We start from the raw sequence: 68,754 nt of genomic DNA, 5'->3' as shown, positions 1-68,754 counted from the left end.
TATCAGGGATCTGCAGGCTCTGTCTGTGGCCCGTCTCGCCTGGATTTTGCCCCTGGCATGGCCAGAGTGTTTCTCTATGCGAAACCTGGGTACGTACATAAGGTGCCTTCAGCTCCCTCATGACCTGTCGTGTTACAAGCACTTTGCCCTCCTCCATTCACAGCCCCCGAACAGGAGCGACAGAACCAACTGTGTCCAGTGCGAGCAGACGAGTCTGTGGAGGAAGTCGGAACAGCTGCTTGTCTGCTACGCCCCTAACAGGAAAGGTTACCTGGCCAATAAGCAGACTTTGAGCAGATGGGTAGTGGATGCAATTGTGTCGGCTCACACCCCGCACCGCTCGGGGTCCGAGCTCACTCCACCCGGAGTGTGGCGGCCTCTACGGCCTGGTCTGCTGGAGTGTCACTCCAAGACATCTGTGATGCTGTGGGTTGGTCAACCCCGCTGACCTTTGTCAGGTTCTATGACCTCTGTATTATGTGCAGGTGCCGAGGCCCCCACTCTCTAGGCAGGGTCTGGTTAGTGTGGCGTGATTGGACACTCGTTTTGGACCATAAACCTAGTTCCCCGAGGGAACGAGATGCTGCTTCGTAACGCTATGGGAACACCCCCTGCGTCCCTGCGGCGCTTACCTTTTCTCACAAGAGCTAGCGTTTTGTCCATCTCGCAGCCATTTGTAGCTTCCTGTTTATGCAACGACACCCGCCGATGACGTCACGTCCCTACGCCTATTGGTCAGATTACACACGTGGTTCAGAGCGCGGTCACGCAGGGGGTTCCCATAGTGTTACGACGCAGCGTCTTGTTCCCTCGTGGAACTCGAGTTACGGTCGTGACCTAGAGACATTCTTATGGAGTGTATCTGTTAAGGAGTGGTTAGTACCAGAAGTTGTACAAGAAAGTGTACAGCCAGTAAAAATCACACACACACTCAAGACTCACTAATGTGCATGGGCAGGAAAGAATAGTTTGTAGTCAGAGCACATGGATGTACAACATTAGAACAAATTACTGTAACAATTAATGATATATATATGATGGAAAGGTGTGAGAACACAGTGCATCACAGCTTGCTGCACAACGACATTGAGCCACTGACACTTTGCGTGCCCATGCTGACTTCGTCCACAGACAAAAATAAAAAACACTACAGAACTGGACTATATCAATGGAAGAAGGTGGCATGGTCTGATGAACCACGTTTCTCTTACACTGTGTGGATAAATAGATTTGTGTGCATTGCTTAATTGGTAAAAAGTTTGCAACAGAATGCACTATGGCAGTGTATATATATATATATATATATATATATATATATATATATATATATATATATATATATATATATATATATATATATATATATATATACACTGATAAGGCATAACATTATGCCTAGTGACAGGTGAAGTAAATAGCACTGATTATCTCTTCATCATGGCACCTGTTAGTGGGTCGAATATATTATGCAATGAGTGAACAGTTTGTCGTCAGAGTTGACCTGTGAGAAGCAAGAAAAATTGGCAAAAGTAAGGATTTGAGCGATTTTGACCAAATTGTGATAGCTAAAAGAATGGGTCAGAGCATCTCCAAAACTGCAGCTCTTGTGGGGTGTTCCTGGTCTGTGGTGATCAGTATCTATCAAAAGTGGTCCAAGTATGAAACAGTTTTGAACCGGCATGTAGGGAGCAAAGGCTGGCTCCTGTTGTCCGATCGAACAGTTGAGCTACTAATGCTCAGGTTTCTGAAGAAGTTAATGCCGGTTCTGATAGAAAGGCATCAGTATACACAATGCATCTTTTATTTTACTTATGTAAAAAAAAAAAACACAGAAAGCACACTTTCAACTTTCATTTTCGTTTTCAATGAGAGGGGTGTCCTAAAGCAGTGTGATAAAATACATTTTTAACTCTCACCTCCATAGCAAATGAATGACATTTTGAGGTTGCATTGTTTACTGATCCATTTCCCATGATTATCCATAGCAGTACATGTATCATCAAGAGATGACTCGGAATTATCCTGTGCCCAGTACCGGAAGCTTGAAAACCCTCCATCAGACCAGTATGAGGAGATCAGACCAATCCATACATATGCTGCATTAACAGGAAAAGCTGCACTGTCTTCACTGTTGTTGATGATGGCTAGATCTGTGTGGTATTGTTTGCAGTAAGTCTGGGCATCTTTCCAAGTCTTCGATACTGTGATTAATATGTACGTTTTGCTAGCATTAGAAGAGTCTTCTGAAGGAGGCAATTATAAAATAATATTTAAGCATATGTTTGGCAGACAGCAAAAACTCTTTATTTGCTTATAAATGTGTAAAACCCAGTATGCAACATATTTTCTTAAATTAAAATGTTATGCTTTTAAAGATTTCATTATAATTTCACTGAAATAATAATTTTAACCCCCTTATGTACAAACATAAATAGTAATACTTTACATCAGGAAATAAATTAACACTTTGATAATCGTACCATAAAGATTACTTGTTGCATTTAAAAAAATGTAATCCTCATTTATTCACTTTGCTCATCTCTTAGTCTTAGCAATTCTATTTGTCACTTCTGTTCTGCAGGCTAAATATCTTGTTATTACTCTGTTTTATCACTAAATATATGTAGACTGTCATCTGGATAAAAGTGCATTTCTCTAAACAATATTTTAGTCAAAGTAAAGAGCAAAGGCAAGTCTACAGTATAATTTATTTCACTTTTCTTTTTTATATCAGTGTTGTTTTAGTTGCATTGCTTTGCTTTCTGTGATGTAGATTAGTACAATTCCAATCCCCAAAAACTTTTGACTATGGGTAAAATAAAAATGCAAAAATTAATAAATAAATGCAAAAATGCAATTTAAATGCAACATAAATCTCATAACCCCATATTTTATATATATATATATATATATATATATATATATATATATATATATATATATATATATATATATATATATATATATATATATATATATATATATATATATATATATATATATATATATATATATATATATATATATATATATATATAATTTATTTATGGTTTTATTTTAGAAACTCTCACTCGTCTAGCCTTTCGTTGCCCCATCCCCAAGTTTTTTAAAGCATCTTACAGCCATCCATTTCAATACCAATTGTTTAAACCTTTAAAAATTTTCGGGAAAAATATAAGGTATTGAAATGGATGGCTGTAAGATGCTTTAAAAACTTGGGGATAGGGCAACAAAAGGCTAGACGAGTGAGAGTTACTAAAATAAAACCATAAATAAATGTTGTGTATATATATATATATATATATATATATATATATATATATATATATATATATATATATATATATATATATATATATATATATATATATATATATATATATATATATATATATATATATATATAATTTATTTATGTTTTTTAAAGGTTAAATTTTTAAAGGTTTAAACAGTTGGCATGTTTTCATTGTTTTATTGTGAATAAAATATAGGGTTATGAGATTTGTAAATCATTGCATTCTGTTTTATTTACATTTTACCAAGCTTCCCAGTTTATTTTGGAATTGGGCTTGTATTTTTTGGCAAAAAAATAGGCCAAGAATAAAGCATGATTGATCTTGGAAGCTGAAATTATATAATATATAAAACAATATATAAATAAAACAATATATTTATATTATATATACACAACAATAAAACATATTGCACATAACTGTCCCTAAACCATTTATCCAATTTTTTTTTTTTTTTTTTTGTTTCATCTGGTGTTCTGGTGTATTTATGTCAATCAGAAGCATAAAATATATATTTTTTTAGATAAATCAGATTACCATCGAAGCAGTAGAAGCCAAATTTGTTTGAACAGTAGTAGTTACTCCATCCCTTAGAATCGAACAGTCCACATGCTGCTTCTGAATTGCTTGCATTTGGTTGGCCTGTTGTCCAGAGAGTGTAATTGAGAGATTCTCCGGTAGACCAGGACCAGCTCCTTTTGAGTCCAATCCACATAGAACCATTTGCAGGAATCATTGATTGGTAACTTTTATTCAATACATTTACAGTTGCCATGCTGTCCACTGTAGCCAGGTCAATATGATTTGATCTACAGTAGGTCTGAGCTTTTTGCCAGGTCATAGATGCACTCACATGGTAGTAAGTCAAAGAAGAAGAGATATCAAAGGTTCCTACAAATGACAAAATGCAAAAATACTTACTATAAAATGGAAATCCCCATTTACAGGTAAAAATAGTTAAAACTGCAGCATAGTCAAAAATGTAATTTCTAACCTGATAGCAGTAGCAGACAAAAAGATGCAGCCTGTACCATTTTTCTTCTTATTCTGAGCTGCTAGTCCCATAAATGGAAAACATTTTCTAACTTACCACCAAAACCCAGTGCTATGCAAATCTAAGGAAATATTAGGGAGGGTGTAACGTTCTTTTTTGTAAGGAGGGCAAAGACATGTCACCTTTTCTGGCAACTTCGCACTTTACTGGTAAAGGATGTTCATTTCACTGTTCACAGGTACACTTGCAATCAGAAATATTCAACCCCTAAAGAGTTTTAAGGATTTGTAAATAAAAATCTTTTCAAAGTGCAGGATTCTGCTTTGGATGGCTTCTTAATGAGTTTAGTGATACATAAAATCATCAACTCAACCAGAGTTCTGGGAGACAGTTCTATGGACTGATATGTCCAAAAAGTTCCAGTTTGGTCTCATGGACCAGCGGTATGTCTGGCGTGCAATAGGTCAGGATTATGACCAGAAGGATACCATCCCCGCGGTCAAGCACGGAGGTGGGTCAATAATGATGTGGGGCTGTTTTTCTGTGGCAGGAACTGGCAATCCTAATTTTGTACCTGGCATCATGGATTCCTAGAAATACCAGGTCATTTTGAAGAAGAACGTGATGCCTTCTGTTGACAAATTAAACCTTGGTGATCATTGGATCTTCCAGCAAGATAATGATCCCAAGCACACCTCCAAACCAACCAAAGCTTGGTTGGGGAAAAGATGCTGGAGTGTCCTGGAGCGGCCTTCACAGTCACCAGATTTTAATCCAATTGAAAATCTTTGGTGGGATTTGAAGAAGGCAGTTGCAGCACGGAAGCCATTAAACATCACTGAGTTAGAGGCTTTTTTTAGAGGCTACAGAGACAGCAGGAAAAGGAGAAGTGAAGGAGAGTGGAGGTTGGTTAGTACTTTAAATGTTGGTACTATGACTGGTAAAGGGAAAGAGGTAGCTGATATGATTGAAATGAAAGAGGTAGATATTTTGTGTGTTCAGGAAACCAAGTAGAAAGGGAGTAAGGCCAGGAACATTGGAGATGGCTTTAAACATGTTGTGGATGGAAACAGAAATGGTGTAGGGGTGATTCTGAAGGAAGAGTACAGTAAGAGTGTAGTGGAGGCAAAGAGAGTTTCTGATAGGGTGATGAACGTGAAGCTCAAAGTTGAAGGGGTGATGATAAATGTCATCAGCGCTTATGCTCCACAAGTGAATTGTGAGATGGAAGAGAAGGAAAGATTTTGGAGTGAGTTAGATGAAGTGGTAGAAGGAGTACCTAGAAAAGAATGTTTGGTGATTGGGGCTGATGTTAATGGCCATGTTGGTGAAGGGAACAGATGTGATGGTAGGTATTGCCTTAAGGAGAGGAATGTGAAAGGGCAAATGGTGGTACATTTTGATAAAACGATGGAAATGGCAGTGGTGAATACGTATTTTAAGTAGAAGGAGAAGCATAGGGTGATGTATAAGATTGGAGGAAGGTGCACACAGGTGGACTATGTTCTATGTCAGAGATGCAACCTGAAGGAGATTGGAGACTGTAAGGTTTTAGCAGGGGACAGTGTAGCTACCCACTATTGGATGGTGGGCAGTAGGATGGCTTTAGAGGTGAAGAATAAGAGGAGGAGCGTGAGGACTGAAAGAAGTATAAGATGGTGGAAACTGAAGGAGGAAAACTGTAACTGTTGTGAGATTCAGGGAAGAGGTCAGAATGGGGCTCGTTGGTGATGAAATGGTGCTGGATGATTGGGCAACTACTGCAGCAGTGATAAGGGAGACAGCTAGGAAGGTACTTGATGAGAGACATGGTGGTAAATTGAGGAAGTGCAGGAAAGCATAAGGAGAAAGAGGTTGGCGAAACAGAATTAGGATTGGCAGAGAGATCAGAAAAGATGCGGCAGCAGGTGAAGAGGGATGTGGCAAAAGCCAAAGAAAAGGGCATATTAGGAGCCGTATGAGAAGTTGGATACTAAGGAAGGAGAAAATAATTTTCTACCGATTGGCCAGGCAGGGGGACTGAGCTGGGAAGGATGTGCCACAAGTTAGAGCAATAAAAGATGCAGATGGAAGATAGTGAGGAGAGTGTGTCTAAAAAATGAGAGAGAGAGAATGATGGATGATGTGGAGATGGTGAAGCAGGAAGTGGATAGGATTAGTAAGGAGGAGGTGAGAGCAAATATTAAGAGGATGAAGAGTGGAAAGTCAGCAGGTCCAGATGACATACAAATAGAAACAGAGATGTTTAGGAGAGATTGCAGTGGAGTTTTGACAAGATTGTTTACCAAAATTTCGGAAGGCGAGAGGATGCCTGAGGAATGGAGGAGGAGTGTGCTGGTACCGATTTTTAAGAATAAGGGAGATGTGCAGACCTGCAGTAACTACAGGGGGATAAAGTTGATCAGTCACACCATGAAGTTATGAGAAAGAGTAGTGGAAGCCAGGCTAAGAGAAGAGTTGATCCTCTGTGAGGAAGGCACACTAGCAAGGCACACTAGAGTTGTTTCAGGGCACTGCCCTGGCTCTAGGCACACCGGAACTCAGTCTTCAAAGACTATTACCCTTAAGGCACTTTCTGCAATCTTTGAAAGCTCTTCCAGACATGTCTCAGTGGGTCCTGCCCACTGTAGAGCGAGGCTGCTCAATTGGTTCAGGTTTTTCCCCCCTTTTTCACAGGATCCTCCCCACCCTGGTGGGAAGCCAGCAGGCTCTGGTCATGGAACAGGAAGTAAACACTCTCCTGAAGAAGGAGGCCATCAAGGTGGTCCTGCCATTAGAACAAGAGTCTGGGTTCTTCATTTTCGGTACTTCATAGTTCCTAAAAAGGACGGAGGGTTGCGTCCTGTCTTATATCGACGTCAGCTGAACCGCTCTCTCATGAGACTCAGGTTCAAGATGCTGACCTTCAAGCAGGTTGTGTTTCATATCAGATCTGAGGACTGGTTTGTCACGGTAGATCTAAAGGATGCATACTATTATGTATCCATCCTACCTCTTACAGTAAGGTCCTGAGGTTCGCTTCTTCCGTTTGGCCTTGCCCTCTCGCCCTGTACCTTCACAAAATGTGTTGATGCGGCTCTGGTTCCCTGAGGTCCCAGGGCATCCGCATCCTCAACTACAGTTACTATTGGTTGATCTTAACTCAATCAGAGCAGTTGGCGATCCGGCATCTAGATTTTGTTCTCGCCCACATAAAGGTGTTGGGGTTTTTGGTGAACGTTGAATCAGCCGAAGTGTGCTTTCTCCACTATAGACTACTTTGCGTGGGCAGCTTTACCCTGGACGCATTGTGGCCATCCTTACGGCTGTCAGGAAGGTCAGAGAAGGGCAGCCTCTTACTGTCAAGCAGTTCCAGAAACTGCTAGGGCGTATGGCAGCTGTGTTTAGTGCTATTCCACTTGGCCTGCTGTACATGAGACCCCTTCAGTGGTGGCTCAGGACCCGTGGGTTCTCATAAAGCGGCAATGCCCTCCGCACCATCAAGGTCACGTGGCAATGCCTACATGCCTTAGATGGCTCAGGCATGGCTAAGGATGCATCGGTACACCTTTTCCCCCGTCGTGCTGCTTTTGGGAGTTCTGGAGAGAGTTTGTGGGAACGGAGACTGTCTCCTCCTGGTAGCTCCAAGGTGGCCAAGCAAACCATAGTTCACAGACCTGGTAGCGCTTCTCAAGCACCCTCCATGGGAGATTCCTCTGAGGAGGGATCTCCTTTCTAATCTTGGGGGGGGGGCCATTTTTCACCCCCGCCTGGATTTGTGGAGGCTGTGGCCTCTGAGGCTCCGAGGTTCTCATCTTTCCACCGAGGTGGTAGAGAGAACTCTCCAATCCAGAGCTCCCTCCGAGAAGGTTGCATGCCGCCAGGTGGCGTCTGTTCTGCTCATTGTATGAGCACCACCAGCTGGTTCCAGTCCACTGCCCTTTTGGCTCAGTGCTGGATTTCCTCCAGGCACAGTTTGCCAAGGGGTTGGCTCGGTCCACCCTAAAAGTCTGTGCGTCTGCCATTTCGGCTTATCACACCCCCTTGCCCGGGCAATCTCTAGGCAGAGACCCTATGGTAATGCTTTTTCTTCGCAGCACCCGGAGGCTGAGGCCCCCGGTACGTAGGAGATGCCTCCCTGCTAATAAGGAGACTCTGAGCAGGTGGATTATTGATGCCATCAGATCACCTTATGAGTCCTCTGGTCTCCGCGCTCCTTTCGGGGTGAAAACCCACTCCGCTGACCTTTGTGCGGTTCTATAACTTATACCACAATGCCACTTCTGGCCCCTCTGTCCTCCTCTAGCAGGCATGGAATTCACCAGATATATATATATATATATATATATATATATATATATATATATATATATATATATTATAAAGCAGTAGAAAACCATTAGAAGTGTCACGCCATCCCACAGGATTAAACAGTCCACATACTGCTTTTGAAGTTTCTTCATTTGTTGGCCAATGGTCTGGGAAGTGTAGGAACAATTCTCCTATAGACCAGAACCAGCTCTTTTTGAGTCCAATCCCCACCATCCACATCCATACCCAGAATTCATTGTTTGTACACTTTCATTCAAGCTATTTACATCTATTATGCTATCCACTGTAGCCAAGTCAATATAAATTAAACTACAGTATACCTGAGCTTTTTGCCAGGATTCAATCACATAGTAAAACTGGCGTGGCAAAGAAGGAGATATCAGAGTTTAATACAAATGAGAAAACGCAAAATCCCTATTCCTAACTCCCTGTTCCATAAACGCGAAATCTTTTTTAACTTATCACTGTAGCCCTTTGGGATGCAAAATAACAATCAAATCTAAGGAAATGTGGGGCGAATTTTTAAGGCAAAGTCATGGCACCTTATCTGACATCACCTAGTCAAGGTGCTTTCACTGTTAGGTGTATATATTGTCAAGGTTTTCAGTGCTAAGGCATCTTGAATCTAAAGATTCTATTTTTTTTCCTTGAACAGAGTTTAATTTGTCATGAAATTTAAAGAAGAACTCAAATTTGAGTCAACTTTCATTAAACCAAGAGAAAAAAGTTTTTAGAATGAGGAGCTGCCAAATGCCTTATTCAGGGTTAATAAGGGTTATCTGATTCAAATGATTTAAAGATCAGATTATTTGACCATGTAATTTATTAATTGATTTCCTTTTGGACCAAAAACAAAAAAGTTAGATTGAGGCATAGCAATCCATTTCCACTTGTTCTTCACCAATGTCATCAACATATGCAAAACCTGGACATTTTATTCTACAGGTCTCTGCAGTGAAAAGTGATAGAGGTGACCTTCTTTTTTAAAATGGTATGTATTAATTTGACTAGAGGTGTCCTTTCAAATTTTATCTGGTACATAATAATTTGACTGCAGACCCAGTAGTCAAACCCGGATCGGCCCACCTCTTTCTAGCGCACGCCTTTCTCTGACGTCCGCCCGAGTGCACTCACCTCCCGTCTCTGCTTGGTGGATCTGTAAATGCTGGTCCATTGTGCAATTGGTCCATTCTGAAAATGCTGCTGCCGGTCATGACTATAAATAATGACTGTCATTCAGTCATTGTGTGGATGGAGAATCTGGTCAATGAGACATTGAAACGCTGGTGGGCTCCGAACAACCCAAATGGAAGCGTGTAAAAAAAACTGGTGTAAACCAAATGGTGTGAAAAAGTCAATATTTTTTACAAGACATTGAAGCTACACGGATTTGCCAATATCCTTTGGTTAAATCCATTGTCAAATAAAGGCATGCCACACCTAGCGCACCGAAAAATTTGTCAATGTAAAGTATAGGATGCTTGTTAAATTTAACCATGCATTGAAATTTTTAAAGTCAACACAGAACCAGACCAACCAATTGGTCTTGTGTACCAAGTCTACCAGGCTGCTCCAATCACCAGTGTTGTGCTCGTTACTAAAAAATAGTAACTAGTTACAGTTACTCGTTACTTCATTCAAAAAGTAACTTCGTTACTTTGTTGATTACTTTCACCAAAAAGTAATGCGTTACTGTTAAAAGTAACTTTTTAGTTACTTATTTAAAGAACCTTCTTTAATGTTCCCATTAATGCCCTTTTATGCGTTATGGTCTATACAAACACAAAACTGACTTAAACACAAAGTCATTTTTAAACACTATTTTATTTAAGTCAGACCAGCACAATCTGAATATATCACAAGGATTTCTGAAATAAATAACAAAACAAGCTGAATAATATATTCACAATCAAAAACTAAAGTGGCTTCTGCTGTTGTGTTGAGCTCTTAAAAATGTTCCTTTCACAGCTGAAGTATGAAAACTATCAACAATGTACAACAGAACACCGGGTTAGCTTTTAGCTACTAGCTCCTCAGGCATGGAGTTTCTGGAGGTGTTTCAACAGATTGGAGTTGCTGTTTATCACAGTAGATACGAGCTTCGAACCAGAAAGACACAACTTACATTTCACTTAAAAGTTTTTGTCTTTATTCTCAACTGAAGTGAAATAATGAGCATATTTCCACTTTGAGAAACTCATCTTGCTCTCGCCTCGACTCGCCATTACTGCCGCACAGACCTGAATAAACGGAGACACGCCCACAGCGCGTCTTCTTCGTGTTTACAGTGGTTTATCCTCCAATCCTACAATGCGACGCTGCTGTAAGCAGGTTAGGCTGTAGTCTACACTTCAGCCGAAATTAATTAATTTATAAAAGTAACGGGTAACGCACCATACGGTAACGGTAACAGAGTTACTTTATTTTTAAAAGTAACGCGTTACAGTATTAGTTACTGTAAAAAGTAACGCGTTACCAGTAACGCGTTACTGCCTAACACTGCCAATCACTGTGGAACTCTTCGATTACTCCAATGTCAATTATAGCCCTAAGTTCATCCCAAACCACCACCACACTGGAATAGTCAATCTGAAATCTCTATTTGTATCTCTATTTGTACTCTAACGAGAGTAAAAGTAAGATATGGTCAAATCTATCTGCAGCCAGCAGTGCAGTTTTTAAATGAAGGTTTTTATTATCGAGGGAAAACAAAATCCAAAACTACATGGCCCTGTGTATAAAAGTGTTTGCCCCCCTGTTAAATCTGTGGTTTATCACACGAGTTCAATTTCTCCAGCCACCCCCAGGCCTGATTACTGCCACACCTGTTAGCAATCACTAAATCTCTTAAATAGGACCTGCCTGACAAAGTGAAGTAAATCAAAAGATCTTTAAAAGCTAGACATCATGCCGCGATACAAAGAAATTCAGAAAGAAATGAAAAAGAAAGTTATTGAGCTCTATCAGTCTGGAAAAGGTTATAAAGCCATTTTTAAAGCTTTGGGACTCCAGCGGACCACAGTGAGAGCCATTATTCACAAATGGCAAAAAACATGGAACAGTTGAGAACCTTCCCAGAAGTGGCCGGACGACCAAAATTACCCCAAGAGCACAGTGACGACTCATCCAAGAGGTCACAAAATACCCCACAACTACATCCAAACAACTGCAGGCCTCATTTGCCTCAGTTAAGGTCAGTGTTTATGACACCATAGGAAAGAGACTGGGCAAAAAGACTCGTCTTAATTTTGCCAGAAAACATATTGACGAGACAAAAGTTTAACTTTTTGGAAGGTGTGTGTCCCATTACGTCTGGTGTAAAAATAACACTGCATTTCAGAAAAAGAACCATCAGAAAGAATCATACCAACAGTAAAATATGGTGGTGGTAGTGTGATGGTCTGGGGCTGTTTTGCTGTTTCAGGACTTGGAAGACTTGCTGTGATAAAAGGAACCATGAATTCTGCTGTTTACCAAAAAATCCTGAAGGAAAATGTCCGGCCATCAGTTTGTGACCTCAAGCTGAAGCGAACTTGGGTTCTGCAGCAGGACAACGATCCAAAACACACCAGCAAGTCCACCTCTGAATGGCTGAAGAAAAAACAAAATTAACACTTTCGGAGTCCTGACTTGAATCCTATTGAGATGCTGTGGCATGACCTTAAAACGCTTGATTGCAGTTGTTGCTGCTAAGGGTGGCCCAACCAGTTATTAGGTTCAGGGGGCAAACACTTTTTCCACAAAGGGCCATGTAGTTTTGGATTTTGTTTTACCTCAATAATAAAAACCTTTAAAAACTGCATGTTGTGTTCACTTGTGTTATCTTTTACTAATATTTAAATTAGTTTGATGATCTGAAACATTAAAAAGTGACAACTATGCAAAAAAATAAGAAATCAGGAAGGAGCAAACAAGAAAAGATATTTAATTCCGTTAATGAGTTATTGCCATTTTGTCAAAATAGCCACGCCTACTTTAAACATTTTGGTGAGCCTTTGCGATGGTGAGTTAAAAGATAAAAGTTTTTTTATAACTTTTAACAATCCCTGTCTACTGGACATTGCAGACAGTTTGTGCATACACATTGGACAATATCTACGAGGGTAGATCATCAGCAGCACTGAGCCCTGAGTCTGACTGAATACCACAAGCGTGTTCCTTTTTTTCCTCTCGTGTGCTCACTTGCTAAGCTGAATTGCCAACCGGAGTTCTCTTTGTCGCTGATGAGCTCCATGTCAGGAACTGGACATTTTGGGAATGTTTGAGTTTTGGCCACCAGATGCCGCCACTGGGCCCCCACTCTTTAATGAATCCGTTCCAACCCTCACCCCGTTTTTATGTTTCATGTTATTAAATTAGGAAAATACATTTCTAAATAACAAATCTTGTATAAAAACACAATAGAAAGAGTATTTAAAGATATAATAAGGTTATATTCAGTGTATTTACCTTGGAGAGGAGACGATTCACTGGCGGAGGGGGGCGGGGGGGTTGAGGCGATATCACTGAGTGATATTACTATCACTATTGTACACTACGTATCCCTAAACTTACATTTTTTAACTTTTTCTTCTTTGCTTATCTTAATTTTCGTCACAATCTTCGCTTTCTGGCTTCGCTTTGCCATCTAGCAGCGGCGTCTCGATCTGTACCTCAATTTTTTTGCTCGCGTAACAAAGCAAAAAAATCAACTGAGTGACCGCTCATACCTCGGAAAACTCATACATTAATGCACTCGTAAAGTTTTAAATATTACATGTTGTAAATGTAAAAATTACATTTGTTGATAAAGCCTGATTTCTGTTACGGTAATTCTGCATATTCAGAAGAATAACTTCAGACCAGATTGCAGCAGAAAACCAGTGTTACACGTTTGTTTGATTAATCAAATATTTTCTTAATATATTTGGTGCAGGGAATTTATAAATTTTAAAGTTTGTGCATGCTCTCTTCTTATTGATAGAGAATACAGACTTATCATGGATGATAAGCCTTTAACCACGGCATGCTGTCTTGACCTCCTAGAACCAATAGAGTAAGCTACAAATGTATGTTGAATGGAAATACTAATTACACTGTACAAAATTCACTTTTTTACTCTGTGAAAGCAAAGCAATTTTATAGCTCCTGACATTATTTTCAATTCTGGACCAATTTATTAAAACCGTGTCAACAGATTCAACATTGTGAAGTACAATGTGTGCAATGGGGCAAGCAGAGGATTCATGCCTCAAACTATGAATTTAACAGCATGTCAAATCAAATCAAATTTAATTTGTCACATACACACACATACAGAGTACGACATGCAGTGAAATGCTTTGTACGACTATCCAACATTTAAGTAGATAAATAAAAAGTATAAACTATAGAAGATATATGAAAATATATGTATATACATGAATGAGTATGGCAGATATTGGAAGTACAAATGTTTGTGAAGTTCTCTGATAATCACACATTAGAAGAGACCCTTGATACAGGTGGACCAAGTCAGGAACTTCTCACTTTGCTGATGAGCTGCCTAAAGTATTGTCCCGTTTCTGACGGACCTTGGAGTAGCCGCTACCTGGTTTAACAATTCAGTAGCTATGTATTTATTATGAAAATTTGTTTGTATTTAATGCATAAACTGTTAATTAAATATTGTGTAAACAAACTCATTCAGTATTTGATTTGGCTTTAGATTAGATTAGATTAAACTTTATTGTCATTACACATGTACAAGTATAAGGTAACGAAATGCAGTTTGGGTCTAACCAGAGTGAATAACAGCAAGTGCAGGATATAGTGTTTACATGATTTACATAAATTAAATTAAATGATATTATAGGACTATAAACAGTAATTTACAGATGTGTATGTACTATGAACATTATATACAGATGAGTATATATGTACTATGAATTTAAAATTTCTAATACAGCTGTCAGGGAGAATTAGTATTTCTTGGCAGGAAAAAAATATTCCCATGTCTGTGGAGGACCCATTTTCATTCAAAAGACCTGGTAAACCAAAATGTAGTGGAAGTGCTGCAAGAGGTATTGTATTAGAGGTAAGGTTACTAATATATGTAAAAAAAAAATGTATTGCTGCTTTTAAGTATTTAACGAATGTTAAACACATAACATGAATTCCTAAACTGCAAGGTGACAGTCACGTGATCCTGACCTGCAAAAAGATAGATTTCTGTGTAAATGGATTTAACAGACACATTCATACAATGTGACTTTTGCAGTTGTAATTTATTTTAAACAAGCCTATTATTGCATCAATAATGAAAAGTGCATTTTTACAGATATATCTTGCCGACTTGTGTGGTAGATGGTAGTGTTTATTTGTTAACCTCCCAGGGGACAGTGCAAGTCTACAGGGTCAAATCCTGTTTTGGAAGCAGAACTGAAACAGGCACTGATGTTCGATGCTGTCATTGAAGTGACCTTCATATGTGAGATCCCCAAAAAAACTGAGCCCTACAACACAAAAAACAGAATTTTTAGTCTTGTATCAATAAGTATCATTTAGTCTTGTATAAATAAATACTACTATGTACTAGTTGTAATAATATAACTAAGGCTTTAAACAAAAGTTCACTTTTCTGACTTGGTCAAATGTTTAGGAATATAAAATTAACACAAATCTTAATTCACTAAAGCTGTTCTACTAAGATTCGATGCACAGATTGCTAACTGGTGGACCATAATGATTTCTTCATAAGCATAGTGCAGATACAGAACAGAATTGTCTTTGAAACATACCTGCGTTTTTCAAGTGTTATAGAGAGAGCAAACTCAACTTACGCCATGATTTGCTTGCAGCATCTCCAAAACCACTGCATCTGCATGTCTTTCCTCAAAGTAGCGTTGAATTAATTACATTTTCTTTGTTATTTTATTTTTTAAATGTAAGTTGCAAAAAGAAAGTTTAAAGTAAACGCAAATCTCTTTTCTTCTGTTCTTTGAATGGCGTTTGGCGTATCAACTTTAAGGTGCGTTATTCCGCCACCTACTGGATTGGAGTATGGAGCGCAACTTGATTAGAAGCAATGAAAAAAGGTTCCATCGCAAAATTCCATACGTGGATAAGAAACATTTAGATCGAAGACTTCCTGTGTATCTTGAGTGACGGATGTATTGTCCAATAAAAGATTCCATTTAAAGCTATACTTCCCTCTAACGGTTTGTCTGAAATGTTTTCAGATTTGTTCATTTAGTTCTATATTTGTTTTTGTGTCCATAATTTCTTTTTTTTTTTTTTTTGTATTGCAGTTGTGTGTTCTGATTTGTCTTCTCGGTCAACACACACAAGTCCGATTCAAGGAAGACCCATATATTTACAAGACTTGCTGCTGTCTTGTTGCCAGATACCACGCCTTTAGAGATCTTGTCTGGTCACAGCTGATTTTGCAGCCAACAAAGTATAAGGTATGTTTAAATGTACAGTATGTGGATGTTACTTTGACATGTACCACCTACCTAAATATTGTTGCAGACCAAGTGCATGACGCCGGTTGTTAACCTCTTTTAACATCTGGTAAGAATGTTTGTGCCTCTATGTGTGTATCTACTGTCTGTGTAACTACTTTGATGTTACTTACATTAATAAAAGCAGAGAACTAATTTTTCTTCTTGTCATTTTGTGTCTCTGGGCCACTTTTAATTCTAATATGCATGTTAAAAATGAAAACATTGTCCTTCCATTTTAAAATTTGTTGTTACTAAATAAGGTAACAACAAATAAAGTTTCACACAATTATTTGTAAACTCGTGTGATGTTTTGTAAAATGTCCATGTAAGTAAAACAGCTCTCTGAAACAACCAGTGAGTTCGTGCCAGATGAATCATTAGAGCATTTTTTGGATAAATTCTCATAACAACCCTCCAAAATTTAGTGAAAATCCTTACAATAACAGTAAACCGAGGCTAAATATATAATCGGCCAGGTGCATGGATACTTCTTTAATTGTAAAGTACTTCTGGGATTATTATTTTGCTGGAATTAAAAAGCTATTCATAAGAACCTGATTGCACAGTAATCCCTTGGATATCTGAAAAAAAAATGTGATAACTTGATGGGCTCTTTTAAAGTACTGTATACCAATACTTCATTTTATAATCCTATACTTTTACAGGAATCGCACACTACATGCACAAAAACTAATAAACACATGTAATGTTTAATATAATAACAAATAGATCAAAATAAACTATAAAAAAGAAACTGTTGTATACTGCATTCAAACCATCCTTGCTGGCTTGAAATTCCTCTGAATCTGCTGATGTCCCTGGTTGTGGTTCTACTTGTACTTTCTGCTATATTTGCTTCACCTTTAGACACGATTTTGTAGTACAGTTGTCGTGCCTTTTTCGTATGATGTTGTTGTCCAAGGGAATATTTTTCTTACTAGAGTCCTCGATCCACAACAACAAAGCAGCTTCCATCTTCACAAAATATATATTTATTTTGTACTTTTGTAAAAAAAAGTTTGCACTTTGCCTGAAGCTGGCCGACACAGTACTCCTGATTTTTGCTTCTTTCTTAAAAATATAGCATACTGTGCTCTCATTCACCCCAGGAATGGCAGCCAACAGCAGCAAAACTCTTGAAGCATGTCCAGAAGTTCAATCTTCTCTTGAAAAATCTGCAGCTTAGTTTCGTTACCAGAAGCTGTTGATGTGCACATTTTGGGGCCATTTTACTCTACAGTACAGATACTGTATAAATTCACTACAGTTATACAGTACAGTTTAGATAAAAACAACACGTTATATCCGCAATAGTCAGAGTGTTTTGTTCCATATGAGAACCCGTGATATTGCCGATTTGTGATGTCCGATCCGCGATATATCGAGGAATTACTGTACATCAAAATTAATTGCATGGATTTCATTAGTCAGATTTGGCATGGTGTTTTTCATGAGAGGGATGTCCTGAAGCAGAGTTTAACGCTCACTTCCATAGCAAATGAATGACATGTTGAGGTTTTATTATCTACTGATCCATTTTCCAGAATTAGCCATGGCAGTACATGAATTAGCTACTGATGCACCAGAACATTAAGAATCCTCCATCAGACCAGTATGAGGAGATCAGGATATGAGGATAGATGGATTTGTGTAATGCCTAAGTTTGATTAATTTGTACCTTTTGCTAGCGGTAGACAAGTAATGTTTAGCTAATGTTTGAAGGACTGCAAAAATTCTTAATGTGCTTCAGATGTTAAAACGTTTTACTATACATAAAACACAAGCTACAGGTTTCTTGACATTTTCTTGAAAGATCCTCAATTCCTTCTAGTTTTATCATTTTAAATATATGTAAACTGTTATTCACACAGAGGGTGAAAGTGCATTTCTCCTGATAGTTTAAACAATGTTTTGGCAGATTGATTGCAATAATTGCTTAGTTTTTCTTTTAGTAGTTTTCTGTATGTAAATGTTCTTTTAGTAACATATTTTTGCTTTTGAGAAGTATAAATGAAAATTAACTGTTAATTATCTGTTTTCAAACCAGTCTTTCATTTGTTTTTTCCAATCTCCACTTTAACCATGTGATTAGCTGTGATTAGCCATGTAATGTTAGTTAGAAGCATTGCAGAAATGGGCAATTTTGAGGACCAATGACACAGTGGTTGGCCAAGAAACTTGTAGCAAAGAACTGCTGGAAACCGGTTTGATTCTGGTACACCATTTACTTTGTGGAGATGTCTCAACAGACAGTATTCATGATAAAGTTGCAGCCCAAAAGCCATACCTACAAAGTGGAAACAAGACTAAGTGGCATAACTATGCAGAAAAACATAAACTGCGGTGCACAAAGATGGTAGCAGGTGCTATGGCCTGACCAGTAAAAATCTGAAATATTTGGCTGTAACTGGAGGCAGTTTGTTTGCCAAAGAGCAGTCTGCAGGCCACAGTGAAGCATGGTGGAAGTTTCCTGCAAGTTTGGGGCTGCATTTCTAGAGTTGGAGAGTTGATCAGAAACAATGGTGTCTTCAGCATTACAGACACCATTGTTTCTAAACAAATACAGGTAGATACTTTTCCATTATGCAATACCATCAATTTAATTAGAATCCAATCCAATTACCACTATTTGAGCATGTTCATTCTCAGGAACGACTGATAAATTGATGGAGGCCTGGATTGAGCTGACAGTGATTGGCATTCTTAATACCAAATTCATAATACCAAATAGTACATAGTACTCATCAGAAATTATTTACAAGCTATTTTAATTATGTTTATAATAAACAAGAACTTCGTGCCACTAAATGCCATAATAGCTGCGGTATTAATCACTATAAACTAGAGGGTTTTGTAAGCAATTTTGCAGGGGAAATAAACACTTTTTTTTTTTTTTTTATGTATTGAAATCATTCTCATGGCTGGATTGAAAAGCGGTCACAAAGATATGATGGAAAGCATGTTGAACAAAACACAAAGGCCACTGTTGTCAAACTGGGAACCAAAGTTGGAAAAGAATGACAATCATGTAGGGGATGTTTTATAAATAGTTATATTTGTGCTAAAAAGCATTACATACAGTGAGGAAAATAAGTATTTGAACACCCTGCTATTTTGCAAGTTCTCCCACTTAGAAATCATGGAGGGGTCTGAAATTGTCATCGTAGGTGCATGTCCACTGTGAGAGACATAATCTAAAAGAAAAATCCAGAAATCACAATATTTGATTTTTAAACTATTTATTTGTATGATACAGCTGCAAATAAGTATTTGAACACCTGTCTATCAGCTAGAATTCTGACCCTCAAAGACCTCTTAGTATGCCTTTAAAATGTCCACCTCCACTACATTTATTATCCTAAATTAGATGCACCTGTTTGAGGTTGTTAGCTGCATAAAGACACCTGTCCACCCCATACAATCAGTAAAAATCCAACTACTAACATGGCCAAAGAGCTGTCCAAAGACACTAGAGACAAAATTGTATACCTAGACAAGGCTGGTAAGGGCTACGGGGAAATTGCCAAGCAGCTTGGTGAAAAAAGGTCCACTGTTGGAGCAATCATTAGAAAATGGAAGTAGCTAAACATGACTGTCAACCTCCCTCGGACTGGGGCTTCATGCAAGATCTCACCTCGTGGGGTCTCAATGATCCTGAGGAAGGTAAGAAATCAGCCCAGAACTACACGGGAGGAGCTGGTCAATGACCTGAAAAGAGCTGGGACCACCGTTTCCAAGGTAATACTGTTGGTTACTGTTGGTAATACACTAAGGTGTCATGGTTTGAAATCATGCATGGCACGGAAGGTTCCCCTGCTTAAACCAGCACATGTCCAGGCACGTCTTAAGTTTGCCAATGACCATTTGGATTATCCAGAGGAGTCATGGGAGAAAGTCATGTGGTCAGGTCATAATTCCACTAAACGTGTTTGGAGGAGGAAGAATGATGAGTACCATCCCAAGAACACCATCCCTACTGTGAAGCATGGGGGTGGTAGCATTATGCTTTGGGGTGTTTTTCTGCACATGGGACAGGGCGGCTGCACTGTATTAAGGAGAGGATGACAGGGGCCATCTATTGTGAGATTTTGGGGAGCAACCTCCTTCCCTCAGTTAGAGCATTGAAGATGGGTCGAGGCTGGGTCTTCCAACATGACAATGACCCGAAGCACACAGCCAAGATAACCAAGGAGTGGCTCTGTAAGAAGCATTTCATGGTTCTGGCGTGGCCTAGCCAGTCTCCAGACCTAAACCCAATAGAGAATCTGGGCCAAAATCCCTCCTGCAGTGTGTGCAAACCTGGTGAAAAACTACAGGAAACGTTTGACCTCTGTAATTGCAAACAAAGGCTACTGTACCAAATATTAACATTGACTTTCTCAGGTGTTCAAATACTTATTTGCAGCTGTATCAAACAAATCTTCTTCTTTTTCTTTCGGCTGCTCCCATTAGGGGTCGCCACAGCGGATCATCCGTCTCCATACCACCCTGTCCTCTACATCTGCCTCTTTACACCAACTACCTGCATGTCTTCCCTCACCACATCCATGAACCTCCTCCTTGGCCTTCCTCTTTTCCTCCTACCTGGTGGCTCCATCCTCAACATTCTTCTACCAATATAATTCATGTCCCTCCTTTGCACATGTCCAAACCATCTCAATCTCGCCTCCCTCACCTTGTCACCAAAACATCCTACATGCGCTGTCCTCTAATAAACTCATTTCTAATCTTGTCCATTCTCGTCACGCCCAACGAAAACCTTAACATCTTCAGCTCTGCTACCTCCAGCTCCACCTCCTGTCTTTTACTCAATGCCACTGTCTCTAATCCATACAACATCGCAGGTCTCACCACAGTCCTATAAACTTTCCCTTTCATTCTTGCAGATACCCTACTATCACAAATCACTCCTGTCACTCTTCTCCACCACTCCACCCTGCCTGCACTCTTTTCTTTACTTCTCTAACACACTCTCCATTACTTTGCACTGTTGACCCCAGGTACCTGAACTCCTCCACCTCTTCCACCTCTTCTCCCTGCAACCGCATCACTCCACTGCCCTCCCTCTCATTCACACACATGTACTCTGTCTTACTCCTACTGACTCTTATTCCCCTTCTCTCCAGCGCATATCTCCACCTCTCCAGGCTCTTCTCAACCTGCTCCCTACTCTCACCACAAATCACAATATCATCTGCAAACATCATAGTCCAGGGAGACTCCTGTCTGACCTCGTCCGTCAACCTGTCCATCACCACTGCAAACAGGAAAGGGCTCAGGGCGATCCTTGATGCAGTCCAACCTTCACCCTGAACCAGTCTGTCGTACCTACTGCACACTTCACTGCCGTCACACTGTCCTCATACATGTCCTGCACCACCCTCACATACTTCTCTGACACACCTGACTTCCTCATACAATACCACAACTCCTCTCTTGGCACTCTGTCGACGCTTTCTCTAAATCCACAAATACACAATGCAATTCCTTCTGTCCTTCTCTATACTTCTCCATCAACATCCTCAAAGCAAATAAGGCATCTGTGGTGCTCTTCCTCGGCATGAAACCATACTGTTGCTCACAGATGGTCACCTCTTCTCTCAGCCTGGCTTCCACTACTCTTTCCCATAACTTCATGGTGTGACTGACCAACTTAATTCCCCTGTAGTTACTGCAAGACTGCACATCTCCTTTATGCTTAAAGATCGGTACCAGCACACTTCTTCTCCATTCCTCAGGCATCTTCTCACCTTCCAAAATCCTGTTAAACAATCTGGTCAAAAACTCCACTGCCATCTCTCTAAACATCTCACGCTTCTACGGTATGTCATCTGGTCCAACCGACTTTCCACTCTTCATCCTCTTAATCGCTGCTCTCACTTCCTCCTTACTAATCCTATCTACATCCTGCTTCACCAACTCCACATCATCCAACCTTCTCTCTCTGATTTTCCTCATTCATCAGCTGCTCAAAATACTCCCTCCACCTTCTCAACACACTCTCCTCACTAGTCAACACATTTCCTCTCCATCCTTTATTGCTCTAACTTGCAGTACATCCTTCCCAGCTCGGTCCCTCTGCCTGGCCAATCGGTATAAATCCTTTTCTCCTTCCTTAGTGTCCAACCTCTCATACAGCTCCTCATATGCCTTTTCCTTGGCTTTCGCCACATCCCTCTTTACCTGCTGCCGCATCTCCTTGTACTCCTGCCTACTTTTCTCATCACTCTGTCTATCCCACTTCTGTTTTGCCAACCTCTTTCTCCTTATGCTCTCCTGCACTTCCTCATTCCACCACCACGTCTCCTTGTCTTGCTTTCTATTTCCAGATGTCACACCAAGTACTTTTCTAGCTGCCTCCCTCATCACTCCTGCAGTAGTTGCCCAATCATCCAACACCTCTTCAACACCACCGAGCCTCTGTCTGACCTCTTCCTGAACCTCACACTACACTCTTCCTCCTTCAGTTTCCACCATCTTATTCTTCTTTCAGTCCTCACTCTCCTCCTCTTCTTCTTCGCCTCCAAAACCATCCTACAGACCACCATCCGATGCTGTCTAGCTACACTGTCCCCTGCCAACACCTTACAGTCTCCAATCTCCTTCAGGTTGCATCTCCTGCATAGCACATAGTCCACCTGTGTGCACCTTCCTCCACTCTTATCGTCACCCTATGATCCTCCTTCTTCTTAAAATAAGTGTTCACCACTGCCATTTCCATCCTTTTAGCAAAATCTACCACCATCTGCCCTTCCACATTCCTCTCCTTAAAACCATACCTACCCATCACCTCCTCATCACCTCTGTTCCTTCACCTACATGCCCATTAAAATCTGCCCCAATCACCATTCGTTCTTTCCTAGGTACACCACCTACCACTTCATCTAATTCACTCCAGAATTTTTCCTTCTCCTCCATCTCACAGCCAACTTGTGGAGCATAGGCACTGATGACATTTATCATCATCCCTTCAACTTCCACCTTCACGATCATCACCCTATCAGAAACTCTTCACCTCCACTACACTCTTACTGTACTCTTCCTTCAGAATCACCCCTACACCATTTCTCTTTCCATCCACACCATGATAAAACAGTTTAAATCCACCTCCAATGTTCCTGGCCTTACTCCCTTTCCACTTGGTCTCCTGAACACACAGCATATCTACCTTTCTCCTCTCCATCATATCAGCTACTTCTCTCCCTTTACCCGTCATAGTACCAACATTTAACGTACCAACCCGAAACTCCACTCTCCTACACTGCTCCTTTCCCTGCCGTCTCTGTAGACATCTTCCTCCTCTCCTCCTCCTTCGGCCAACAGTAGCCCAATTTCCACCGGTACCCTGTCGGCTAACGATACCTGTGGCGGTCGTTGTTAACCCGGGCCTTTTCTAAGTGGGAGAACTTGCAAAATAGCAGGGTGTTCAAATACTTATTTTCCTCACTGTATATTGTGTACGAAGACTTTATAGACAGTCTGTGAAGTACAGTGCCAGTAATACAGATATGTAATAGGATAGGAAAGAAAAAAATGATTGTAATAAATATCAATTTGAATAAAATCTCTAATGTTCTTAGGTCCTCCACAACTCCGCCCAGAATAAAGGTTACTAAAAACAGATGTTATAGATAGAATAGCTCTGTGTATATCAGAGGTAGGAAGTAACAAAGTATGAATACTTCGTTAATGTACTTAAGTAGATTTTTCTGGTATCAGTACTTTACATCACTATTTATTTTTAAACTTTTAACTTTTTCACTTATTGCATTTTTTTACACAGATATCTGCACTTTCTATTTCTTACATTTTCAATTCTTCGTTTTAAACTATTGGTGACAAAATATTTTTTTGTTTCACTGCATGTGAACCACAAACCAATTTCCTGTCCTGCTCTTTCAATCTAACACTGGTGTATCATTTCCTGGTTATCACACACCACAGATCTAGGCTAGTTAATGAAGCTAACAAATGAGCAAAGCATTAAGCAACAATAAGTATGGGGATAATGTGGATGAGGCAGAGGGAGTCAGTGATGTAAACATAACTGAGGTCAGAGACATTGATCACCTGAACATCATCATCATCATCATCTTTGTGCTGCTTGTGTTCGATATAGTGGTTGTTCAGCCTGGATACATTCATTAGGTAAAAAATTTTAAATGGTTTAAATTCTGTCTGTTAAAATTAACTCTTTATTAATACAAATTTATTTTAACATCACTAATTTGATTAACACGTGATTAATGAAGTGTGCATTTGTTTGACCATTTTTATTAAAAACAGAAATACATAAATATTTATTAACCACTGAGCTACCACTTACATGAATGTGATATTGTCAAGTAAAAACAAAAATAAATTGTACTCTTAGAATCAGTGTATATCTTGTACTTAAATATGCCATATTACTATTTAATTTGCATTCATGCTCCAAATGTTAATGAAATGACAAATGTATTAATTAGCCACAGCAGTCATAAGTCATATGGGAATGAAGACAACTCTCCTCTTCTATTGATTGGCTGGAGGAAAAGCTGTCAATCTAGCAATGTAGCTGAGCATACTGCATACTGCAATTCTAAAATCATCTAATTTAGTTTTCTCCAGATTATGGGCTACTCTATTGAGGGCATGAGTATGACTTTATACCATGATGCAGTTGTTTTTTTCTCTGACCTTTTTTAATCGGATGGGGCAAAATTTTTAAATGTGCTAGTGCGGATAGTGCCTATGCTGTTTTGTCAAGATCATTAACAGAATTTAGGGGTTTAGTTAGATGTTGAGACAGATCAGTCAAGGTTACATTTACATTTGTGGCATTTAGCAGACTCCCTTGTCCAGAGCGACGTACAAAAATGCTTTGAGTCTCTATCAATGAATAAATATACGCTGGTATGCTAGATAACAAACTTAAGTTAAATCATCCTACAACTCTGTTGAGAGGGTTTTTTTTTTTTTTCATAAAAAAAGTGTTTCATGAAGAGGTAGGGCTTCACCTGTATTGTGGCTTCCTTACGAGCTCCAGTGGTATCTGGCCAAAGGTGAAAATGATATTCGAAACAGATGTGACCAATATCCAAAAGTGACTGTCTATCAAATGTTTTACTCGCACAACAGAAACATGTAAGCACGCAGGAGAATAGTGTGTAAATAAGCACAAATACATAAAATCTGGAGAGATGCTAAGATGATGCTAATTATATATTTTTTTAAGTTATTATATATATATATATATATATATATATATATATATATATATATATATATATATATATATAAAACATTAAAATTAACGTTAATAACGCAAAATTAAAACCTTCAATGCAACACACATTTATTTACGACGTCCCTTCTTTACTCAGATATAAAACGTAAAAAAACCTCCAGCAAAACATTCTTTTCAAGCACTAAACCTTTGTTTTAACGATGCGCCAAGTCTTAAATCAAGCACCAAAATCCGCCATGATGCACACATCTGGAAATTAAAACCGTCCATGTTGAAACATAGCAAATGTTCCGTTTGGTGTCCTGGTGATTTACGTAATTTAAAACACCATATGTGCTGTTCTTAAAAATCTAATATGTATTTTTGCTTATTCATTTAATGGATGGTTTGATTTAACACATGTTTAAAGTTGAAAAGAACAGTGTTATATACAATAATACAAGTTTTCATATTAATATTTTTTTTACATATTGTATTTTTTTTTTTCTGTAAAAAATATATAAATATAAAAAATAACTAAGAAAAGAATGCTTTGGGACTTTATTGGCATGTTTGCTATCTGTCTAATGGATCAATATCCACATTCTGTGAGAGCAGAATACAATAATTATTTTAAAACAATTGTCTTCATGCCTGTTTGTTGAGTATGGTTTGACTAATAATAATAATAATAATAATAATAATAATAATAATAATAATAATAATAATAATAAAGCATTGATAAATGGTCAAACGTTTCATTTTCAAACATTTATTGTTGGTATACAATTGTTTCTGCAGTCAAAAAAAAAAGAGCAAGCAGCAGGATATAATGCAGTACTAAAATTGAAGCAATTGTTTAAAACCTGTGTGCAGGAATCAATAAGGAACCAAATCTAACATTATGTAACAAAACTGTAACATTGCAACATTAAACATTATTTTCACATTTTCAAAGTAACATTGTGATATCATTGCATGGCACTGCATTTGAGTGATTGTCCCAAACTGGAGTCAAAATGTTTGAATGATGTCACTCCTAAAACTCACATATCTGAAAGTCAAGAAAGAGAGAGAAAACAATAGACATGAACCCCTTTACAAAGAAATTACACAAGTATAGTTAAGTTTAATAAAAACAGGAAAAAACATACAGTGCTTTCGTGATTGTCCCATACCGGGGTCAAAAATGTGGAATGATGTAACACCCCTGAGGTCTCTGAAATAGTAAAAACAGATAAAGTAATAAAGTTACAACTCAGCATGAAAAGCTTTTTATTATTTTGATTACATTGGCACAAATTAAATTAAATTAAATTAAATTAATGGAAATATTAAATGTAATATTTTCATTTGTTAGACCCTATTTGATTAATACAGATGTGTATGTAAGTGTGTGTGTGTGTTTTACATTTCATTTTCTAAAGATATAACCTACTTAACTGTTCTGCTTATTTCAGCATACTTTAACAAATGATTTCATTCCTTCCATTATTCATTCACTCCCTCGATATGTGAAATTGCCAGGATTTTTTTCCTTTTAAGAGAAGTTCTTGAAGCTGGACATAAGACTCTAAAGAATCTATATTGCTAGCGTTAGCCGCTAGACACTTCTTGGATAGCAGCTAACGCTAGCGCTATGGATTCTTTACTGTTTTCATGCAAAGGCAAAACAAATAAAACAGCTTTTTTTTTTGCTTTTTGCTGTTAAATTTCCATGTAAATTTACAGGATTTATTTTACAGTGTACCTAAGGAAAATCCCACACGTCTTCTTAGTCACACGTACATGTAGCAATTATTAATAAAATAGGCACCACAAATTTGGGCCAGTAATAAAACTTAGTAACGACTACGTTGCTTTTTTATTATTTTAATCACATGATTGTTTTATTGGACTGTATTGTTTATGGCTGAAAATGTTTCCTTTTTAAATATTTGCTTGATTGATTTCTTAACATCAGTTTGATGCTCAATTGTCTGGCCTATTTTCCAATAGCAAACTTATTAATCTGAGTTCCAGTATGTAATTTATAAAATTGTGTGTTATATTGTTAAATAGTATATAATTAAAGATGTTAATGTAATTCCCATGATATTGGATTCTAAGATTATTATTCAGAGAATTTCTCATGCTCTGAGATTTACTAGTTTCCCAGATCTCTATACCATATTTCAGCAATGTATACTATTTTTGCTGCCAGGTTTGTTACTGTATGAGGATCAAGGGGTCAGTAAGAGAAAACAGGTGTTACTACAGTGTAGACTGGAGCATGTGATGATCTATCATAATATATTTGAGACTCAATATGAGGTTATTTAAACACAAAGAGAAAAATGGAAGTTATTATATGGGCCAAAGGATTGTAAAACATAGAGTCATGTTTTGCTTCTTTTGAACTTTAGCTATAAAATGATCCTTTTTCTGTGAACAATTTTCCAAACAGAAATTTTCTATTACCTGAAACTTAGTTATTAGGTCAGGAAATTGCTATGAATTGTTTATTTACAGACCTGTTCACACAGTGTGTTATATGAATCATTATTCTAAGGCTTCATCTACATTAAAATGGATTCATTTGAAAATACATCTGTAAAGAGGTTGTAGACAGAGCAAACAAGAGATGGTGACGGGTTTTCACCAAAAGAATTTCATCACATACAAAAAAAAAGTTGTTTTTTTTCAAATATGGAGCTTTTCAAAAGGAAATTTTGCCATTCTTACATTTTTACGCATGTGTAATATTGAGATGTAAGGATTTTTATACAAGTGCGGAAAAATGTTAAAAAATGCAAGTGTAGACAGGGAGCTTTTTAAAATCTATCCAGATGTATGTGAAAGTAGTCTTAGTCAATTGCAATTTAGAATTTTGTAATGTTATTAGCATCTTTCCCATCCCATGGCCCTTTTTCCTTGACTGAACTGACTTGACTGACTTGACTGAACTTTTATTCTTGTTTGACCCAACTTCTGCTTTAACTGAAAAGACAAGAACAGTTTAGTTTTTACATGTCTTCTATATTAAATGTGTGTCGCTAGCAATCATAACGGTATATTTAACTGTAGGGGAAGTGGAAAGAGGAAGCCACAACATGGCGCAGACAATGCAGCTCGTCTTCTTTCTCTACTTGTTGGCCTCAGTTAAAGGTAAAGTAATTTTTTCTATAAATCTTTCTAACTGAAGAGGGTAAAGTATTTAATGTTAATTACACTTTGATGTAGTAGAAAGTGTAAAAAAACTACTATACATTATGAAAAATAGCTAGTGTTGAAGTTGCCAAATTTCTTGAGCCTATTTTCTGTCAATGATAATAGTAGTTAATTAGAAGAGATAGTAGTTAATTAGTAGATAAATGTAGAAATAATAACTAAATGTGTAAATGTGATCTCTTACCACACAATTTACAGTAGTACCAATATACACATCATACATGATATGAACATGGCAGTCCATAAAACCTTATATTAAAATGTTTTATATCTGATTTCTGAGTCTTATACAGTATATAACTACAATTTGTAAGAGGAATTAATTTAAATAGGTCAGATATACATTTACTGTAAGATTTTCTATTTTTAAGTGCTGCAAAATAAGACTGTTAAGTGATCTTATTTAATTTCAGTTTACAAAAATATTTTGCTTTCCATGGCTTCCTTTTCATATTTCACTGTTAGTGTGTAGAATAGTGTCAGGGTGTGGTTCCTTTCAGTGCAGTAAGGCTGCTGACATTGAATAGTTTTACACAATTTTCACATCCTTTGGTATGGCCACATCTAGTAGCTAATGGTTACATTTGCTTATGTCCCTGACAGTGAATGGTCTCGATTTTCTTTGTTGTCAATGTTTAAATACTTGTTATTATACAGTATGTCAATTTAAAGATTAATTTAACATGCAAAAAATTTGTTTTTTGTTTATGGCATGTCTATGGTTATTTGTTGCCTTCTTATTTAAGCTTTGTACTTTCTCTTAATTAATGGACATGATCCATAAATTCACAATAAAAAGATCTGCTGTTATAAATTGTATGCATGCCTTACAAAAAGCAGTACCTGATTCTAAATATTTTTTATCAATTAATAATGTTCTAGTATTTGGTATACAGCCCCTGACTTTTGCTGAATGCAGAAACAAGCACTTTTATCATTAAATCACTGAATCTCATCTACATGCCTACAGAGCCTTCCGAAAGTCATCATACCCTGTACAAATCTTTAGCTTTTCTTACATTACAGCCTGAAAAATGAAATTAATTAAATCAATAGCTGTACAGTACTAAATTGCTTATTATAAAGGTGAATAATTTTTTTTTTGTGCATGGACTTGCCATTTCATGGTTACTTGTACATGTTGGATGGTCATACATTATTTGTTTATTTTTAGATTATTGTGGAAAGGGTCTTTAAAACATAATTAAACAGTTTATTTTTGCTTTTCCTACAGCCACTGATGTTTTTAGGATGGTTAACAGCTCTGTTCAACTGGATGTACAAAAGGAAGTTCCTGATGACAGCTATGTCGGATGGACATTTAACACAAATAAAAACATTGTGTGGAACAGGGGAACTTTAACCAAAAATTATAAAGACAGAGCAGAGTTCAATGAAAAAACTTTCAGACTGACACTGAAGAACTTACAGAAGAGTGATAGTGGACTCTATGCCGCAGATGCAGAAAATGAGGATTCAACCACAAAGGTTGCAAAGTACCAATTATGTGTGTTGGGTGAGTTTTATAGCCAACAAACTGATAATAATGTTATTCTCACCAGTTTAAAAAGCAATGTTTATTTAATTCTGTGATTTTATTCAGTAAATGTTTAAATTTGAATAAATAGTGTCAGTAAACATGTGTTTTGCTTATATACAAATCTTTTCATTGAGTAGCAGGACAGTAATGTATCTGCATGTGTGTATTCCAGATCCAGTGGAGAAACCAGTCCTTAATGTCTCTCACCAGCAAAGTAACGTCACCTGTAATGTAACTTTCATCTGTAAAACTCAGTATTTCTCAGTTACCTCTAATTGCTACAGTGATCAGTGTAATAACAAAACAGAGAAAGAATCTGGAAACTTCTTGCTTTTATTGAATATCAGAAATGACTTAATCGTTTGTAATCATAGCAACCCAGTCAGCTGGGAAAATGCCACTATGGAGATGAAACATGTGAAACAACTCTGCCTTTCTAAAGGTATGAGCACACATACATAACATTATTTTACACCTCATACTCACATTTGCACATAGCAACATTCTTATTCAATATTATTTCCATTGGAAAGCATCATATGTAATACATTATATATTATATAATGCATATATACAATATATTGATCTTAATAAACATTTGTTTCCATAGAAGACAAAGAACCACCCGCTGGGCCTCCATTAAATAATACTGTAATCCTGTTAATCTCTGTAGTCACACTTACTGTAGGTCTTGGTGTCATTAGTATCATCATCTATTTTCTTTACAAGAAATACAATAGGACAACAGGTAATAACATGTTTTATTTATTATGTATTTTTATTATCATTAGAATAAGTAACTAATTCTTACATATTAAAAGTGGAAAACATGTTTGTTGCTTTTGTGTTTTTTGTAAAAATGTATTTATTAAAATATGTATCAAATGATTATAGATAGATAGATAGATAGATAGATAGATAGATAGATAGATAGATAGATAGATAGATAGATAGATAGATTTTGTATAAAATTATAAACATTTTCATTTCCAAACTTCCTAGAATCTGACACCAGAGTCTATGAAGAAGTTAAGGTGACCTTTTGATAATAGAAATCTATTTTGCACATTATTTACATATTATAACATGTAAAGAACACAGTATATAGTGTATATAACAGTGTGGTTAAACCATGTCTGCAGGAGGGAAATGAATTACAGACAATTGAGGAGTCAGAGAAGCTTGAAACTGCTGGTATTGTTTACAGAACTGCAAATCCTGGCAACAAGGTAAACATCATCAAATGATCATTTTTAGGTTTTACAAAATAAGAATATTATACAAATTTTTTCCTCATTTAAAATTAATTAAAATGCTCCTAATGGTTTATAATGCATGGTTAACTAAGAAATTATATTAACACAAATGCTGCAGCCCTAAATGTTGTAGCACATCCTGTTGCATAGGATAATTTCTGATATGCTGTCATAGTGGGATGGTGATTTATTTATTTATTTATTTTATAAGAAATTTGAAAAGAATCGTAGAAAAGTAATTTGGTTTAAAATATTTTTTTGTCAATTTGTTATTTCAGTAATTCATGTTCATTCAGGCATTTTGTTATAAAGTGAAATAGAGATAAATAGGCAAAAAAACCTTTAAAATGCTTCTGTAAAATACATTCTGCTGCCATTCATCACATCACCAAATTAACTAACTTACTAACTAACCAACTAAATCAGTTCCTGTTCATAGTGTTTATTTCTAGTGTCTATGAATATTAAATAATTTAAAGAAATAATTAGATTATGGCTTATGTTTGGCAGCATTAATTTAAAACTATACTAAATTTGACTGTGCTGTGCTGCCAGTGAATTTTTCTAGCACTCAAACTGTTACCCACACCAGAGGTGGCAAAAGTACACACATCCTTTACTTAAGTAGAAGTACAGATACTCATGTTTTAAAATACTCAGGTAAAAGTTAAAAGTACTGATTATACTTTTTTACTCAAGTGAAAGTAAAGAAGTCTTGGCTCTGACATGTACTTAAGTAAAAAGTAGTTATTACTTCTACTTTTAGCTGTTAACTGGACCTCACATCATATTAATCATATTAATCGATCGATCGATCTTTATTGTCATTGCATTGTACAGGTACACAGCAACAAAATGCAGTTTGGCATCTACCAGCAGTGCAAAAAGTAGCAATCGTGCAAATAGTGCAGATAAATATGTATCATATTTACAGCATGTGATATATATTTAAGCATATGTACAGTGATTAATTATAAAGGCTATAGCAGTGCAGAGACGTGTGGACATCATTAAGAGCCTTTGCTATGTTTCCACACGGACAGTTAATGAGGTGAAACCAGAGAAAATGCACCTCTTCAAGTCAAGAAGCTTATATATATATATACATATATATATATATAATCTTAGACATTTTACAGATTTGAATGATGTTTTTATCTGTACGATCAATAAAGACACAAAACGCCACCTAGAGGGTTAATTGTGTAAAACATGGCGGATTTGGTGTTTGATTTGAGACTGTTATTACAGTGCTTAAAGCTCTTCTATTTGTTTATTTAAAACCTACAAACTGAAAGGTCTTATTGATGTAATTGAACTGTTTCATATCTATGGATCTGTTTTAAAATATACATTATTTACGGTTTATTTATTTTTTATTTTTCATATATTTTTCTTAAAAGGGCTTTTTCTTCTTCATGTCTTTAGAATCAAGGAGCAGAAAATATTTACAAGTCATTGGAATTCACAACACCTCAAGACATTTATTACACAGTGAATAAGAATGATAAAATATTGTAAGAAACTCAGTTGGATGCCTTTTGTGAGAAATGGAAGCAAAATAATGTGTTATTTTCATTTGCATTTTGAAAATTGTTTTACTCATCTGTAATCAAATCAAGACTTGTTCCATTAGATCTTATTGGCATGAAAATATCTTGTCTCTCAAAGTTTAACAAAGAAAAAATAATCATTGCTAGGAGTTCAGGAAGAAACCATCATTTCCAGAATGACAACTGCAATGTCAATGTTAATGATTTCTGCTCTTATCAGAGTAACACTCACATTGTAAATTAATATCTTCTATTTTGTTGTCTGTCTCACACTACCCATGTATCCCAGGCAAGTAAATCTAAATAATTAACTTCAATGAAAGTGATCTTCACTATTTTGTTGCATGTAATTGGTCTGTTTTAATCTGAGTATTTAGCAGCATGCTTTATTGGCAGTGAGCATGTCAATTGCATGCTCCCTCAAAACTTGTGACATCTGTGGCATTGTGCTGTGTGATAAAACTGCACATTTTAGAGTGGTCTTTTATTGTGGCCAGCCTTAGGGACACCTGTGCAATAATCATGCTGTCTAATCAGCATCTTGATATGTTACACCAGTGATGTGGATGGATTATCTTGGCAAAGGAGAAGTGCTCACTAACACAGATTTAGACAGATTTGTGGACAATATTTGAGAGAAATAGGCCTTTTGTTTAAATAGAAAAAGTCTTAGACCTTGATTGAGTTCAGCTCATGTAAAATGGGGGCAAAAAACAAAAGTGTTGCGTTTAAAATCTTGTTCACATAATATTTGTCACAAGCTATTTAAATTATGTTCATAATTAACAAGAACTGTGTGCCACTAGATGGCAGAATAGTTGCAGTTTAATCACTATAAACAACAGGGTTTCTCATTCAATTTCAAAGGGGAAATAAATACATTTTAAAAATGTGTTGAAATCATTCCAGGAAGCATGTTTAGCAAAACACAAAGGTCACTGTTGCCAAACTGGGAGCCAAAATAATGCCTTATATGTTATAAAAGACATAATGCCTTATATGTCTTTTTGGCTTTTATGTATTTAATATCTAATTTTATACAATTCAGCATTTGAGCATTAGGGGCCTTGCTCAGGGGCCTATGAATGACAATTTGTTGGTGCTAGGATTTGAATTTACAACCTTTGAAAGTCCAAAACCTTAACTACTGCATTTACACTTACATACATGTGATATTTTTAAGTATAATACAAATAAATTGTACTCTTAGAATCAATGTATATCTTGTACTTCTACATCTTACGAGTTAATTTGCATTTATGCTCCAAATGTTTCTGAAACAACAAATGTATTAATTAGACACAGCAGTCATAAGTCAAATGGTAATAAAGTCAACTCTCCTCTCCGATTGATTGCTGGAAGTGGGGCTGTCAATCTAGAACTAGTGAACCAATGATTTAAATAAAATAATTGTAAAACCTGGAACTGCATGCACAGAACATTCAAACAAACATACACAATAACAATATTTGAAACAAATGAAACAAAAAATTAAACGATTGTTTGTGATTCTCGTAACTTTAATTTCATCTTTGTTTTGTATAATATATTTTTACATTTGTGATTCATGCGTTTTTTTTTTGTTTTTTTTATCTGCAACCACAATACTTGAATTAAAATTATTTCTATAAATGTTATATTGTATTATTTGCCTCTAATTTGTACATTTGTTTCTTTTGATTAAAATGTCCCCTGTCCTTTTTACACTGCAGGAGACCCCCCTGTTTTCTAAGGATTACTCTGAGTACACTATATATTGCTACTTTTTATTTTACTTGAGTAGATATTTAGACCTCTATGTTTTGCTTGTAAGTAAGTAAAAATATATTATATTATAAATATGTTTGCATGTTTTCTTCTTGTTGTTTGTCAAACCCAACAAACAGGTTAAAAATGGCCATTGCAAAAGCTTAAACACTAAACCCAACCACAAGCTCAACCACATCCTTCCCTCACAGCTAAGCACTGCATAGTGTTAAAAGCTTGCTAAATAAAAATAAAACATACTGCTGCTTATTTTGTAATGTACAATGTTAGAGCATTAGAATTATTACATTGATGTTAAGCTATCAAACATGACATTAAACTCTTTTGTGAAAATGTTAATGATAAAGCAAATGATGTTTTATATTATATATATATATATATATATATATATATATATATATATATATATATATATATATCTATCTATCTATCTATCTATCTATCTATCTATCTATCTATCTATCTATCTATCTATCTATCTATCTATCTATCAATACATAAAAATGCAAAACCAAAAATGCTAAATGAAGTGAGGATCATGAATAAAAGTAAACAACCATGAGATGACTTGTGAAATCAACACACTTTCATGTTAAAAAGAGTTTCCACAAAAAGGCAATGTGCAGAATGCTTTTGAGCTTTATATCACAGCATGCACATTGTGTTTATTTAGTGCCTATGGAAAGACCCACACATGTCTTCTTAGTCATAAGAAGTTAAAATGGCACTGATAAAACAGGCACCACAAAAGTAGGGCAGTAATAAAACTTAGTAGCAACCAAGTTGCTTCTTTTGATTATTTTAATTACATCAATTAAATTAATCATATCTGTGATGTTAACATTTATTTTCGTTAATGCGTTATTAACGCATTTGTTACGACTTCTTTTTATACGTCTAGGGTTGAAGCTGTAACATTCATACTGTGATCCATTCTGTGAATAGGCCAGGAAAAGGACACGTAAACCAAGTATAATATAAAAGGATTTATTCAAACAAGGAGGAACAGGAGGAATGGAGTATATACAATATTTACACTAATCAGAAAACCAAGGCATAATAAATAATCCCACAGGAGAGAGAGGCGGAGAGTGGCGCTAAAGAAAAGAACACAACAAAACCAACTACCTCAGTAATAAACCACTAACCTAACACTAAACAAAATTCTTCCGCGCCTCTACACGCCCTAGCTTACCTACTCTAAACTAACAAAATACAGAAGTAGCACACACTCCTAGCTAGTGTCTCTATACATAGTATCACCTACGTGTTGCAAGATGTAAGTCACGTGACATACTACCTGCCCAACACTCCTGGGGAAAACACAAGGGTTGTTGTCAGAATATAACCACTCAAAACAAACAAGATAACAGTCAACGAATCAACAATTGTAGTACAAACAATAAACAAGCAATGCTCCAAACACAACAATGCAAAACAAATGGTGCTCATGGTGCTCTCTCCAATGTCCCTGCAGTCCTCTTTTTAAACCCCAACAGTTTACTGGATTGGCCACAGGTGCAGTCAGGTCACACGTTGATTATCTCCCAGCCAATTGCAGTCCAAAGGGGCGGAACCTTGAGAAATTGACAGGAAGGTAAACCAATAGAGAGAGACAAACACCCACACACACACAAACATCCAATGGGACGTAACACTCCCACCCTTTAAGAACCAACCAGCTTGGTGACATCTCTAAACTCTCGAAAGAGCATCTGCAAAAACGTTCTCAGATCCCTTTTTATGTCTAATTTCCAGATTATAATTCTGGACTATTAGAGACCACCGCATTAAACGCTGATTCTGATTGTACATACGGGATAGAAAACAAGTGGGTTATGGTCAGTAAACAATGATTGGTAAACTACTGGATCCGATATATACCTCGAAATGTTGTATAGAAAGCAACAATGCAAGAGTTTCCTTTTCAATGGTGGAATAATTTAACTGGTGTTTATTAAACTTTCGTGAAAAGTAGCTAACAGGGTGATCTATACCATGTACATCCTCTTGCAGTAGAACAGCGCCAGCTCCAGCAGCGCTTGCATCAATTTCTAGTTTAAAACCTTGAGAGAAATCTGGAGCCAGAAGAACAGGGGTATTACATAAAAGAGTCTTTACACAATCCATCGCATACTGACACTTAACGGACCAATCAAAGATTTAGATGGACTAAACAGCATGAGTAAGAGGGCTGACAATAACCGAGAAGTTTTTACAGAAATTTCTATAATAGCCAGCCATCCCCAAAAATCGTCTCAACTCCCTACGAGTTGTAGGCACAGGGAATTCCGAAATAGCCGTGACCTTGGCTTCTACAGGTCGCACCTGTCCCTGACCCACCTCTTTTCCAAGATAAGTAACCGTAGCTTGGCCGAATTCACACTTAGCCAAGTTAAGCGTTAAATTAGCGTTTGCAAGACGCTCGAACACTGTTCTCAATGAACTCATGTGTGATGTCCAATCTGCAGAGTAAATAACAAGATCGTCAAGGTATGCATTACAATTTGGTACACCTGCTAATACTATGTTCACGAGGCGTTGAAAAGTCGCAGGCGCATTTCGAGACCGAAAGCCATGGCAGTATACTGAAGAAAATTGTCAGGGGTTACAAATGCAGAAACTTCCGATGCTCGGGGAGTCAAAGGAACCTGCCAGTAGCCCTTTAACATATCAAGCTTACTCACAAAACAGGCAGATCCTATATTATCGACACAGTCCTCCATACGGGGTAATGGATAACTGTCTGGCACCCGTTACTGCATTTACTTTTCGGAAATCCGTACAAAACCTAAACGTACCATCTGGCTTAGGAACGAGTAAACAAGGCGAACTCCATGGACTATAACTGTGCTTGGCTAGACCAGTCTCTAGTAAATAATTCACCTCCTGACGCATTATGGATCTCTTTACTGAATTAACGCGGTACGCGTGCTGTTTAATCGGGCGAGCACCGTTTACCTTAATGTCATGCTGCAAAACATTCGTTTAGGAACATCACTAAACAGACAGTTGAAGTCAGAAATTTATTTAACAATGTCCGCTTTCTGGTCAATAGACATATGCTGAAGAAAATAATCTAAATTTCTTACCATCTCGGAATTTGTCAACCTTGCACATTGCTGAGCAGCATTATGCAGTCCGACGGCATCCTCGTTAGCACCGGACACATCGGGGGATGAAATCTGCTCCACAGTTACAGCAACAGAAGAGACGGGTGGTCCTTCAGTCTGTTCCGAAGCTTTGTCTCCTGCATTCTCTCTAGCGTAGTAAGCTTTTAACATGTTTATGTGGCAAACACGCGTTTGGCGTTTTCTATCAGGTGTGTTGATCATGTAGTCGGTTTCGCTTATTTTCTTTTTCACTACGTAAGGACCATAAAAACGAGCAGACAAAGAAGATCCGGGAACTGGTAAAAAGACTAGTACCTGATCCCCAGGCGTAAAAGCAACTGCTTTACGGTCATACCTGAGCTTCATGCCCTTCTGCGCAATGAGTAGAGACTCCTTAGAAAGCGAGCAAGCGAGCAAGCAGCATGCAAACGATCACGAAAATTACTCACATAATCCAGAACATTCGTTGTCGGACTGGAATCAACTGACAACATCTGTTCTTTAAGAACTTTGAGGGGCCCTCTTACCTGGTGACCAAAAACTAGCTCGGCTGGGCTAAACCCAAGAGATTCTTGTACAGTTTCTCTTACAGCAAACAAAACCAGAGGAACTCCCTCATCCCAGTCTCTAGCTGTCTGCAAACAATATTTTCGAAGCATTGATTTTAGTGTCTCATGAAAACGTTCTAAACAACCTTGGGATTCGGGATGGTACGAACTTGAAACACGATGAGTAATCCCCAAAGATTGCAATACTTGTCTAAAGAGCTTAGATAGAAAATTGTACCTTGATCACTCTGTACAATTTTGGGTAAACCGAACGTAGTAAAGAACTTCACTAAAGCCTTAATAACAACAGGAGCGGTGATTTTTCTTAATGGTATCGTCTCTGCAAATCTAGTAGCTATACACATGGTAGTTAAATACTGGTTACCCGATTTTGTTTTTGGCAACGGCCCAACACAGTCTACCACCACATGTTCGAACGGCTCACCAATGGCTGGTATGGGGACCAGTGGAGCAGATGGAATGACTTGATTCGCTTTCCAGCCAATTGACAATCATGACAAGCACGGCAATAACTTGCCACATCCTTTTTTAAACCTCGCCAAAAGAAGTGTCTTAGAACACGATTGTAAGTCTTTGTAACTCCAAGATGTCCGCAAGTGGATGATCATGCGCTAGAAATAAAACATGCTGGCGATAAGGAGAAGGAACAACAATTTGATACACTGTATTCCAATCTAAATCCATTTCTGTTTTGGAGGACCATTTTCTCATCAACATGCCATTGTCAATAACATAGGCAACTTTCTGGTCTTTAATCACATCAGAAGAAACAACGAATTAAAATTAAGAACTAGAGATTTGTCCTTTTTCTGCGCAGCAATAATTTCCTCTCGAGATATAGACAGCTTTGACAATCCTACATCACTCACAGCTACTTTAGAACTCTTCAAATTATCCTTGTGTTCTTCAGATACATCACAATTTTCAGGTTTCCCATCAGAGAAAAGTGGAAGAATAAACGAATCAGACAAATCAACTACATCACCCATCTTTCGAGACTGAGCGAGTAACCGCACATGCAGGAAAAACATCAGAGTTAGTCACATCCTCTGACTGACAGAAAATATCAGGTTTATCAACAACCTCTAAAACAGGCATTACTTTACCACCCGCCAAATCATTCCCAAGGATAAAGTCAACACCGGTTACTGGAAGAGAAGGACGAACAGCAACCCGTACAAACCCGGTACATAATTCGCACTGCAGATGTACTCGGTGCAACGGCACTTTTACGCAACCCATCTCAATACCCTTTACGATGACACTCGAACCACAGGAGGTATCCTCAGAAAAATGTAATTTCTCTGCCACAATAAATGACTGCATCGCACCCGTGTCTCTAAGCATTTTAATTTCTTTCTGATCCTCACTATTACCCGTCAAAGAAATGAGCCCTTTAAAAATAAAAGGAGTGTAACTGTCATCAATCCTTTCTTCACAAGGCAAAGCAACAGCTGAGTTAAGAGTCTTTACAAATCCAACACTTTTAGGTTGGGATTGCGTTTTACGTTTTAACGCCAAACAATCAGCTATTACGTGACCAGATTTATGGCAATAGAAACACTCACGATTTTCCCGAGATCGCGGTGGACTGGATCTAGAATGAAAACTTTGTGATTGGAGAGAAACAGACTGAGTTTTCTCAGCGCGCACAGAAGTGAAAACAGTTTTATGCGTTAAAACGAACTCGTCCGCTAACACAGCTGCATGTGACAAAGAAGTTACTTTCTGTTCGTTCAGGTAAACTACAACACGTTCCGGCAGACAACTTTTAAACTCTTCTAATAAGACAAGTTCTCGCATCGAATCAAAATCTTTCACTTTGCTAGCAGTGCACCACTTATCGAACAGTATTCCTTTTTCTCGAGCAAACTCTACAAGGGTTTGTGTAGAATTCTTTTTATGGCCCCTAAATTTCTGCCTATATGCTTCTGGAACTAGCTCATATGCACAAAGGATAGCAGATTTTACTGTCTCATAGTTTAAACTCTCCTCTAGCGATAAGCTAGAGCAAACTTCCAGAGCTTTACCAAACAATTTACATTGTAACAGAAGCGACCAAACATCTTTAGGCCAGCGAAGGAAGTAGCACCGCTCAAAAGCATTGAAATAAGAATCTACTTCAGATTCTCTAAATTGGGGTACTAATGCAATATGCTTACTGACGTCAAACGTGGCGAGGATGAATCAACCGGAGGAGAAGCATTAGACTCTGGCAGGGTCGGCTGCAGCGGACCCAGCAGCAGCCCTTTCATCGCCTCCAGATCCAGCTGTCGCAGCCTTACCTGCGTGTCAGCCTCTATTTCAAGCCTGCGCACCTCCAGACGCATGGCTATCTCAGCCTGACGTGTTTGGGCTCTCTCGGGCATCGGATTGTAACCGAGCCAGGCGCATCCCCCCATCGCGCATCCCCTCTAGAGTCAACAGAGCTGGGAGAGAATGGATCAAAGGGCGGCAAGCCGGCCTTAGCTTCGGGCTGCCCCTCCACTGCAGCATCAGCTTTGCCACTCTGTGGATCCTCATCTCCAACAGTGAGAGGCCCAACAACAACGTCACTACGGCTTACAACCTGGCCGGTATCCTCACCTTCAGCCGTGTCTGACATGGGGAGTATTCTTAACTCTACCAAGCGCTTTAGTATTTCACTCTTTATGTCTCTTTTAAGACCTTGTCTATTTACAACAATCTGATAGTGGTCAGCTATCAGGAATAAATCTAGCTTCCGACATAGATCAATCTGCTCTAACGAAGGAGTAACAATGAAATTCGACAAGCTAAACATGGTCACGATGCACAGCCAGCAAACAGACACTACTTCGTAATTCCACGCAAGTCACCTCGTTATACCAACTCAAATACGGTCAAATTCCACCAGAACTCACAAAATGGTTACAGTATTTTTAACTATTTGGGAAGATTATCCCGGACGAGCCCCATTAAATGTTACGACTTCTTTTATATGTCTAGGGTTGAAGCTGTAACATTCATACTGTGATCCATTCTGTGAATAGGCCAGGAAAAGGACACGTAAACCAAGTATAATATAAAAGGATTTATTCAAACAAGGAGGAACAGGAGGAATGGAGTATATACAATATTTACACTAATCAAAAACCAAAGCATAATAAATAATCCCACAGGAGAGAGGCGGAGAGTGGCGCTAAAGAAAAGAACACAACAAAACCAACCCAACTACCTCAGTAATAAACCACTAACCTAACACTAAACAAAATTCTTCCGCGCCTACACGCCCTAGCTTACCTACTCTAAACTAACAAAAATACAGAAGTAGCACACACTCCTAGCTAGTGTCTCTATACATAGTATCACCTACGTGTTGCAAGATGTAAGTCACGTGACATACTACCTGCCCAACACTCCTGGGGAAAACACAAGGGTTGTTGTTAGAATATAACCACTCAAAACAAACAAGATAACAGTCAACGAATCAACAATTGTAGTACAAACAATAAACAAGCAATGCTTCAAACACAACAATGCAAAACAAATGGTGCTCATGGTGCTCTCTCCAATGTCCTGCAGTCCTCTTTTAAACCCCAACAGTTTACTGGATTGGCCACAGGTGCAGTCAGGTCACACACGCTGATTATCTCCCCAGCCAATTGCAGTCCAAAGAGGGCGGAACCTTGAGAAATTGACAGGAAGGTGAACCAATAGAGAGAGACAAACACCCACACACACGAACATCCAATGGGACGTAACAGCATTTATTTAAACAGCCCTAATTTTCATATTCGTTAGATTGCTGCCAGGGTTATTAAGAAAGGGTTAGTAAGAAAAATGGAGTAGTTACTACAATGTAGACTGGAACATGTGACATAGTGTATCTATCGTAATATATTTCAGACAATATTAGGCTACTTAAACAAAAAAGTGAAAGTTATTATAATAGCCTTGTATAATAGCCTTCTATTGTCTTGTATAGTCTGTTTTTGTCTTGTCTTGTCTGTTTTGTCTTGTATAGTCCAAGCTGAATGTATAGTGTTATTTATGTCTGTACTTTTGAGAGCCACTAACAGCTGGAACCAAATTCCTTGTGTGTGTCAACACACTTGGCCAATAAACCTGATTCTGTTTCTGATTCCAGTAAAGAGCTTGTAGACTCGGTGAAGAGCAAACTGGAGATGGTGACGGGTTTTCAACAACAACAACAACAAAATATCACGTACACATTATTACTTTATACTTTTAGAATAAGCATGTGCACATGCAAAAGCACGCACATGTCTCTGTGCTCTCTTTGTCAAGGCTCTCACGTTCTAACATTATTTATTTCAAAAGAGCATTCTCATTAAAAACTACACACAGGTGTGTGATTCACACTGTGATGGCTTGTTTGTCAAGCAAAAATGGAGCTTTTCAAATGGATTAATTTGTGTTTTGCCATTAAAAGGCCAAAACTTCTTATATTTGCATGTATGGGTATTATTGGGATGTTATCAATTTCATGTTTTAAAATGCAAGTATAGACAGAGAGTCTTTAAAAATGTATCCGGATTAATGTGGAAGTAGCCTTAGTCAATTTACATGTATTGCATATTGGGGTTGGGTTTCTCTAACATATGTTCCAGTAGGAGAAGTAAAAAGGCTAAGTCAGAAAATGGCGCAGGTGATGCAGTTCATCATCTTTCTCTACCTGTTAGCCTCAGTTGCCAGTAAAGTTATTTTTCTATACATTTTCTAACTGAAGAGGTTAATGTGTTTTATATAAAAGCAGAGTGTGTTCAAACATTTATGATCTATTATACATTTTTTTTAATAGGAAAGTTGCCGAAATTCTTCAGCCCATTTCCTGTCAATAATGTTAGTAACTGTGAAATAATAACTATGTATATAGTTGTATATTTTTTTATGGAATTAAAAAAGTGAAACTTTTAAATGTTCTAGATTCATTACACAAAGGTAAAATATTTCAAAACATTTTTTTTTTTTTATTTTGATAAAATTTTGATTACAACTTATAGCTTATGAAAAAAAATACAGTATCTCAAAACATTTACAGTTTTGAAATGTTCTGAAAATTATGTTTAGTTTTGCACTAAATAATTTTTTAGCATGTATTACTGCATATGTGTGGCATGACCTCAAGGTTATTGAGCCCCAGGTTACTTTGATATCGGCCTTCAGCTTATCTGTATTGTTTAGGTGTTTATGACCAGGTAGCCAGACAAACTATTGTTTTACAGTCATAGTCATTCACATTGATGTCCAAGCATTCCAATCCCAACAACACACACACACACACACACACACACACACACACACACACACACACACACACACACACACACACTTTTCAAGCATTTCTCTTATAAAAACAAACTGGCTATAAAACCTATAAAATCATATAAAACTGTAAAGGGAGATATATTGTAACTTACAGATATCATCTCTATGCAGATTTCCAAGTCTCTGTTGTTACTCCACCCTCAAGAATATTTCCCACATCGCTACTTTGTGCAAATCTGCGATAAAACAACTTTTTGATTGTCCATTTTTTCCTTTTTTTTTTTTTTTAAGTCCAGTTAGCATGAGCTATAAACAGCTGTTTGTGCCGAACTGAGAGCTGCATCCACTTCCTGGTTTGTGTGCCTGTGTGCTGCTTTGACCAGTAAGAGTTTGTAAAGAGTAATAAAACTAAGACTCAGACATGGGGAATACAATCCTCCCATATATCGTTAGAATCCTGCACTTATAGGCCACATTTTTATCAATTATTTTGTTTCCATAATGCTACTGGCTGGTGCAGAACCATTTGCAGGTGATTTGCAGCAGTGGATGTGTTCGTGACTCATTACAATAAATGTGTAAATAGTGAATTTTTTATGCATGTTGAATACTGCATTTAGCAAATACATTCATAATATGTTTTCCATTAAAAAACAGTGAAAATTGCTGCTTGAGGCTTAGACCTTTAGAATGATGTATAGATAGTCATGGTTACTCTTGTCCCTTTTTATTTAATCTATTGTTAAACATTAAGACCTGAGAACAATGGGATATTGTCACGCTGTAAGGGGTTAAGTATGTCCGAGACCAAATAAATTTCTCATCCCCCATAAGCATAAAAAAGTCTATCTCAGCTGTACTAATGTGTGCAGAGCGCTACACACGTGTTTTGCCAGTCGAACTTGGCGGTAACCGTTTCCTCTGACCAACCAATCAGAGGACAGAAAAATGCTGAAAATGCTGAAAAATGCTGCTATTCTGGGCCAGTTAACTGGCCTTGTGAGGCGAATATGAAATCTGATTGGTTAAAGAAACAGACCCTTTGCTAATATCCTCTATGGCCAAAGAGCCAACAATATTGTCTTTGCAGGCCTTGGGCAGATTAGATTGAAATGGCAGCACACATAGTCTGAAATCTGATTGGACAAAAAAATCTAACGTCCACAAACACGTACTGGAAGCAGAGCAGCCAAGAGAAACGCTACGAAATAAAGAGAATAAACAGTTGGAAATAAATGAATACAATAGGGAGAACCAGAAGGTAACACAGACATGAGGATCTCTGGGATAAGAAACCACCCCACCACCATCAACAAATCTGATTGAACATGTGAGAGTGAGGGGCATACAACAGCATATAAATATCCCAGTTCACTGAACACTCTATATCAATGATCCCTCCATACCTGCTCCTTTACCTAAGAAAAATCTACTGATAAAACTGTCTAAATAAATATGTTTTCAGCCTCGACTTAAACACTGAGACTGTGTCTGAGTTCCAAACATTGATTGGAAAGCTGTTCCATAACTGTGGGGCTTTATAAGAGAAACGATCTGCCCCCCTGCTGTAGTCTTCATTATTTGAGGTACCAACAAATAGCCTGCACCTTTTGATCTAAGTAGGCATGGGGTATCATATTGGTACAGAAGTTCACTCTGTTTACTATAGTTTACTATGTCAGTAGTAGTATTTTATAATCACTAAGAGATTTAATTGGGAGCCAGTGTAGACTGATTAAAACAGGGGTGATCTGGTCATATTTTTCAGATCTAGTAAGGACATTCGCTGCTGCAGTCTGAATTATGGTAGTCTAATCTTGATGTAACAAAAGCATGAACTAGTTTTTCAGCATCCTTTAATAACATCTTAATTCAAATAAGACCTAAGCCAGGAGAGATCTGTTCCCTTAATTCCAACAACATTGTCTAGTCTAGCAAGGAGGATATTATGATCAATGGTGTAAAAAGCTGCACTAAGGTCGAGCAAAACAAGTAAAGAGACAAAACCCTGATCAGAGGCCAATAACAGGTCATTTACCCCTTTAACTAGCACTGTCTCTGTGCTATGATGAGGCCTAAAACCTGACTGATAAATTAAAAAAAAAGTAATTTCTATGTAGATGTAAGCATAACTGCTGTGCTACAACCTTTTCTAAATTCTTAGAGATAAAGGGAAGGTTTGATACTGGCCTATTGATAGGGCCTTTCCAAATTTGCAAGCTGCCCATTCCACAGGCACTACTGCACTCCCATACCACCAGAGAGGCAGATTTGTTTGACCATTTTTTATTAAATATTTAAATAGAAGAGGCAAAATTTAAACCTTCAGCGCAACATATGTTAATTCACAATGTCCTTTTTTAATCAGATATTTTAAAAAAATCAATAAACTCCACCAAAAAATTATTTATAATCATTAAACATTTGTTTTACTGAAGCGCCAAGTCTCAAATCAGCCCCAAAATCTAACATGATGCACACAATTAACCCTCTGGTGGAATTTTTTTCCTCATAACGCATAAACAAACTTAAATTACTGACTTGTTTAATCGTACAGATAAAATCAATACATCATTCGAATCTGTGAAGGGTTTACTTTATAAAGACAACAGACAGGGGGCGCTTTCTGCTGTCTCCGTCATCTTTCTTCACAGACACACAAATAAAATAACCTGAATCTCAGTCAATATTTGCCTCACCAACACAATAAATATATAAACAGAAAGCTTGAAATGTCAACTTTTAAATAAACAAATTCACAGATAATCTCTTATCATGTAATCCCTATTAAAGGATTACATTAGATTTCATTAACTGTCCGTGTGGAAACAGCAAAAGTTCAGTTGTGTGTCCTGATGATTTATGTAATTAAAAACACCATAATTACTTTAAAACATTTACAAGAATATTTTGTCTTGATGCTCTATATTGGGTACAGTTTCACTAATAATAAACATACATTTGCTTAAAGCATCTCATATTTGTTCATGTTGAATAGATTATTAAAAATGTGAATAGTATGCATTTAAGATACATTTAGAACAGGAACAAATGTGCGATTAGGTTGCTATTAATTGTAAGTTTGCTCATGACAATCATGCAATTAATTATGATTAAATATTTAAATTACAATTATTATAAGCCCTAAAATTAATATAATGTGACAACCAGTTACCAGCATGACAATAAAACAGGTAGTAGTAATGTAAAGTACTTTTACTCAATTACATGTTTAAAACTTAAGTATCTGTACTACTACTTGAGTGAAGGATGTGTGTACTTTTGCCACCTCTGCTCAGTACAAGCACATATAACAGTGCTGAATTTAATCTTTATGATAACGTGGATCTAGTGCATGACATGAAGTGAAATTAAATGTGTGTAAATGTGTGGCCGAGAAGTGCAAAACACTAAAAATCTGAAAACAAAATAACAAATGCAAAAACAAAATAACAATCTAAAAGCAAAATAAATATGTAGGTATAGTTTGTGAATAAAACACTTACCGATTATTGGACGAGACACCTGTGTCAGAGATCCACCTGCCACGCCCCCTTTGGTGGCTCTCTATGCCTCCGCTCTCCCTAAAGCTCCAGGTTTAACCACAGCTCCTTTCCGCTCCAGTGTGTCCATGAGAACCCAGCTCCGCCCCAGGACCTCCATGAGAGCTCAGCTCTGCTCCTGGACCTCCAGGAGAGCTCAGCTCCGCCTCAGCTCAGCTCCGCTCAGCTCAGCCGCCTGGCCATGAAGGGAACGTCGTGCCGCCACCTGGCTGTGAAAAGAACATCGTGTCGCCACCTGGCCGCAAAGGGAATGTCGTGCCACCGCCTGACCACGTTGCAAGAAGGAGGTCATATGGCCTCCGACCGCCTATGACGGTGGCATGGTAACCCACGGTTCCTCAGACAGCCCCAGGTCGCTTCCAGAGCCATCCGGCAGTGATGTTGCGGTCCCAGACTCTTCTGAGGGTGACACCACAGCCCCAAGCTCTCCTGATGGCAACGTCTCACCTCAGAGCTCCTCTCTATCCCAAAGCGCCTCTAAGAGCTCCTCTCTACTCCACAGAGTCTCCGAGAGCTCCTCTCCGCTCCACAGAGTCTCCGAGAGCTCCTCTCCGCTCCACAGAGTCTCCGAGAGCTCCTCCCTGCTCCACAGGGTCTCCACAGATGGCTCCTTTCTGCTCCACAGAGTCTCTGAGAGCTCCTCTCCGCTTCACAGAGTCTCCAAGAGCTCCTCTCCGCTCCAGCATGTCTCGCCTCCGAGCTCCGATGGCGACGTCTTGTCTCCGAGCTACTCCGATGGCGACGTCTCGCCTCCAAGCTCCCCAGATGGCGACGTTTCGCCTCCGAGCTCCTCCGATGCCGACGTCTCGTCTCCGAGCTCCTCCGATGGCGACGTCTCGCCTCCAAGCTCCCCAGATGGCGACGTCTCGCCTCCGAGCTCCTCCGATGCCGACGTCTCGTCTCCGAGCTCCTCCGATGGCGACGTCTCGCCTCCAAGCTCCCCAGATGGCGACGTCTCGCCTCCGAGCTCCTCCGATGGCGTCGTCTCGCCTCCGAGCTCCTCCGATGGCGAGCTTTCGACCCTGTACGGACACCGGGGTCCTCCTCCGAGTGCCCTGGCATCAGTGGGTTTGGGGCATCAGGTGCCGCCCCCTCGGCCCCCTTTGGTGGCTTTCTATGCCTCCACTCTCCCTAGAGCTCCAGGTTTAACCACGCACACCTGGAGCTCATCATTAATCATGCCTCCACTCTCTCTGGAGCTCCAGGCATAATCATGCTCACCTGGGGCTCATCATCACTCCACCTCACTTCTATATAAGCTCCTCACTCACGCTAACTCCCTTGTTCGTTATTGTATGTGTTAGATGTTACGTACTGCTGCATGGCTTCAGGGTTGCACGCAGTACTCTCCTCTGTCCGTCCCATTCGGACTCTACTATCCGGTACCGGCTGTGCTTCTCCTCCCCGCACATCTCAGATCAGCTACACTTCTTCCCTAGCGCACCTCGGACTCTTTCAACATAAGGACTGCTGTGTGTGTGTGCGTGAGTGCATGTGTGCTTGAAAGTCATCATACCCTGTAAAAATCTTTACTTTTTGTCACATTACAGCCTGGAAAATAAAATAATAACAAAAAATAGTATATGTATATACACATGATAACTCATCATTGAGTGAAAATAACATTTCAAATAACTCTGGAGAATTATTAAAAATAAATAAGTGAAATATCTGTTATGGTAAAGTGATAAGTCCCTGAGTTGGGTGTGTTCATTATCAGCTAGAGCATTTGGTCAGAATTGAAAAGAAAATGGATGCTGCAAAGTGTATCCACATTCTTGAGGAAAAGACAGCTGAAGATGGGCAGGTCGTTCACCTTCCAACACTACAATGATCCTAAACATACGCCCAAAAGAACATTGCAATGGCTTAAGTATAGGAAGTAAAATATTCTTAAGTGGCCAGGTCAGACCATCAAGAGATCAGTCTATTGCCACTCACTGTGGAGTTTGACTGAACTTGAATAATTCTGCAAAGATGAAGCATGGGCAAATATTCCCCAGTATAGGTGTGCAAAGCTAGTACAGAAATAACCTAAAAGATAAATGGCGGTCATTAAAGCGATGTGATGTGGGGATTTCTACATTTCGTCCTGATAAGCTGAACACCTTCAATGCTCAGTTCTAGAAAAACAACTTCCCTGCAGTAAAACTCCCAACAGATGGTAACAACTGTGCTCTAACCATTTCCCTGCATGTTGCTTAGATCATTTAGGGAAGTCAACCCAAGAAAAGTGCCAAGTTCTAAAGGTGTTCATGGTCGTGCCCTCAAAGCATGTGCCAGTCAACTAGCAGAGGTTTTAACAGACATCTTCAATCTCTTCCTTAAGCTGTCTGTGATCCCCACATGCTTTATAAAGACCACCAACCTTAGGGGTCTGCCTTTAGATGCCTGAATGACTTCCGCCCTGTGGCTCTGACACCCACCATCTTGAAGTGCTTTGAGAGGCTTGTTAAATACCATGTCTGTTCCCCTTTGCCAGCCACCATGGATCCTCTCCAATTTGCGTACAGGAAAAACAGATTGACAGAGAACACCATCACTTTAGCAATACACAAGGTTCTTAGGCAACTACTACTCCTCCACTCTTAATCTGAGCACTGGAGCACCACAGGGTTGTGCTCTAAGTCCCCTCATGTACTCCCTGTTCACACAAGACCATGTTGCCAAACACAGTTTCAACAACATCTTTAAGTTTATGGATGACACCTCCATCTTGTCCATCACTAATGCATATGAGACAACCTACAGAGATGAAGTGAAAGTGCTATCACATTGGTGCAATGACAGCAACCTCTGCCTCAACATCAGCAAAACCAAAAGATGATAGTGGACTTCAGAAGAGTACAGAAGGTTAACTATACCCATTACACATCTACAGGACTATCTTAGAAAGTTAGATAGTCTTAAGTTAAGAGCTTTAAATTTCTTTGTGTCCTCCTCTCTGACGACCAGTGTTGGGGGTAACGCGTTACAAGTAACGTGCGTTACGTAATAATATTACTTTTCTGGAGTAACGAGTAAAGTAGCGCGTTACTTTATAAATTTACACATTAATATCTGAGTTACTTTTTTAAAAAAAGTAATGCGAGTTACTTTTCAGTTAAATTGTTTTGCATTAAAAAAAAAATGAATTAAAATGAACGTAGTCAAGTAGAATTGCGCATTCATACGTGCGAGCCGCGGAAACTGGTCAGAAGCGGAGATGGCAAACCAGAGCATTACATTACTGTGATGTATTCTTATTATTTTAAAATAGTCGAGTAAAAGGAGAAAGGAATAATGGTTAAGTGTAGATTATGTGTTGGTGAAAAGCTCTGATCAACTGCAAAAATACAACTTAAAAAAAAGAAAAACATCTGCATGCAAAGCACAGCACTACAGATGTGTGTGTGTGTGTGTGTGTGTGTGTGTGTGTGTGTGTGTGTGTGTGTGTGTGTGTGTGTGTAATGTTGAATATATAGAAATGGAGACAGAAATATAGAACACTTTTGCCAACGTTCCACCACTGCATCTCTATTGACTGCTCAGAATAAAAGTTTTCTGTGGGAGACACATGTACGATGCCCTCGCAGCAGAGATGGAGAGCAAATTCACAGCTCATTTGCTCTTTGTGGGAAGATAAACTGCCACGGTCACTGATAATAGCGTGAACTTTGTAAAAGCGTTCAGAATGTTTCAAGCTGATGATGAAGCAGAGAATGATGTAGACGAGGATGAGGTCATATTTACGGAATTGCACAAAGTTTTATGAGATGACAGCGAGAGGTATGTTCTCCCTCCACATCACCAATGTGCAGCCCACACATGTCTTTTGCCCTAATATAACTTATTTCTTAATGGCAATTATCTAAATTACACCTGTTACACCTGTAAGGCGTGAAAGAGTTACAAGTAACGCAAAAGTAACGCACAAGTAATATAACGCGTTACTTTTCATAAAAAGTAACTAAGCAACGTAATTAGTTACTTTTTTGGGGAGTAACTCAATATTGTAATGCGATACTTTTAAAAGTAACGTTGCCCAACACTGCTGACGACTTGTCTTGGTCTTGGCACACCTTGTCAGTTGTAAAATCAGCTCATCAGTGACTACTTTCTGTGCAGGCTCAAGAAGTTTGGCCTCCCTCAAAAATGCTCACCAACTTCTACAGATGCACCAATGAGAGCATCCTAACTGGATATCTGACCGACTTTTATGGCTGGTGCACAGTACTTGATCGCTGAGAGCAGCAGAACTCAACATTGAAAATAAACTCCTATCCTTAGAGTAGCTGAAACCAAATGGCTGACAAAACTATTTTTTATCCTCAGGCTATCAGAATTCTCAACATACTGTAATGCAGTCTCACAAATGCCAGCTGACTTTGTTATACATTTCATACATACTATATGTTAACATACTGAACTCAGAAATCGTAATACCATTGCACTCAGTACTACTGCATCTTACCTGCACACTACTTATCTTTGCATTTTTTTGCACACCTACTGTAAGATATACATTCTACTTGTATACCTCCATCTTCCATAAATTTACGAAAATACCTCATATATGTAAATATTTATACAATACACTTAATGAACATACACTTCTGTACACACATAATTATAACTTTAAGCCTCATTATTACTATTTTTCCTTTTCCTTTTCTATTTACTGTTTAATATTGTTAATTGTTTAATATTTGCTGTAGTTTGCCTGTAGCTTCACTTAAGAATTTCAAACTGTCACTGACATCTGTACATATGACAAATAATACTTGAAACTTGTAAATATATTTCAAATGATTTCTTTTTTGTAAATGGACTTGCCATTGCATGGTTACTTGTACATGTTGGATGGATATACGTTATTATTGTAATTTTTTATTATTGTGGAAAAGGTCATTAAAACTTAACTAAACAGTTTATTTTTGCTCTTCCTACAGCCACTGATGTTTTTAAGCTGGTTAACAGCTCTGTTCAACTGGATGTACAAAAGGAAATTCCTAATGATAGCTATGTCAGATGGACATTTAACACAAATAAAAACATTGTGTGGAACAGGGGAACTTTATTCCAAAATTAATTTCAATGGAAAAACTTTCAGTCTGACACTAAAGAACTTACAGAAGAGTGATAGTGGAATCTATACCGCAGATGCAGAAAATGATGATACATAGCCAACAAACTGATACAATAATGTTATTTTTACCGGTTAAGAAAGCAATGTTTATTTAATAAGCCACAATCCAATTTTTTTTGTGATTGCGTTTTTAATGTCCATGTAAGTAAAACAGCTCTCTGAAACAACCAGTGAGTTTGTGCCAAATGAATCATTAGAGCATTTTTGGATAAATTCTCATAACAACCCTCCAAAATTTAGTGAAAATCCTTACAATAACAGTAAACCGAGGCTAAATATATAATTGGCCAGGTGCATGAATACTTCCGGAATTTTAAAGTACTTCTGGAATTATTATTTTGCTGGAATTAAAAAGCTATTCATAAGAACCTGATTGTACAGTAATCCCTCGGATATCTGGAAAAAAAATCGATAACTTGATGAGCTCTTTTAAAGTACTGTATACAGATACTTCACTCTATAAACCTATAATTTTACAGAAATCGCACACTACATGCACAAAAAAACTAATAAACACGTAGTGTTTTATATAATAACAAATAGATTAAAATAAACTACTAAAAAGAAACTGTACTGTATACTGCATTCAAACCATCCCTTGCTCGCTTGAAATTCCCCTGAATTTGCTGATGTCCCTGGTTGTGGTTCCTCAGTACAAGTACTAGCTGTACTACTTGTACCTTCTGCTTTATTTGCTTCACCTTTAGACGCGATTTTGTTGTACATTTTGTTGCCGTGCCTTTTCTCTTATGATGTTGCTGTCCAGGGGGAATATTTTTCTTACGAGTCTTGATCCACAACGACAAAGCAGCTTCTATCTTCACAATATTTTTAGTTTGTACTTTTGTAAAAATGTTTTGCATTTTGCCTGAAGCTGGCCGACACAGTACTCCTGATTTCTGCTTCTTTCTTAAAAATATAGCATACTGTGCTCTCATTCACCCCAGTAATGGCGGCCAACAGCAGCAAAACACTTGCCACTGCAAAGCATGTCCAAAAGTTCAATCTTTTCTTGAAGAGTCGTCGTCTTCCTCTTCTGCCGCTTAGTTTCGTTACCAGAAGCTGTTGATGTGCACATTTTGGGGCCATTTAACTCTACAGTACATATACTGTATAAATTCACTACAGAAATACAGTAAAGTTTCAATTAAAAACAACATGTTATATCTGCAATAGTCAGATAGTTATGTTCCATATGAGAACCCACGATGTGTGATGTCCGATCCACGATATATCGAGGAATTACTGTACATCAAAATTAATTGCATACAGTTTCAGATGGATTTCATTAGCCAGATTTGGCATGGTGTTTTTCATGAGAGGGATGTCCTGAAGCAAAGTTTAACACTCACTTCCATAGCAAATGAATGACATGTTGAGGTTTTATTATCTACTGATCCATTTTCCAGAATTAGCCATGGCAGTACATGAATTAGCTACTGATGCACTGGAACATTAAGAATCCTCCATCAGACCAGTATGAGGAGATCAGGATATGAGGATAGATGGATTTGTGTAATGTATAACTTTGATTAATTTGTACCTTTTGCTAGCAGTAGACAAGTAATGTTTAGCTAATGTTTGACAGACTGCAAAAATTCTTAATATGCTTCAGATGTTGAAATGTTTTAGTATACATAAAACACAAGCTACAGGTTTCTTGACATTTTCTTGAACGATTTTTATCATTTTAAATATATGTAAACTGTTATTCACACAGAGGGTGAAAGTGCATTTCTCCTGATAGTTTAAACAATGTTTTTGGCAGATTGATTGCATTAATTGCATTAATTGCATTTTCTTTTAGTAGTTTTCTGTATGTAAATGTTCTTTTAGTAACATATTTTTGCTTTTATGGAGTATAAATGAAAATTAACTGTTAATTATCTGTTTTCAAACCAGTCTCATTTGTTTTTTCCAATCTCCACTTTAACCATGTGATTAGCCATGTGATGTTAGTTAGAAGCATTGCAGAAATGGGCAATTTTGAGGACCAAGAAAACTTAATGTAGCAAAGAACTGCCAGAAACCGGTTTGATTCTGGTACACCATTTACTTTGTGAAGATGTCTCAACAGACAGTATTCATGATAAAGTTGCAGCCCAAAAGCCATACCTACAAAGTGGAAACAAGACTAAGTGCACAACTATGCAGAAAAACATAAACTGTGGTGCACAAAAATGGTAGCAGGTGCTATGGCCTGACGAGTAAAAATCTGAAATATTTGGCTGTAACTGGAGGCAGTTTGTTTGCTGAAGAGCAGTCTGCAGGCCACAGTGAAGCATGGTGGAGGTTCCCTGCAAGTTTGAGGCTGCATTTCTGCAGAGTTGGAGAGTTGATCAGAAACAATGGTGTCTTCAGCATTACAGACACCATTGTTTCTAAACACATACAGGTAGATACTTTTCCATCATGCAATACCATCAATTTAATTAGAATCCATTTCAATTACCACTATTTGAGCATGTTCATTCTCAGGAACGACTGATAAATTGATGGAGGCCTGGATTGAGCTGACAGTGATTAGCATTCTTAATACCAAATTCATAATACCAAATAGTACATAGTACTCATCAGAAATCCATTATTCACAATCTATTTTAATTATGTTAATAATAAACAAGAACTTTGTGCCACTAGATGGCATAATAGCTGCAGTTTGAATCACTATAAACTAGAGGGTGTTTCAAGCAATTTCACAGGGGAAATAAACACTTTTTTTTTTTTTTTTTAATGTATTGAAATCATTCTCATGGCTGGATTGGAAAGTGGTCACAAAGTTGTGATGGACTTTACCAGGAAGCATGGCGAGCAAAACACAAAGGTCATTGTGGCCAAACTGGGAACCAAAGTTGGAAAAGAAAACTTTGTGTTTTCCTAATGACAATCATGTAGGGATGTTTTATAAATAGTTATATTTGTGCTAAAAGCATTACATATATTGTGTAAGAAGACTTTATAGACAGTCTGTAAAGTACAGTGCCAGTAATACAGATATGTAATAGGATAGGAAAGAAAAAATGAGTGTAATAAATATCAATTTGAATAAAATCTCTAATGTTCTTAGGTCCTCCACAACTCCCCCCAGAATAAAGGTTACTAAAAATAGATGCAGTTCTGTGTATATCAGAGGTGGGAAGTAACAAAGTACAAATAATTTGTTAATGTACTTAAGTAGATTTTTCTGGTATCAGTACTTTACTTCACCATTTATTTTTTTACTTTTAACTTTCTGTTAGATTTTTATCATGCCCAAACGAAACTTAATTCTTGGAGAGGTTTTCCATACGACCTGCGATGCCCGTAGTGCCTTTCTGATATCAGGAAAGAATCACACAGCACATAGAATGGCTTATGTTCTTCTTCGGTTGATTGCAGGCAGCAGACACGTATATATACACACATTGGAAAGAAAGCTGACCTAAAGTTGTTTCCTGTTTAGACAAGAGGATATACTAGCCGGAGAGGTGTGAGCTCAGATAAAGACTCCCTGTATACCTTACATAATAACATCGTAAATATTCTATAGACACTGAACAAAGAAATGTGTGCAAAGCAGTGTGAGAACCCTCTTAACACTAACACTTTCACTCATTGCATTTTTTACACAAATATCTGCACTTTCTACTTCTTACATTTTCAAAGCTCACTTCTTTATTTTTAAACTATTGCTCACTGCATTTGTGCCACAAACCTATTTCCTGTCCTGCTACTTCAATCTACCACTGGTGTATCATTTCCTGCTTATCACACACCACAGATGTAGGCTAGTTTACGAAGCTAACAAATGAGCAAGGCAGTAAGCAACAAGAATTACGGGGATAACGTGGATGAGGCAGAGGGAGTCAGTGATGTAAACATAACTGAGGTCAGAGACATTGATCACCTAAACATCATCATCATCTTTGTGCTGCTTGTGTTCGATGTAGTGGTTGTTCAGCCTGGATACATTCATTAGGTAACAAAATTTTAAATGGTTTAAATTCTGTCTGGTAAAATTAACTCTTTATTAAAACAAATTCATTTTAACAGCACTAATTTGCGCTTTTGTTTGACCATTTTTATTAAAAATAGAAATACATAAACATAAAAGAGGCAAAATTAAAATCTTCTTAACTAAATAAACTCCACCGAAAAATCGATTTTAATCAGTAAATATTTGTCTACACCACTTTTAAATAAAGCACCAAACTCCACCATGTTGGACACATCTGGCAACTAACCCTCTGGGGTCAACAAACGCTGCGGTGCTTTTTGTGGCTTTTTTTCCGCATAACACCAAAACGAAGGTGAACGAGGGTGAAAGAGCATTTCTCCAGATAGTTTAAACTATGTTTTTGGCAGATTTATTGCATTAATTGCTTAGTTCTTTTTAGTAGTTTTCTTTTTGTAAATGTTCCTTTAGTAACATATTTTTGCTTTTGTGAAGTATAAATGAAAATGATCTGTTAATTATCTGTTTTTAATCCAGTCTTTCATTTGTTTCTTCCAATCTCTACTTTACCCATGTGATTAGCATGGTTTCACCTGGTATTATGTGGATGTTAGTTAGAAGCATTGCAGAAATGGGCAATTTTGAGGACCAAAGACACAGCGGTTGGCCAAGAAAACTTAATGTAGCAAAGAACTGCTGGAAACCAGTTTGATTCTGGTACAACCATTTACTTTGTGGAGACGTCTCAACAGACAGTATTCATGATAAAGTTGCAGCCCAAAAGCCATACCTACAAAGTGGAAACAAGACTAAGTGGCATAACTATGCAGAAAAACATAAACTGCAGTGCACAAAAATGGTAGCAGGTGCTATGGCCTGACGAGTAAAAATCTAAAATATTTGGCTGTAACTGGAGGCAGTTTGTTTGCCAAAGAGCAGTCTGCAGGCCACAGTGAAGCATGGTGGAGGTTCCCTGCAAGTTTGGGGCTGCAAATAGAGTTGGAGAGTTGATCAGAAACAATGGTGTCTTCAGCCTTACAGACACCATTGTTTCTAAACAAATACAGGTAGATACTTTTCCATTATCCAGTACCATCATTTAATTTAGAATCCAATCCAATTACAGTGTAACCCACTTATCTCGATCTCGGTTAACTCGCCAACCCTATTAAGTCGACGTTTTTGAAGTGGAACTGCCAAATTCTCGCTTTGTCTTAGAATTTTTAAATGGTTATGTCGATTCTTTTATGTCGACGAACCCTAATATCTCGAGCACAAGGGGGGCAAATTTGCCACTTAACGTCGGTTATCTCATTCCGCATGACCAATCGCCGGCTTTTGCCACGTCACCATCTCACTACTGTATTTTCGCGTATATAAGACGCGTCCTAAAGAAAGTTTTACATACCCCTCACCCAGGGTGCATCTTATATACGCGAAATATACGGTAGTCAGACGGCACTGTGCAGCCGCAGAAAAACTCGCAGAAGTGGCGGAAAAATCAAGCCTTACAGATGCTACAGGAGTGTAGGATACTTTTCAGAGCTGTGTGTCAGAGTGAAATTACTCGAGAATTTAATGTTGACACTGGTTAGCTTTTTGTAAAATTTAACTACACCCTGCATGTTTTTGTGATTTTGTGAGCGATCTTTGTGTTTGCAATTTTGGAGAATATAATAAAGGTTTGTTTTGAGAATCGATGGTGGTTTGTATTGTATACTGGTAAATCTCTGCTGTTAGTTGGTGTACATATGCCTTTTGTTGTTAACAAACATGTAAATTTTTATAGCATGCCTTCATCAAACAAACAACGCTGTTGTGTAAAAAAATCTCCAAAAACACGCGCATGCACATTCTCATTTATTAATGCACATCATGTACATAAAGAAATTTCAAGCAGGTTAATATATTGCCGCCATATTGGTTTTCGTTTATCTCGAACATCGGTTATCTAGGCGCTTTTTGGAACACCCCTACGCCGTCGACATAACTGGGTTCCACTGTACCACTATTTGAGCATGTTCATTCTCAGGAACGACTGATAAATTAATGGAGGTCTGGATTGAGCTGACAGTGATTGGCATTCATAATACCAAATTCATAATACCAAATTCATAATACCAAATAGTACATAGTACTCATCAGAAATCCATTACTCACAATCTATTTTAATTATGTTAATAATAAACAAGAACTTTGCCACTAAAATGCATAATAGCTGCAGTTTCAATCACTATAAACTAGAGGGTTTCCCAAGCAATTTCACAGGGGAAATAAACATTTTATTTATTTATTTATTTATTTTTATGTATTGAAATCATTCTCATGGCTGGATTGAAAAGCAGTCACAAAGATGTGATGGACTTTACCAGAAAGCATGGCGAACAAAACACAAAGGTCACTGTTGTCAAACTGGGAACCAAATTTGGAAAAGAAAACTTTGTGTGTTCCTAATGAAATGACAATCATGTAGGGGATGTTTTATAAATAGTTATATTTGTGCTAAAAAGCATTACATATATTGTGTAAGAAGACTTTATAGACAGTCTGTGAAGTACAGTGCCAGTAATACAGATATGTAATAGCATAGTAAAGAAAAAATGAGTGTAATAAACATCAATTTGAATAAAATCTCTAATGTTCTTGGTCCTCCACAACTCCGCCCAGAATAAAGGTTACTAAAAACAGATGTTATAGATAGAATAGCTCTGTGTATATTAGAGGTGGGAAGTAACAAAGTATGAATACTTCGTTAATGTACTTAATTAGATTTTTCTGGTATCAGTACTTTACTTCACTATTTATTTTTTAACTTTTTTCACTTATTGCATTTTTTTACACAAATATCTGCACTTTCTACTTCTTACATTTTCAAAGCTCGCTTCTTCAGTTTTAAACTATTGGTGACAAAACATTTTTTTCTTTTCACTGCATGTGAACCACAAACCTATTTCCTGTCCTGCTCTTTCAATCTACCACTGGTGTATCATTTTCTGGTTATCACACACCACAGATGTAGGCTACTTTACAAAGCTAACAAATGAGCAAAGCAGTAAGCAACAAGAAGTATGGAGATAATGTGGATGAGGCAGAGGGAGTCAGTGATGTAAACATAACTGAGGTCAGAGACATTGATCACCTGATCATCATCATTATCATCTTTGTGCTGCTTGTGTTTGATATAGTGGTTGTTCAGCCTGGATACATTCATTAGGTAACAAAATTTTTAATTGTTTAAATTCTGTCTGTCAAAATTAACTCTTTATTAACACAAATTCATTTTAACAGCACTTATTTGATTAACACGTGATTAATGCAGTGCGCATTTGTTTGACCATTTTTATTAAAAATAGAAATACATAAACATAAAAGAGGCGAAATTAAAATCTTCTGTCTTTAGTCAGATATTAAAAAAAACTAAATAAACTCCACAGAAAAATTAATTTTAATTAGTAAACATTTGTTTACATCAAGTCTTAAATCAAGCACCAAACTCCGCCATGATGCACACATCTGGCAATTAACCCTCTGGGGTCAATAAATGCTGCTGTGCTTTTTGTGGCATTTTTTTCCTCATAACACCGAAACAAACTTAAATTACTGTCTTTTTTGATCGACAGATAAGATCAATACATCATTTGAATCTGTAAAGATTCTACTTTTATTTGTATACTTTTATATTAACAACAGAATGCTGTGCTTTTGTAAAATAAGGAAAACATGCAGTCTGCACTCTATGCCATTTCTGTCATCTTTCTTTACAGACACATAAATTAATCAACCTGAATCTCAGTGAAAACTTGTTGCACAGACTCGAAATCTCTATGTTTAAATAAACCAATTCACATCGGAAAAACAAATATAAGCAGCAATGTGCTGTAGAGGGTCTCCCAGCTCCGACATGCAGGCCTTCGGTAGTCTTGGAGAAACTCCACCTGGGCCAGCTGCTTTGCTAGGACAAAGCCTCTTCAGCTCTCTACACACCCGGTCTGCTGTGATCGTGGGTGGAGGGACACTCTCCCTGTGCTACAGTTAATTCCAGGGGGTAGAGAGATAGTGGAAGAGTGAGTGGGAGGTGCAGTGTACTGAAGTGTAAATGAGCTGGGGTGGTCAAACCTGCTGAAGAAGTTGTTCAATGTTAACCCTCTGGAGTCTGAGGGTGTTTTTGACCCCTTGAGAGATTTTGACATGCTCTTACATTTGGTTCTTTTTAGTTGCTTTTAAAATATATTATTGACAAAAGGCTTATTACACTGTATTCAGCACAAACTGGGCTACCATAATATGTAAACAACTTGTATGTGTTTGTTTGTATTTTTGACAAAATAAGGTTTATGCGTGGTTTTTGAAAAAGCCACTGAAAAAACTCACTGAAATAAGGCCACAAAACCTATTGTCAGGAATCCACCTGCCACGCCTCCTTCAGAGGCTGCCTTTGCCGCTGCGCGCTCCCAAGCGTGCAGCGCAAATCACACACAGCTGAAGCGCATTATGAACTCTCTCCCTGCCTCCATATAAACCACTCACTCACCCACACTCGGGGTCCGTTATTGTAGGTTCATGTGTGTGTTCGCGCTTCCGCTGCTCCCGCTGCCGCCGCTGCATACTCTCTCCTCCCGGACTCCGCGTACTTTCCACTGCCGCGTTTGGCTTTCCCAGCGCACCTCGGACTAGAGACGCTTCCCCGTCGCTTCACCCCGTGCCGCGCTTCCTTCTTCACGCACCGTGGATGTATTCTTTTGAACTGCCTTTTGCCGGATTATCCCGATTCTGCACGGGTATTTTGTGTTGGCTCTGCCTTTGCTGAATAAAGTTTATGTTTGCCGTTACTCCGGCTTCCGCCTCCGTACCTCGCATAACAGAATAACGGACCCCTGAATAGGAATATCGGACAAAAAAAAAAAAAAAAAAAAAAAAAAAAGGAAAAGGACATGATCGGGTTAACGCCGTGGTCCCGGCGCGAGCCGTGTCTCGGAGGTCGGGTTCGTTCAGCCACGATCAAGCGGCAGCCAAGCTCCGCCCCCGGGAAAACCCGGAAGCTCGCAGCCGCTTCTCGGGCACGCTCGGCAGCGCCACGCCCCCTTCATGACGTCATAGGACTCCCGGCTCGCTTCTCCGGCAACAGAGCCGAATGGAGGGATTTTTTGAGGAGCGTGGATCAATATGTGGAGTTAAACCCAGCCGGTTATCCCACTGAAGAGGCGAAAATCGCCCTCCACATGTCTCTTCTACCCGAGGAATCTCTCTCCCTTGCCAGAGAGCTGTGGAGCACGATGGCGGGCGAGTTCAGCTCCTGCACCCAGTTCCTCCAGCTTCTCACCAGGGAACTCGGGATAACCACAGCTGATCTCCATCTCCTCTCCCCGCTGCTGAGAACGCTGCCTCATCAGAGCTTCCAGGAGGTTACCACGCTGCTTCAGGCCCTCCAGGTCAGCTCTGCTCCGAAGGTCCTCAAGGGATCTCCACCGTGCTCCAGGAGATCCAGGCCGGCTCGGTTTCATTCCAGGACCTCCAGGAGCTCTCCGTTCTGCTCCAGAACCTTCCGGTGGGTCCAGCTCCGTTCCTGTGTCCCGAGGAGAGCTCCGTTCCGCCCCAGGACCTCCGTGACTGCTCGGCTCCTTCCCAAGACCTCCATGAATGCCTGGCTCCGGCCCAAGACCTCCATGAATGCCTGGCTCCGGCCCAAGACCTCCATGAATGCTCGGCTCCATCCCAAGACCTCCATGAATGCTCGGCTCCATCCCAAGACCTCCATGAATGCTCGGCTCCATCCCAAGACCTCCATGAATGCTCGGCTCCATCCCAAGACCTCCATGAATGCTCGGCTCCATCCCAAGACCTCCATGAATGCTCGGCTCCATCCCAAGACCTCCATGAATGCTCGGCTCCATCCCAAGACCTCCATGAATGCTCGGCTCCATCCCAAGACCTCCATGAATGCTCGGCTCCATCCCAAGACCTCCATGAATGCTCGGCTCCATCCCAAGACCTCCATGAATGCTCGGCTCCATCCCAAGACCTCCATGAATGCTCGGCTCCATCCCAAGACCTCCATGAATGCTCGGCTCCATCCCAAGACCTCCATGAATGCTCGGCTCCATCCCAAGACCTCCATGAATGCTCGGCTCCATCCCAAGACCTCCATGAATGCTCGGCTCCATCCCAAGACCTCCATGAATGCTCGGCTCCATCCCAAGACCTCCATGAATGCTCGGCTCCATCCCAAGACCTCCATGAATGCTCGGCTCCATCCCAAGACCTCCATGAATGCTCGGCTCCATCCCAAGACCTCCATGAATGCTCGGCTCCATCCCAAGACCTCCATGAATGCTCGGCTCCATCCCAAGACCTCCATGAATGCTCGGCTCCATCCCAAGACCTCCATGAATGCTCGGCTCCATCCCAAGACCTCCATGAATGCTCGGCTCCATCCCAAGACCTCCATGAATGCTCGGCTCCATCCCAAGACCTCCATGAATGCTCGGCTCCATCCCAAGACCTCCATGAATGCTCGGCTCCATCCCAAGACCTCCATGAATGCTCGGCTCCATCCCAAGACCTCCATGAATGCTCGGCTCCATCCCAAGACCTCCATGAATGCTCGGCTCCATCCCAAGACCTCCATGAATGCTCGGCTCCATCCCAAGACCTCCATGAATGCTCGGCTCCATCCCAAGACCTCCATGAATGCTCGGCTCCATCCCAAGACCTCCATGAATGCTCGGCTCCATCCCAAGACCTCCATGAATGCTCGGCTCCATCCCAAGACCTCCATGAATGCTCGGCTCCATCCCAAGACCTCCATGAATGCTCGGCTCCATCCCAAGACCTCCATGAATGCTCGGCTCCATCCCAAGACCTCCATGAATGCTCGGCTCCATCCCAAGACCTCCATGAATGCTCGGCTCCATCCCAAGACCTCCATGAATGCTCGGCTCCATCCCAAGACCTCCATGAATGCTCGGCTCCATCCCAAGACCTCCATGAATGCTCGGCTCCATCCCAAGACCTCCATGAATGCTCGGCTCCATCCCAAGACCTCCATGAATGCTCGGCTCCATCCCAAGACCTCCATGAATGCTCGGCTCCATCCCAAGACCTCCATGAATGCTCGGCTCCATCCCAAGACCTCCATGAATGCTCGGCTCCATCCCAAGACCTCCATGAATGCTCGGCTCCATCCCAAGACCTCCATGAATGCTCGGCTCCATCCCAAGACCTCCTGGCGAGCTCCTCTCCGCTCCTAGGCTTCCAGGCGGCTCCCTTCCCGCGCCTAGGCTTCCAGGAGAGCTCCTCTTTGCTCCAGGTCCCTGACGAGAACGCTGCCCGCTCCCGGTTCCTGACGTAAGCTCCTCTGTGCTCCCAAGTCCCAAGGAGAGCTCGGTTCCAAGCCCATGCACCTCTTCAACCAAAGGGGTCCCGGAGCACACAACTCGTCTCAGAGGCTGCGAAAGGGACGTCGACCCGTCGCCCCCGGGCGTCACCAAAGGCTACGGCTCGCCCCCCAGTCTCCCAGACGGCGATGCCATATCTCAGAGCTCCGCTTCCACCAAGAGATCCCCAGAGCTCACATCTCAGTCCCTGGACTGCGAAAGGGAAGTCGTCCCGTTGCCCCCGGGCTCCACCGAAGGCGACGGTTCGCCCCACAGTCTCCCTGAGGGCGATGCCATCTCTCGTGCCCCAGAGCTCTCCACTCCGCTCCAAGACTGCGAAAGGGAAGTCGTCCCGTTGCCCCCGGGCTCCACCGAAGGCGACGGTTCGCCCCACAGTCTCCCTGAGGGCGATGCCACCTCTCGTTCTCCAGAGCTCTCCACTCCGCTCCAAGACTGCGAAAGGGACGTCGAACCGCTGCCCCTGGCTTCATCCGCAGGCAACGGCTCGCCCCACAGTCTTCCAAGAAGCGACGGCTCGCCCCACGATCACTCTGTAGGCGATGCTACGTCACAGACCTTCTCTCTTCCCAAGGGGTCCCCAGCGCACTCACCTCAGTTCCTGGACTATGAAGGGGATGTCGAACCACTGCCCCTGGCTGAATCTGCAGGCGACGGCTCGCCCCACAGTCTCCAAAAAGGTGACGGCTCGCCCCACGAGCACTCTGAGGACCAAGTCACGTCACAGAGCTCCTCCCACGGCGACGCCTCGCTCCCGAGCTCCTTCCTCGGTGACGGCTCGCCTCAGGACCCCTCTCACGGTGACATCCTGTCTCCAAGCTCCCTGGACAAGGACAGGTCACTCCTGTGTTCCCTGGAGGGTGAACTCACAACGATGAACCCTGCTGAAGTCATCAGTCAGCCTCTGTGTTCAGTCAGGGCATCGCTCCATCTCCGGTCTCCACCCGAGGGTCTTCCAGCCGTTGCTGCCAGGGACGTCATGCCGTGTCAGGTCTCCAGGGCTACCGCCTCTCAGCTCCAGACCACCACAGGGGAAGTCGCTCAGCTGCCGGTTTTCGCTGAGGGCGTGGCTCCACCTCCGGTCTCCGCTGTTGGTATCTCTCCGCCTCCAGTCTCCACCGAGGTGTCAGCCTGCTCCAGAGCTCCGTGGATGGGGTCTCTCCGCCTCCTGTCTCCGCTGAGGCGTCGCTCCGCTCCAGGTCTCCGTGGTGGATGTCTCTCCACCTCCTGTCTCCGCTGAGGGCGCCGCTCTGCTCCAGGTCCCCACCATGGGCGTCACCCCTTCCGGGTCTCCGCTGTGGCCGTCTCACAGCTCCAGGTCTCCGCCGAGGACCTACAGCCGCCTCCTGTCTCCGCTGAGGCGTCGCTCCGCTCCAGGTCGCCAGGGAATCGTCTCTCCGACTCCTGTCCCGCTGAGGCGTCGCTCCGCTCCAGGTCTCCAGGGGTCATCTCTCCGCCTCCTGTCTCCGCTGAGGGCGCCGCTCTGCTCCAGGTCTCCGTGGTGGATGTCTCTCCACCTCCTGTCTCCGCTGAGGCGTCGCTCCGCTCCAGGTCTCCAGGGGTCATCTCTCCGCCTCCTGTCTCCGCCAGGGTCGTCGTTCGCTCCGGGTCTCCAGGGGTTCGTCGCGCCGCCTGCAGCCTTTGCTGAGGGTGTCGCTCTGCTCCAGGTCTCCGTGGTGGATGTCTCTCCACCTCTGGCTTGCGCCATGGACTTCACCCCGTTCCTGGCCTCCGCATGGGGCTGTGTTCCGTCCCGGCTCTACGCAGGTGTGGTCGCTTCGCCTGGGGCCCTTCCTTGCTGTTCCTGGCTCCGTGGCGGCTCCGGCGGGTCCCCTTGACCCTGGAGGACTGGAGGGCCCTCCTCCAGTGCCGGGCCCACCGGGCTGGTGGCGGCAGGGCGTCGGTGCCGCCCCTTTGGGGGGGGGTGGTGTCAGGAATCCACCTGCCACGCCTCCTTCAGAGGCTGCCTTTGCCGCTGCGCGCTCCCAAGCGTGCAGCGCAAATCACACACAGCTGAAGCGCATTATGAACTCTCTCCCTGCCTCCATATAAACCACTCACTCACCCACACTCGGGGTCCGTTATTGTAGGTTCATGTGTGTGTTCGCGCTTCCGCTGCTTCCGCTGCCGCCGCTGCATACTCTCTCCTCCCGGACTCCGCGTACTTTCCACTGCCGCGTTTGGCTTTCCCAGCGCACCTCGGACTAGAGACGCTTCCCCGTCGCTTCACCCCGTGCCGCGCTTCCTTCTTCACGCACCGTGGATGTATTCTGTCGAACTACCTTTTGCCGGATTATCCCGATTCTGCACGGGTATTTTGTGTTGGCTCTGCCTTTGCTGAATAAAGTTTATGTTTGCCGTTACTCCGGCTTCCGCCTCCGTACCTCGCATAACACCTATAGTAAACATGTTTCCCCAAGACTTTTTGAGAACAGAGCTTCTAATGTAGGTTTTTTTATTTTTAATCATGTAAAAATCATCCTGCCTGCTCATTCACCTTAAACAATACTTTGATTTAAAATTTAAAAAACACTTTCTACTTTGAAAGGCCATATGCGAAGAGGCGTCGACATGCTGTGACTGACAGCTTCGTAGACAATGGGTCGCATAATGAGCTGTCGATTACATAATGAGCTGTGGATCACTGAGCCAGGATCTGAGTGAGAAGTACAGTACTACAACAAGGAATGTATTTCCTTTGTGTTTATTAAAATACACATTAGCAAGGACAGCATTAAAAAGGGAATTGTGTAACAATAAAACAATACAGTACAGTATGTATAAAAAATAAAGAGTGCAACAAAAACTAACACAATACATTACAGTAGGGTTCTGCAAATCCTAGCCTGTAGGGCTACAATACTATGCATTAAATAATAATAGTGTATCCATTTGAGGAATCGGCAAGAACAAACAACTTGAACACCCACTTAGTTGGCTTGGCTTTCATGTACTGTGTCCTCCCAGTGTTAGCTTTGCATGCTACCATCCTCTCATCCACGGCTAAATGTCTTCTAGGATGATAAATTGCTTTGCATGTCTTACGGATTGTGTCCATAAACAGTTTCACTCTGAACAGACGGTCATGTTCAGATGTGCCCCTCTTTCTGTCATTTTCTTTGTCTGCATCTGGGTGACTCATGTGTACATTCCACGAAATGTTCCTGTATCTGTCCCTTGACATAATTGTTGCTGGAAAGGGAACTGTGAAAATTCTGCTCTGTCGCCAGTAGTCTATGATGGAGGGCAACTTTACCATTGCCATGTAAAATAAGAGCCCAATGTAGCGATACATCTCACTCACGGTTACATCTCTCCATTTGTATTTGCGTCCCTTGGCTATTGACTTGGCAGCTTGAGCATTTGTGTTGTGGCACAAAGTTGTCACAACACTGAAAAACATTTTAAATAGACTAAATGGAGAATGAGAGTCAGAAGACCTCAGTTGAGGTTCAGGTTCACGTGCGGGCAGGAATCGCAGAGTCTGTGGAACTGTGTCGTTATCTGTCTGATCCTTCCATGACATGGTGGACTGTGTGTGCTGCCTTTGCCCTTTTTGGAGCAGGTGCTTGATCACATCTGTTTATGAAACACACACACGAACATCACTAATTGTGTCATTGGTAAAGTTGTTTGCATATGTCATACAATGCAATAATGATTCAAACTAAATATAATTTAAGAAAATATAAAATATGTACTTACTCAGGATGATTCTCAGTCAAACTCAAAATGGAGCGACGCCTGCGTGGCCTGGTGTGAGTTTCCAGTGAAGGCAAGAGTGATGCAGCCACATTCCTAAAAATAATCAAACAATATATTTTAGGATGATGAATACACTTGAACAAAATATATTTGTTAGCATGCATTGTACAGCCTATAGGCCTATTTGTTGATGGGCAATAGGACAGATAAATGTTTGTTGATGGGCCATAGACCATAATGCATCTCAGACATTTACACCATCACCATTTACAGCTGAGCAAATAATATTGTCATTGATAAAGTTGTTTGCATATGTCATACAATGCAATAATGATTCAAACTAAATATAATTTAGGAAAATATAAAATATGTACTTACTCAGGATGATTCTCGGTCAAACTCAAAATGGAGCGACACCTGCGTGGCCTGGTGTGAGTTTCCAGTGAAGGCAAGAGTGATGCAGCCACATTCCTAAAAATAATCAAACAATATATTTTAGGATGATGAATACACTTGAACAATATATATTTGTTAGCATGCATTGTACAGCCTATAGGCCTATTTGTTGATGGGCAATAGGACAGATAAATGTTTGTTGATGGGCCATAGACCATAATGCATCTCAGACATTTACACCATCACCATTTACAGCTGAGCAAATAATATTGTCATTGATAAAGTTGTTTGCATATGTCATACAATGCAATAATGATTCAAACTAAATATAATTTAGGAAAATATAAAATATGTACTTACTCAGGATGATTCTCGGTCGAACTCAAAATGGAGCGACACCTGCGTGGCCTGGTGTGAGTTTCCAGTGAAGGCAGGGGTGATGCAGCCACATTCCTAAAAATAACCAAACAATATATTTTTCAGTATTTTTGATGAATACACTTGAACAATATATATTTGTTAGCATGCATTGTACATATAGCATTTACACCTCAGCATTCTGGAACATCTCTGCTAGCTAACACTACATAACAGCCTTTCAGGATGATCAGTGACACTAACCAAAACTGAACTGAGGCTAAAATATAACTTTATATAACGTCAACAATATTTAGAGCATACAATTACAAACAGTTAATGTTACAAATGAGCAGATATTGGTGGATATTTGTTGTAACATTAAAAGGCAATGCTGACAAAAGCTAGGCAGAGATGTCTACAAACAATATGAGTTTTCTTTCACCATCTCGTGTTCGAGATCCACCTATGGGAAGGACATCCGTACCTGACCTCTGCAGAAGCATCAAATTGCACCAAGTCTGGCTTGACAGACAGGAGCGCGTGCCAATGGCAGGTAAGGCAACGCCCCTTACCCGAGTGCATAAAGCACCTGCACGCGCTCCCTCTCTTCAGTTAACATTCGCTTCTCGCGACTTCTGCCATCCAACAACAGCTGCCATCCAACAACAGCTCCCTGGTTTCTGGACTGCACTTTTTTGTCTTCAGGAGAACATATCTTCCGATCAGCCTCTGCCGGACGTGCAGGTC

The 68,754-nt window shown here is 39.6% G+C and overlaps 3 protein-coding genes and 1 long non-coding RNA gene across 7 annotated transcripts in view; 2 read left to right on the top strand and 2 right to left on the bottom strand.

Annotated features, from left to right (window-relative positions):
• Window positions 1-1,905: 1,905 nt before the first annotated feature.
• Window positions 1,906-4,357, bottom strand: LOC124403387 (macrophage mannose receptor 1-like). The gene is made up of 3 exons (XM_046877105.1): window positions 4,288-4,357; window positions 3,831-4,184; window positions 1,906-2,243 (listed from the first exon to the last, which is right to left on the bottom strand). Exons 1-3 carry the CDS (start codon window positions 4,325-4,327, stop codon window positions 1,906-1,908), a joined length of 732 nt encoding a protein of 243 aa, XP_046733061.1. The 5' UTR covers window positions 4,328-4,357.
• A 10,026-nt stretch (window positions 4,358-14,383) lies between these two features.
• LOC124402822 lies at window positions 14,384-15,586 on the bottom strand. Its single transcript, XR_006928797.1, has 3 exons — window positions 15,399-15,586; window positions 14,895-15,071; window positions 14,384-14,769 (listed from the first exon to the last, which is right to left on the bottom strand). It is a non-coding gene; the product is annotated as an uncharacterized LOC124402822 (long non-coding RNA).
• Window positions 15,587-15,684: 98 nt separating this feature from the next.
• On the top strand, window positions 15,685-34,327 carry LOC124402819 (natural killer cell receptor 2B4-like). 2 transcript variants are annotated; one of them, XM_046876089.1, is made up of 9 exons: window positions 15,685-15,776; window positions 15,867-16,022; window positions 28,339-28,419; window positions 29,717-29,998; window positions 30,195-30,464; window positions 30,633-30,770; window positions 31,025-31,056; window positions 31,165-31,251; window positions 32,707-34,327. In XM_046876089.1, exons 3-9 carry the CDS (start codon window positions 28,365-28,367, stop codon window positions 32,797-32,799), a joined length of 957 nt encoding a protein of 318 aa, XP_046732045.1. In that variant the 5' UTR covers window positions 15,685-15,776; window positions 15,867-16,022; window positions 28,339-28,364; the 3' UTR covers window positions 32,800-34,327. The 2 variants fall into 2 exon arrangements, with proteins under 2 accessions (XP_046732045.1, XP_046732046.1); XM_046876090.1 differs by lacking the exon at window positions 31,165-31,251.
• Window positions 34,328-55,980: 21,653 nt separating this feature from the next.
• Window positions 55,981-68,754, top strand: part of LOC124402817 (natural killer cell receptor 2B4-like) — a 27,315-nt gene continuing 14,541 nt past the window's right edge. The window contains exon 1 of one of the 3 annotated variants that reach the window (XM_046876086.1): window positions 55,981-56,179. The gene's annotated coding sequence lies outside the window, so the exon portion shown is untranslated. The remainder of the gene's footprint in view (window positions 56,180-68,754) is intronic. The other 2 variants (XM_046876087.1, XM_046876088.1) reach the window with 2 other exon arrangements.

Source organism: Silurus meridionalis, chromosome 20 (assembly GCF_014805685.1).
Source record: "Silurus meridionalis isolate SWU-2019-XX chromosome 20, ASM1480568v1, whole genome shotgun sequence".
Classification (NCBI taxonomy): domain Eukaryota; kingdom Metazoa; phylum Chordata; class Actinopteri; order Siluriformes; family Siluridae; genus Silurus; species Silurus meridionalis.
This window is presented reverse-complemented; position numbering and strand designations above follow the sequence as displayed.

Excerpts from the sequence above, each read along its gene's own strand:
- LOC124403387 (XM_046877105.1), bottom strand. The coding sequence starts at position 4,327 with ATGGTACAGGCTGCATCTTTTTGTCTGCTACTGCTATCAG. Across the intron at positions 4,185-4,287 it reads TTGTCTGCTACTGCTATCAG|GAACCTTTGATATCTCTTCT; the intron begins GTTAGAAATTAC and ends TGTCATTTGTAG. Across the intron at positions 2,244-3,830 it reads TGGCTTCTACTGCTTCGATG|AAGACTCTTCTAATGCTAGC; the intron begins GTAATCTGATTT and ends TGCCTCCTTCAG.
- LOC124402819 (XM_046876089.1), top strand. The coding sequence starts at position 28,365 with ATGGCGCAGACAATGCAGCTCGTCTTCTTTCTCTACTTGTTGGCCTCA. Across the intron at positions 28,420-29,716 it reads CTTGTTGGCCTCAGTTAAAG|CCACTGATGTTTTTAGGATG; the intron begins GTAAAGTAATTT and ends CTTTTCCTACAG. Across the intron at positions 29,999-30,194 it reads GTACCAATTATGTGTGTTGG|ATCCAGTGGAGAAACCAGTC; the intron begins GTGAGTTTTATA and ends TGTGTATTCCAG.